The 68,408-nt window shown below is 53.6% G+C and overlaps 4 protein-coding genes and 1 long non-coding RNA gene across 7 annotated transcripts in view; 2 read left to right on the top strand and 3 right to left on the bottom strand.

The window, feature by feature from the left end:
* The window catches only part of EPHB4 (EPH receptor B4), a 16,860-nt gene extending 11,208 nt beyond the window's left edge, over positions 1-5,652 (top strand). Inside the window, exons 13-17 of the mRNA XM_019808018.2 lie at positions 2,215-2,430; positions 2,738-2,887; positions 3,288-3,481; positions 3,689-3,844; positions 4,962-5,652. Coding sequence (XP_019663577.1) covers positions 2,215-2,430; positions 2,738-2,887; positions 3,288-3,481; positions 3,689-3,844; positions 4,962-5,091 — 846 coding nt within the window. The 3' untranslated portion in view covers positions 5,092-5,652. The remainder of the gene's footprint in view (positions 1-2,214; positions 2,431-2,737; positions 2,888-3,287; positions 3,482-3,688; positions 3,845-4,961) is intronic.
* Positions 5,653-8,205: 2,553 nt separating this feature from the next.
* On the bottom strand, positions 8,206-34,287 carry LOC100466278 (zonadhesin). Its single transcript, XM_034669531.1, is given in 40 exon segments — positions 8,206-8,375; positions 8,469-8,577; positions 9,831-9,971; positions 10,268-10,406; positions 10,502-10,701; positions 11,133-11,272; positions 11,553-11,717; positions 12,013-12,190; positions 12,378-12,587; positions 15,175-15,470; positions 15,807-15,931; positions 16,129-16,293; positions 16,395-16,642; positions 16,908-17,052; positions 17,294-17,502; positions 18,322-18,498; positions 19,036-19,130; positions 19,457-19,568; positions 19,842-20,022; positions 20,274-20,518; positions 20,813-20,954; positions 22,043-22,140; positions 22,143-22,244; positions 22,898-23,067; positions 23,155-23,262; positions 23,645-23,674; positions 23,676-23,748; positions 23,751-23,773; positions 24,369-24,514; positions 24,761-24,885; positions 25,898-26,014; positions 26,176-26,317; positions 28,124-28,308; positions 29,035-30,807; positions 31,485-31,569; positions 31,865-32,136; positions 32,719-32,850; positions 32,960-33,029; positions 33,216-33,307; positions 33,641-34,287. Coding segments are annotated over 40 exon segments (7,641 nt in total). The 5' UTR covers positions 34,029-34,287; the 3' UTR covers positions 8,206-8,287.
* LOC109490901 lies at positions 34,287-39,786 on the top strand. 2 transcript variants are annotated; one of them, XR_002144254.2, is made up of 3 exons: positions 34,287-34,322; positions 36,044-36,254; positions 38,712-39,786. It is a non-coding gene; the product is annotated as an uncharacterized LOC109490901 (long non-coding RNA). The 2 variants fall into 2 exon arrangements; XR_002144255.2 differs by lacking the exon at positions 34,287-34,322 and adding an exon at positions 35,212-35,557.
* Positions 39,787-46,371: 6,585 nt separating this feature from the next.
* Positions 46,372-48,741, bottom strand: EPO (erythropoietin). Its single transcript, XM_011234836.3, has 5 exons — positions 48,679-48,741; positions 48,002-48,144; positions 47,660-47,746; positions 47,225-47,404; positions 46,372-47,076 (listed from the first exon to the last, which is right to left on the bottom strand). The coding sequence occupies exons 1-5, from the start codon at positions 48,689-48,691 to the stop codon at positions 46,921-46,923; spliced, it is 579 nt and encodes a 192-aa protein (XP_011233138.2). The 5' UTR covers positions 48,692-48,741; the 3' UTR covers positions 46,372-46,920.
* An 8,355-nt stretch (positions 48,742-57,096) lies between these two features.
* POP7 (POP7 homolog, ribonuclease P/MRP subunit) lies at positions 57,097-58,246 on the bottom strand. Of its 2 annotated transcripts, none has more exons than XM_034669918.1 (2): positions 57,934-58,246; positions 57,097-57,787 (listed from the first exon to the last, which is right to left on the bottom strand). In XM_034669918.1, the coding sequence occupies exon 2, from the start codon at positions 57,775-57,777 to the stop codon at positions 57,355-57,357; it is 423 nt and encodes a 140-aa protein (XP_034525809.1). In that variant the 5' UTR covers positions 57,778-57,787; positions 57,934-58,246; the 3' UTR covers positions 57,097-57,354. The 2 variants fall into 2 exon arrangements, with proteins under 2 accessions (XP_034525809.1, XP_002927344.2); XM_002927298.4 differs by having other exon boundaries at positions 58,031-58,243.
* Between the last annotated feature and the right edge of the window lie 10,162 nt (positions 58,247-68,408).

Here is a 68,408-nt window from a genome sequence, read left to right as displayed (position 1 = left end):
TTTATTTATTTGACAGAGATAGAGACAGCCAGCGAGAGAGGGAACACAAGCAGGGGGAGTGGGAGAGGAAGAAGCAGGCTCCCAGCAGAGGAGCCTGACGTGGGGCTCGATCCCGCAACGCCGGGATCATGCCCTGAGCCGAAGGCAGATGCTCAACCGCTGTGCCACCCAGGCGCCCCGATATATCTTAGGTTTTGATAAGTCCAAAATTAAATATCCACGGCCAGCCTACACCGGGGGTGCTGTGTACCTCACACGGCACCCCATCCAGAGACAGGCTACCTGGCTGTCAGCAGGAGAGATGCCAAGGCAGGCCCCAGGGCAGTGTGATGACAGCCAGACCCTCCACCGTTGACACAAGGGTCTGTTCCGTCGGTACCAGACAAAGGTCCGGTTGCCGGGAGGGGAAGGGGATTTCTTTTAGAAGACATGACTTTTGGGTGGATGAGAAAGCCAACCACGAGCAGATGGCCAAGAAGCACATTAGGGGAACCAGAGCAGGCAGGAACCCTGCATGTTCAAGAAGCAGAAAGGTCAGGGGTGCCTGGGTCAGGCTCGGTCAGTTAAGCATCTGCTTCCAGCTCAGGTTGTGATGCCAGGGTCCTGGGATTGAGCCCCGTGTCGGGCTCTCTGCTCAGCGGGGAGTCTGCTTCTGCCTCTGCCCCTCCCCTGGGGCTCTCTCTCTTTCTCTCATAAATAAATAATCTTTAAAAACAAAAAAGGCAGAAAGGCCGGGGAAACTGGCCCGAGCAGAGGAGCAGTGGTAGATCTCAATGTATGTGGTGGGCAGACCACGTGAGCCTTGTGGCCTTAGTAAGGAATTTGGGTTTGATTAGAAGTTCGAGGGGAGGGGCGCCTGGGTGGCACAGCGGTTAAGCGTCTGCCTCCGGCTCAGGGCGTGATCCCGGCGTTCTGGGATTGAGCCCCACATCAGGCTCCTCTGCTGTGAGCCTGCTTCTTCCTCTCCCACTCCCCCTGCTTGTGTTCCCTCTCTCGCTGGCTGTCTCTATCTCTGTCGAATAAATAAATAAAATCTTTAAAAAAAAAAAAAAAGAAGAAGTTCGAGGGGAATCCTTTGGAGGGATTTCAGCTGGAGAGGGGTGATTTTAGGAGCTCCCTTTGGTGGTGCTGGGGAGCAGGAGCCAGTGGGGAGACTTGCAGTCCTTTGGGGTGTTAGGATTGTAGCCAGGTAGGGAGAAGTGACTGGATTCGGGGCATATTCTGGAGGCTGAACCTGCTGGTGGATTGTAAGTGGCAGGTGAAGGAGAGGGGAATCAGACTCCAGGGTCTGCCCTGACCATCTGGCCAGCGGTGTTGTCCCAAGCTGAGATTCAAGACCTAGTACCCTAGGCATGGAGGGTGGATTCAGAATTCAGGTTTTGGACTCTGTCCCAGGCCCTGCTTGGCCGCCAAGGGGCCCCTGCATGCTTGCTGAACCCGGAGTATGGGATTCTTTCACTGCCACTGGCTAGCTTATCTGGTGAGCGCAGACTCGGTCAAGGTCAAGGTCAAGCTTTAGGTCGTGGTTTGGGGGCTGTGGTCATCGATCACACCCAGTTTTTCACTGTTCTCTTGCAAGCTACACACAGCTGGTGCAAGAGGGCTGAGCAAGATTGCTCGAGATGAGCACAGCACGTCCGCACCTGTAGATAGGTAGCCCCGAGCACACTCCGACCGTCAGAACTCTGTTGCTGTCCCATGAAATGAATATATTAGATCAAAAGCATTTGTTGAGTATCTGCTGGACATAAAGCTCTGTACTAGACTAAATAGAAGAAAATGTTAATCTCCTTACAACCTTTTTTATTAAGATTTATTTATTTGAGAGAGAGCGAGAACAGGCGATGGTGGTGGGGGGGCGAAAAGGCAGAAGGAGAGAGAATCCTCAAGCAGACACTGTGCTGAGCGTGGAGTCCGTTGCGGGGCTCGATCTCACGACCCTGAGCTCATCACCTGAGCCAAAATCAAGAGTCAGACCCCTAACTGACTGAGCCACCCAGGCGCCCCTCCTTATAAGCGTCGTGTCAGGTTAGTGCGCTGAGAGCGCTGAGAGCTTAGGGTAAGAGAAAGGAAGAGGGCTTACCTGGGAGGTCAGCCTGCCCCGCACGGGAGCGTGAGATGGGTGTTCGAGTGGCAGATCCCGTTCAGAGTGCAGAAGGCGGGGGGCAGGGCGGGTGAGCTGGCCTAACCGCCCTCTCCTTGTTCGATCTCCAGCTGAACGATGGGCAGTTCACCGTCATCCAGCTGGTGGGCATGCTGCGGGGCATTGCCTCGGGCATGCGGTACCTTGCCGAGATGAGCTACGTGCACCGAGACCTGGCCGCCCGCAACATCCTGGTCAACAGCAACCTTGTCTGCAAGGTGTCCGACTTCGGGCTTTCCCGGTTCCTGGAGGAGAACTCTTCTGATCCCACCTACACGAGCTCTCTGGTGAGGCCAGAGGACCCACGGCTGAACTCGGTTCTTAGGGCCAGGTGGGGAGGGAAGGTGAGAAAGCTGGAAGGTGGAGGGATTGACATTCCGATTAAGGGACTGGATGTATGCGCAGACCGTCGAGGGGGCAGTCAGCTCAGGGAACCGGACTTCCAGTGTCCAGGAAAAGAACAGAGTTGAGGAGCTGTGTGTCTGAGTCCCAGAAAGAAAGGAATTCTGGGGGAAAGGCAAAGGCGGGGGGGTGGGGGCAGAATGCCTGGGCCCTGTGAGTCTCTCAGCTCACCTTTTCCTCTCCCACCTTTAGGGTGGAAAGATTCCCATCCGATGGACAGCCCCTGAGGCCATTGCCTTCCGGAAGTTCACATCTGCTAGTGACGCCTGGAGCTATGGAATTGTGATGTGGGAGGTCATGTCATTTGGGGAGCGGCCATACTGGGACATGAGCAATCAGGATGTAAGTGTCCCGTGGTCCTACCAAGCTTTCCTGGAATGTTCTCTCACTGGGGAGATGGGGTGGGAGTGGGGTCCCCAGAGAGCTCGTCACTGTTGGGTCCTTGAGGGCAGCACAAAGTAGAGTTGATCTTTGTATCCAAGACTTCGATATAGCAGGTCTGGTCACAGAAGGACACGGAGAAGGAGGGCAGGGTGGGGAAGTTACTCATGTAGATCGTGGCCCAGGAGCCAGTGGGCATCAGGCCACAGCCAGCTTCGGCCCCGGCCAGGAGGACCCCGGATCTGCCGTTCTCGGGGCCCATGGCACCTCTCCCAGCATCTGCTACGTCCCCATCTTCTGGGGGTCCTTTGGCATCCTTGTTCTCCCGGGAGATCCTCACCCAGTGCTTCTGTCATTCCAGGTGATCAATGCCATTGAACAGGACTACCGGCTGCCCCCGCCCCCAGACTGCCCCACTTCCCTGCACCAGCTCATGCTGGACTGTTGGCAGAAGGACCGGAATGCACGGCCCCGCTTCCCCCAGGTGGTCAGTGCCCTCGACAAGATGATCCGGAACCCGGCCAGTCTCAAAATCGTGGCCAGGGAGAACGGCGGGTGAGGACCCCAGAGGGTGGGCCTCCTTCCCGCACTCTGCCACCACCTGTCAACCCCCCCCTTCCCCCTCAGAAATATCCGGCCCTCTGGTGGTATGTGGGATTGTCCATTGTCCCCGTCCGCTGCCCCAAGGCTGGGCTCAAAAGCCCCCCCCGCCCCAACGTAGCCCCGGAACTCAGTGCGCCCCTCCCCATCCTTGCCTTCCAGGGCCTCACACCCACTTCTGGATCAGCGGCAGCCTCACTACTCAGCTTTTGGCTCAGTGGGCGAGTGGCTTCGAGCCATCAAGATGGGACGATACGAAGAAAGTTTCGCAGCTGCTGGCTTTGGCTCCTTCGAACTGGTCAGCCAGATCTCTGCAGAGTAAGTTGTGGCAGGAGCTGGAGGTGGCGGTTGAGAGCCAAGCAGTGTCAGGGGCACCTGGGGACCAGAGTCAGGCCCGCCGGTTCAGCAGGAACCTTTGGGGGCAACTCCTAGTGCCAACGCTGTTATCTAGAGCACCCCCAAAGTAGCAGCTCTGGGGACTGAGAGCCCAGGGAATCTTCCAGGCCAGCAGTGACCACCTCACCCCTTTGTGCCACCTCAGCCCTGGGCCGTCTTGCTCCTGTCCTGCCATGGGTATCCATTCCAGACCCTGCTCTCACATTAATAATGTGTCAACTCTGGCTGCTTTCCCACCCATAAAAGGAGAAGGTTGGACTGGGTTTGAGAGATCATTTCCAGCTTTAATGTTAAATGGTTTTATGGTTCCAACGCCTCCCGAACACTCTGTTCCCCTAGTTGGCCTCTCTGGTTCTCCACCTTTCTGCCTGCCCGTTTTCCCTCCCAGGCTCTCTTCGCAGCCCAGGTTTGACTAACACATGGAAGGAAGAGAAATCTGGAACCAGAGGGCGGGAGGCAGTCTCCCGGCAGGCAGGTCATGGGCCTCCCTGCTCCCTGACTTGTTCCAGCGACGCCCTGACACAGGTCCCTGCTCTCCATTTCCCACCTCTGCTGTTTTCCCTTATCTCAGGCTCCAGGCCTCAGGATGGGGGCGGGTGAAGGGGGGGCAGCTCGTTTTTCACCCCACCCCGCCCCTTCCTCCCCACCCGCTCTTCCTCTCTCAGGCCTCTTCCTTCTGACTTTTCTTTTCTCCTCTAGAGCGATCAGTGCAGCCCCTTCCCCCAACCTCATTTTGTGTGCATTTCTCTCTTCCATTCCTCCCCCTCCCTGATTCTCTGCCTTTTCCTAATCCTTGCTGGGGCCCCAAGCTGCAGCCCCCCACCTCCCATCTCTGGCCAGCCCTGCTCCACCCTCTACTGCAGCCCGCTTGCTCCCAAAGCCTCTGGAAACTGCCCGCAACTGTTGGCAACTATTGACGTGTGGCTCTCCCCCTGCCAGCCTTCCTGATTGGCTGACAGTCCGGAGGTGGGGCGTGGTGTCTGGAGCTGAGCTTCCCCGGGAGCCCCGTGGCCTTACCTGGCTCTCCCTTCTTCCCCAGGGATCTGCTCCGAATTGGAGTCACTCTGGCGGGACACCAGAAGAAAATCCTGGCCAGTGTCCAGCACATGAAGTCCCAGGCCAAGCCTGGAGCCCCAGGCGGGTCGGGAGCACCAGCCCCCCAGTACTGACCTACACCTGCCTGTCTGGCCCGAAGGCTCTGGAGCAGCAGGAACTCCCGGCTGGGGACGCAGATCCCATTCTTCAGGGGCAGAGTCGGATGGGGACCCAAGAGGCCGCCATACCTGGGCCCCGCTGGATTGCACTTTGAACCCATGGGGGTGGGGAGCTGGCAATTTGAAGAGACGGGATTTGAGGATTCTGCCATTGGAGTGTAGAAATCGTCACATGCCACCTGGGCGGGAAGCCCTTCCCTCAGGATTGGGTGTGACCAGAGGGAAAGGAAGCGCCTGTCATCTGCCAGCTTCCCAGGGGTGGTTGGGCCCTATTCCCACAGCCTCCCTCCGATCCCTAGTTAGGGCCCCACATGCCCCTCCTCACCTCGAAGGGCCAATGCACTGCCCTGCAGACCAAAGAGAAGAGGGTGACTAGCCTGTGAGCTCGGGAGTGGAGCGGGCCCGCCGGTTGTGGCGGGAGGCGGGAAGGGGCGTCGTGGCCCAGTGACAGAATCATTGGACCTGGATGTCCCTGACCTTGCTGCTGTCTTCCCGAACTCGATTTTCCCTTGTAAATGCCCCTCCCCCATCTGCTGCCTTCATATTGAAGGTTTTTGAGTTTTATTTTTTGTTTTGGTCTTATTCCCCCCCCTTTTTGTCGTTGTTTCTTGTTTTGTTTTTCTACTGTCCTCGTCATAACTTTGTGTTGGGGGGGGCTGTTTCATTATTGCCTCCTTCGCCCCGGGTGAAACAGGGACTCATCGTCGTGTCTGTTTCCGGAACAGTGCCTTGGTCCCACCACAACTCCCAGACACTTTCCTGCCCCCAAGTAGCCCCAAGCTGTGTCCATGAGGGGGTGTGGGGGGGGTGAGGTGGTGGTGGAAACCAGAGACAGACACCGGTGCTTGGAGGGGTTCTTAAATTATATTTAAAACAATTTTTTTTTGTATAAATAAAAGAAAATGGGAAGTGTTGCAGTCCTGGGGGTGATTGGGAGTGGGGGATGGACTAGGTTTCTGCGGATACTGGGTAGGGAGGAGGGGGCGGAGGTCTGGAGACGGCTGTGGGGGGCTGTGGGCTTAGTGGGGCTGTGGGCTTAGTTCCCGGTCCCAGGGTGTGTTTGAGGTGGTGGGGTGGGGGCAGTGGGAGATGAGTCATTGGCAGCTGCTTCTAACGGCTCCAGATGGCTCTGCCAAGAGCCTGGGGCACCTCCGGGGTGGGGCTGCCCCCTCCCTCCCCTGTCCTGGTTCCCCAGCCCTGGTAGGGGGCCAGGGGAGGCCGGGAAGGCCTGCGGCCCCATGACTGGGAAGGGGGGGCATCGGCTGGGGTGAGGGTCCACTCAGATGGAGACAGATGTGGGCCAGATGTTGACAGCTGGGGTTGGTTTAGAGGCAATGGGGGGAAGAGTCTGCATGGGCTGTGGGGGAGGGGCAGGGAGCTGGAGTGAGGGATGTGGACCCCCCACGGGTACACACACGCACGCACACACACACACACTCTGGGCTGAGTCGTTGGGAAGACAATTCCCCCTTTCAAGATGCTGCCCAGGCAGGTTCTCCCAGCCTCTTGGGAAGGGGAGGGGAAACCACCTGAGTGTCTTCCCCCAACTTCTCCCTCCTAAACAGGAAGACGGTAATGGGGTCAAGCCCCTGCGAATCTTTGTGGCCGTCTTCTGTTCCTTCCCTTCCAATCCGCCCACCCCCAGGGACACCTGCAGGGGCCAGCACTGTTTAGCTGGGGCAGCCTTGCTGTTTCTGCCTCAGTTGCCCCCTGTTGTGTGCAGGACCCCAAATCACAGCTTCTGCCCTTCCCAGCCTGAGGAACCTCAGGTGGTGATCCCATCCGCAATTTCCTCCAGCCTCTTCTGGAATCCCTAATACTCTGGAATCCTCTATCCCCTCCCTCAATGACCCATCACCCCTGTTTTGCCCATCCGCGGGGTCTGGGCGGGACTCTGTCCTGCCAAAGATGGAGGGGGTCTGGGTCCAGGAGGAGAAGGAGGTCTATCCGGAGGATGCCGGCCCAGGCCACCCCCTTCCCCTGCCAACCAGTCATCCGGGCTAGATAAGTGACCTTAGTTGTCGAGGGGAGGAGCAGAGGTCAAGAGGACAGGGCACAGATGAATAACAGAGGCAGAAGGCCAAAGATGGGATGAAGGGAGCTCCGGTGAGGGCCAGTGTGCAGCAGGGAGCCCCATGTAGCCCAGGCTACAGCTCCTGGAATCCCGTAGCCGTGAGCCATTAGCCGCTCAGGAGCGGGGAGCTGCTCCCCGCAGCTAGCCTGGTAGGGGGCCACCCCTTCCTCCCTCCCCCCGGGGCCCTTCCCCACCCAGCTGGGATCTCGATCCCCTAAACGTAGGTGGCTGCAAGGGTCATCTCTGAGAATAAGCACAGAACCCAGTGTCCTGCCCGCTTTGGCATCCCCTGTCCCTTGGGGTCCTCCATCCTGACCACCCCCACCCCAGCTGATGGCCTTCCTTTCCTTCTTGGGGCCCAAGCAGGATTGTCCCAGCCTCCACCCCCAAGCAGGGACCTGCCTCATGGGAGGCACGGGACCCTGGGGGGAGGGGTCAGAACAGTTGCCCTTTGGCCTCAGGCTGAGGTGAGCTGACCACTCTTGCTAAGATGGGGCTCTGAACTCCTGGGCCCCCAGACCCCACCTTCAGTTGCCATAGTAACCCCTAGGCCCTTTTGGGAAATAGATGTGTGCAGAAGATGGAGGCCTCCCGAGGGTCACAGGCGGTCTGCCCTTTCAAAGAAGCCACATTCCCCATCCTTAGCCCACATCCAGTGATTAATCTCATCGTTAGAAATACCAGAATCCTCAGCATCACCTTCCACTAGCCCTGGATTCCTGCGAAGACGGACAGTGCAGTCTTTCCTCTGGTTCTCCAGGAGCCAAAGGGCTGGACGCCACCCCCGAACGGCTTTGTTCAAAGAACAGCCAGACCTCAGTCCCCCTCCCCTCTGGACGTTTTTTGCAGGGCATGCAGCCCTAATCTCCCCCCACCGCCCGCACACCTCTGTCCCTCCCTCCTATTTCACCCCCAAGACCCACCTCACAGACCCTTCCTCCACCACAGTCATGTGGAAATTCACATTTCAAAAATAAATTTTATTTTCTCTCTCCTTTTTTGAGGACAACTCAAAACTGAGGGACTTGAAGGGCACGCTCTGGAACAAACCCCCAGAAGACCTTATCAGAGGCAGACTCAGCTCCCGGTCGCCAAGGTTCTGGGGTGGGAATGGTTCTCACCAGGGTCTGCCAGCCTGTCTTTATTCTGGCTCTGTGTTTTCTCCCTGGGGGTTGTGGGGAACAGAGGAGGGTAGGTGCCCGCTCCCCCGCTGACTCATCGCCGCCCACCCCTGCTCATCGCCTTTCCCAGAACTCACCTCCTCCTCCTCCTCCTCTTCCTGGAAACACATTCTCTGGTCACTGCGGGCACTAGGACCACTACAGGCACAAGCATTCCCAAAAGGATGGCCACAAAGTTGGATGCTTCTGGGGAGCAGGGGACAGAATGTAGGGACATGGGTCAGGAAGGCATGAGGGAGAAGACATTCCCTTTGGATCCTAAGTTGGCACCCAGAAAGGACGGCAGCCCCTAACTCGCTGGGTCTCCCTCCAGAAGGCTGTTGCTCCACAGCCTTGGCACCAGACCCCTAGGACTCCTCTGAGGTTCTGGACACACAACTCCCATCAGCCTTGTTAAGGGAGATGTCCATCCAGCTGGTCCCCTAGAGTCTGGGTACCATCTTGGCCAGTGCTTCTCGAAGAACAGCCTGGAATCACATCCCTCCGTCACCTGAGAGCTTGGTAAAAATGCAGATATCCGGGCCCACTCCAGACCTACTGAATCCAAATCTCTGGGGGGAACTCGTGAAACGAACACGTGGAAAAAACCACCCCCACCCCACCCTGGCCCGATCTGAGGGGAGATAAAGTTGGTGAGAACCACTGGCCCAGAGGCTCAAGGGAAGTCTAGTTTGGGATAGGGGGAGGTACTGGAGAGGCTTAGGAGGGACACAAGATGGAGAAGTAAGAGCGGGGTGAGGCAAGACCAGAGAAAGGAGCTAGGCTCCAGAGAGAGGATCCCAGAGCATGGCAGTTCCACCTCATGGCGGGCTTTCCACAGTTTCAGCCACCCACAGTCACCCGCGGTCCAGAAGCAGATGGTCCTCCCCCTGACATGGCATCGGAAGGTCAAAGTAGCCTAACGCTACCTCACACGGCCCACGTCATTCCTCTCACTTAGGCATCTTATCCTTTCCCGTCATCCCAAGAAGAAGGGTGAGGACAGTACAACTGGATAGTCTGAGACAGAGACCATGGTCACATAACTTTGATTACAGTATATTGTCATAATCGTTCTATTCAATCTCTTATTGTGCCTAATTTATGAATAAAACTTCATCATTAGTATGTACACGTAGGAGGAAATATGGGGTTTGGTACCGTCTGTGGTCCCAGGCATCCACTTGGATGGGGGTCTTGGAAAGGACTCCCCACAGATTAGAGGGGCTACTGCATGTCGGTAGGGGATGGGCACAGGGACTCATTCTGCTGATCTCCGGGGCTCAGAGATTAGATTATTATGTTTTATATAATACACATTATATTAACAATATGCTATCTGTTAGAGACCTATAACAGATGCCTATTATGGGTTAATGTTACATATATGGAATCATGCCAGAGCAGCTGGTGGTAGGGAAGGGGCTGTGAGGATACAGGGCCTGGGATGAAGTTCTCACCTGGCTTTCCAGGGGGCGGCACGTCCCGAGGCTCCGTGCAGAGGTGTCCCCCATAACCAAGTTCGCACTCACAGGTGAAGCGGGTTCCCTGCTCCTGGCATCGCCCATCATTCTGACAGGGGTTCCGTAGACACAGGGTTTCTGTGAGGATAAACGGGGTTATGGAAGGTTTTAGGAGGATACCCGCAGCCAGGGAGAGGTCACAGAGAGCTAATGCCAGGAAAAGGCCCCAGCACTGTGCCTGGAAGAGAGCAGCTGCTCACTCCCTCGGCCCCTCCCAAGAAAGGAGGAGAGAGTGGGATTAAGCGCCCAACTTCCTGACATCGAGGGGGAGGGTCTCAGCCACAGGACACAGGACCGGGAGGGATGACCATCTGCCCAGCACCCACCCCCCAAATAAGGGGACAGCTTGAAGCCACGGGGCCGTCTAGGCTCACTTCGGAAGCAGCCGCGAGTGAGGTTCCCCAGGGTGCAGATCTCCCCAGCACGGCAGCTGAGGGGCTCACCCAGCAGCATCCCCGAGCGGGCACAGGTGCAGCGCCGAGAGCAATTCTCAGTCACAAAGCTGTCGCCCCTCTGGAGAGGGGAGAAGGGCCGGGAGGTGGCGGTCTGGCTTTGCTCCCTCATCTGGCTCTCCTGCCCCCACAGGGCCTCCCCCTCCCAGCGCGGACCTGGTAGTAGACACCGTTGTTGGTGCAGCCGCAGTGGGCCAGGGGGAGGCTCCGGGCACCACTGTAGACGTAGCCCGGGAGGCTGGCACAGCCCTCCACACAAGGGCCCTCGCAGTCCCTGGGGGCCCCCAGGTGGGCACAGGAGGCTGGGCAGGGTGTCATGCAGCTCTGATAGACAGTGTTGGCCGGACACTCCAAGGCTGATGGGAAAGTCAGAGTGAGCGGGTGGCCGGGCGCGGGCAGAGCCAACAAGTGTGGGGGACCGTGTGGGGGCAGCTGGGGGGGAACAAGGTCACCCACCAGAACACAGAGCTTGCCAGAGGCCAGGAGGCCAGAAGAGTGGGCCGGCTTCAGGTGTCTTTTGGTCTGACATTAAAGGGTGTTAAGGAAGTGGAGGAGAGAGCTGGGCACTGGCAAGAAGAAGGGCTCACAGGGGCGGGGTGCGGCTTCCTGGGTGGGGCAGAGGGAGGCTGGCTGGGGAGGACTCTGACACGGGCAGTCGCGCAGTCGGGGAGTCGAGGGCAAGGCGGGAAGCCCAAGGTGGGCAGGCCTGGGGGGGCTCGGAGCTGAGCGAGGGCAGAAATGGCCGAGAGGGTCGGGGAGCGGCTGCTGGGGAAGGTCAGTGCCTCACCGCAGCGGGTGTGGTCCCGCCAGCTGGCCAGGGTGGCGCCCGCCTCCTGGCAGATGATGGCGTACCCGCTGAGGACCTGGCAGCGCAGTTCCTCCTGCTCTTTGGGGTTCCTGGCGGCACACAGAGCAAACACACAGTGCCTGGGGGCAGCAGGGCGGTTAGGGGGCTGTCAGAGGTGGGGACACGGGGAGACCCAGCCCTGCAGAAGAGGACCTGGAAGCCCCAGCAGAAAGACATCAGGCAGGGTGTGCGTGTGTCAGCGTGTGTGCGCATGTAAGAGTGTGAGCATGTGGGGAGCGGGTATCACAAGGAACTGAAGCCACAGAGAGAAAGAAGTGAGACAAACAGAGTTCGGATCGCAGAACTGGCAGCAGGCCCCAGAGAAAGGCCACTCCCGTGTGGCCTGGGCCCTTGACTCACTCCTGGAAGGGTTCTGGGGCCACAGTCTGGTGACAGGCAGCAAAGGGGCCCTGGGGGTCCACCAGCACCCTACACGCCTGGGTGCTGTTGATGAGCTCCAGCTGCTCCGGGCTGCATTCCGACTCTTGGAAGCCGGACTCCTCCTCCTCTTCCTCTTGTACGGCCCTGGAGCAGAGACCAAGAGGGGGCCAGGTGAGGCCCCTGAGGACCGTGACCTTGGGAAGAACAAGGGAGGCAGGGTGGGGAGGCACGGGGCACAGCCTGGGATCCTTAGTGCCCCCCTCCCACAGTCAGACTGAGAGGCAATGGCAGGATGAGATCAGGCAAGTCTGTCTGGGCTCTCGCCCTCGGCTGTGCTTCTCTACTGAGGACATGGGGTGAGTGGGCGTGGACAGAGATGGGGCTGCTGCTCACCTCCCCCAGGGCCAGGCCTCCCTGCTCGGAGCCCCAGCCCTCTCACCTTGAGAAGCGGACGAGGTCACCTCCCTCGATCCTCTGTACCTCCCAGCTATTGCCGAAGGCAAGGAGGTTCTGGGTGACGGTGCTATTGGGCAGCATATAGTCATTCCTCTTGTTCCCATAGAAGTTCCCGCACAGGCCCCGTACCAGCCCCTTATACTTACTGGGCAGCGTGATCACTGCAGGAGGAAGGGGTGTCTGGAAGTGAGGCTCCCCTCCTCTCCACCCCTCCTGGCTACTCCCCTGGCGCTCGGGCCCGGTCCCACGCAGGGTTCTCCTCACCGTGCCTGGCCTGCCGATGATGTGGTTTTCCCAGCCCTGGCCCAGAAACGCCCCCTCTGCTCTCCCCTCCCCACTCTCAGCTACCTGCGTTTTTGCCTCCATCAGTGACAACCATCTCGAAGTCGGTGATCAGATACAGGCGATGGCCCCGCAGGGCCACCTGCAGACGGTCGCTGGGCTTGTAGGGGATGGCCATCTTCTGGTTGTTGACCTGGAGAAGGCAGGCGGGAGCCACAGAGAGCCCGGAGTCAGCCTGGCCCTCCGCTGCCTCTCCACACGCCTTCGTATCTGGAGGCCGTCATTCCACGGAACGAGGTACCCCAGTAGGCTGGAACAAAACATGAGAAAATTCTTTTTTAAGTTTGGAGTCTGTAAAGTATTTGTCACTACGACTCAAAACGCAAAAGCCACAAAACAAAGACTAATATATGCTATCCCACATACATATATATATATATATTTTTAATTTGCATGACAAAAAAGTCAAAGATGAAAAAATAAGAACTGGGAAAATGCGTTTAGCTCGTAGCACTCATGGGGGCTACTCTCGGGGGGCCTGGGGGTCCCAGTCGGTTAAGTGCCTGACTTGATCTCAGCTCAGGTCCCTTTTTTTCTTTTTAAAGATTTATTTATTTTAGACAGAGAGAGGAAGAGAGAGCGTGCGAGCCCAGTGGGGGAGGGGCAGAGAGAGAAGCAGACTCCTCACTGAACAGGGAGCCCTGAGCAGGGAGCCTGACATGGGGCTCAATCCCAGGACCCTGGGATCATGACCTGAGCTGAAGGCAGATGCTCAACTGACTGAGCCACCCAGGCGCCCCTTAGCTCAGGTCTTGAACTCAGGGTCATGAGTTCAAGTCCCATGGTGGTGAGGTCAAATTAATAATTTAATTAATTATTAAAACTAAATAAATTAATTAAATTATAAGTAAACAAATAAAGGGCTACTCTCTGCCATAGATAAAAGACCTCCATAAGATAGTTTGATAATTCCAACCAGTCAGTGGAAAAAATGGTGAAGGGGAACAAAGACAGAGCTCACAGCAAAGGAGATCAGACAACTCCCAAACATACGAAAGAATCCATTAACCTCACTCATAATAGCAAAAATGCATATTAAGACTGTATTTTTCACATATCCGACTGGCAAAGCTCTGTGTGGGCAAGGCTGCGGGGAATCAGGCACGCTCTCTGTGCTGCTGGTGGGAATGTAAATTCCTCACCCCCTGTGGAAAGCCAACTGGCAACATCTCTCAGAAGAATGAATGCACCCAGTCCTCATCCAGCATTCCACGCCTAGGAATTTATCCTACAGACAGACGCGTGCATACAAAATCGTAACTGCGTAAGGTTATCCGCTGTAGCACTGTTTGTAATAACAACGGGGAAACAACAAGAAAGCCCACCAACAGGAGACTAGTTAAATAAATTATGATAAATGAGGGGCACCTGGCTGGCTCAATCGGGGGAGTGTGTGACTCTTGATCTCAGGGTTCTCAGTTCGAGCCCCACGTTGGATGTAGATATAATTTAAAAATAAAATTTTTGGGGCGCCTGGGTGGCACAGCGGTTAAGCGTCTGCCTTCGGCTCAGGGCGTGATCCCGGCGTTATGGGATCGAGCCACATCAGGCTCTTCTGCTATGAGCCTGCTTCTTCCTCTCCCACTCCCCCTGCTTGTGTTCCCCTCTCTCGCTGGCTGTCTCTATCTCTGTTAAATAAATAAATAAAATCTTTAAAAAAAAAAAATAAATAAAATAAAATAAAATTTTTAAGGGGTGCCTGGGTGGCACAGTCGTTAAGCATCTGCCTTCGGCTCAGGGTGTGATCCCGGCGTTATGGGATCGAGCCCCACATCAGGCTCCTCCGCTAGGAGCCTGCTTCTTCCTCTCCCACTCCCCCTGCTTGTGTTCCCTCTCTTGCTGGCTGTCTCTGTCTCTGTCGGATAAATAAATAAAATCTTAAATAAAAAATAATTAAAATAAAATAAAATCTTTAAGGGGCGCCTGGGTGGCTCAGTCGGTGCAGCGTCTGCCTTTGGCTCAGGTCATGAATCTGGCACATAATCTCCGCAACACAGCGGGGGACCCTGCTTCTCCCTCCCCCACTTCCCTTCGCCCCCTTCTCGTGTGCACTCTGTCTCTCTCAAATAAATAAATGAAATCTTAAAAAAAAAAATAAGTTCCTGAACGATGTGAACATATCACGTACTAAAAACACATTAACCGCTGTCTTAAAGTTTCAAAGGTTCTGGAATTACATAATGTGATAGTTGCAGAACCTTGTAAAGACCCTACAAAACAGGGAACGGTATCATTTTAAAGTGGTGAATATCATGGTGTGTGAACTATAATTTGAAACAAAACATTTAAGAGCTACGGAAGGATGCCCAGGAGTCTGCCAGGAAGCGAGAAGAAAGAACTTTCCAGGTGCAGGGAGCAGTGTGGATAGAGGCAGGGAGGGGTGTGGAAAAGCAAGGCCTGTGAGGCTGGGGGGGGGGGATTGGGGAATGGGGGGGTTTAGTGCAGGGGTTGGGCAGGCACACAGGGAAAGGGGCCAGAGAGGACAGGCCAGGACAGCCGGCAGGGTCTCGGATGTCTCCGAAAGGAGCTTGGACTTAACCTTGCAGGCAGGAGCTGTGCAGGGGAGTAACACAATCACATTTCCTTTGGAAATCGGGCGCCGGTGAAGAAGGAGATGAGAAGCAGCCCATGCTGTCCCGGGGCACTGGCTGCGATCAGATTGTGAATGAGCCACGAGCCACGTCAGAACGATGAGGTCAGGCATAGGTCAGCAACAATAGGAAAGGAGGACAGGGAGCTTTAAGGGATACAGAGACAGAAACGAGGTGTGGGAGGGTCTGCAGTGACTGTTGGGGACACTCACGGAAGAAGCTGCTGTTTCTCCAGATTGGGGGCTTGAGCCCCTTGGCCCGGCAGGCGGCCCCGAAGCTTTCCAAAGATTCACAGAGGGCGTGGTTCAGGCCTCCGAACTGACACACGTTGTTGGTACAGCTGAGCAGGAAGGGCCTGAGGACCACGTGGCTGGCACACTTAGCCCAGGCCGGAGCCTGCAAGGCGGTCTGGCACTGTTCCTGGGCTCTGGCTAGGTCAGCCGTCCTGCAGTTTGCATTCGGCTTCTCCTGCGTTTCTGCTGGGATCTCCTGTTCATCTGGGTGGCATCTACAGAGGAAAAAAGGGTCAGCCGAGGGACAGCCACTGCCCCACCTATGAAAACGACTTGGCACTCCCAAGTGATTCCGAAAACCTCCCCTTGTCTTCACCAGGAAGCTGGTCTGAGCTCTGGCCACGTTCCCTGCAGCCTCAGTCCCCTCCCATGTGTTGAGGCCAAAAAAGGAAGACTTTCATGTTTCCCCAGATAGGTTCCCGGGACGCAGAAGGCCTCCTCTGTCAAGGTGCACACACACTGCAACGCTCCGGTCCTCCTATCCCCTGCCATATAGTCTGGGCTCCCAACTCGTGTGCCTATGAACATGTAGAGGCTTTGGGGACAATTACTTGGGGTCAGACTTCCTATCTTGCCAACTGCCCACCAGTTCAGTGTCATTCTGGGCCAGTTCATCACTGGGCATCATGAGCTCATCCTCTTCCTCATCATTGAAGTTCCCGCACAGGCCTCAGACCTGGGGGGCGAAGGGGTTCTCAGCGGGCGGGAGAGGCAGAAGAGCCTTTCTCATCGGTGCCCGCATTTCCACTCCTAAGAAACAGGCGCCCTCCCAGCCCTCCTCCTTCCTGGGGAATGACCACTTGGGTCTGGAGAGGGTTCAGCGCCCTCTGGAGGCGGACTCCCCTGGGGAAGAGCTAGGGGTTTCTCCCCCACCTTTTGGTAATAGGCTGCAGGGAGCTGGACCTCGAAGAAGCCATTGCCGTCAAACTTGACCTTCAGCCCGGTGTTCACAGTGAGTACGGTGTAGGTGCCACTGGCAGTGATCCTGACCCCCTGGATCTGGGTGGTCGAGGGAAGGGCGACCTCGGTGCCGTTGATCTACAGAGACGGGCAGGGCAGGTGAGTGGGAAGAAGGACTGGAGCCCCCTCCCCAGAGGGGGGCTGGCGTCCTCCCTCCCCACCCACACTGCCCAGCTCACAAGCACGCGGTGGCCCTCTTCCAAAGTGACCCGGGTGTTAGAGATGTCGATATTGACCCGGTGGAGGTAGAAAGCAGCGGGGTGGCTTCTCCGCTTCCCATGCTTGCCACTGATCTTGAAGAAAGGCAGGTCCATGGTGGAGTGGCACACTTTCAGCAGGACATAAGTGCAGGTGTCCCGAATGGTATGGCGAGTGCCATCGAACGTCACATACGGGGAGCGGTCCGAGGTACGGCACACCCCCATGCCTGGCAGAGAGGGAAGGGTGGCTGAGGAGCGGTCCGGGCCTCCATAAGGATGAGGCTTGGGGGCGGAGTGGGTATTGTTGTCCCATCAAACTCGTGGCTGGGAGAACCACAAGGGAACCCGAAGAGCCCTTCCTGATGGCACAGGGGTCATCACCCCCCCCAAGCTCTTCGGGAAGGCAGGGAGGGGAGCCTTGTGCTACAGACGGCGGGAGAGGGGGAGGGGGAGTCGGGGAGAGCAGGCTCAGTGACTTCAGGGGCCTCCCACCTGAAGTTCGGCAGCGCAGCAGGCCATCCAGGGGCCAGCACAGCTGGCCGGGCTTGCAGGTGCTCTGGTAGCAGGAGATGTTGCTATGCGCAGAACAGGTACAGAGCCTGGAGCACGTGCTGTCTGTGTACCAGCTCTCCCCGACCTGTGGGACGTGGGCATCAGCAGAGCCAACAGAAGTTTGGAAGCTGGAGTCGGACTGAACCCCTCCACCAGCGCCCCCGCCCCCAGGCTCACTGCCCTTGACTGCTTGCCTCCATCCCTAGCCTTCCTCAACCTTTTGGCTTCTGGACTTGCTGCTCAGCCCCCTAGACGGCCCCCCACCCCTTCACAGGCTCTGAGCCCTCCTGCCCCCAGACACGGGGCGTTGCGGTCTAGCCCCTCACCGGGTGGTAGGAACTGTCCTGGTTGATGCAGCCGCACTGGCTGAAGGGCACACAAGAGGTTCCGCTCAGGATGTGGCCTTTCTGGCACTCACAGCCCTCGGTACAGGGCAGCCCTGCTGGGCAGTCTTTTGGGGTGTTCAGGCTGAGACAGGTGGCCGGGCAGGGGTTGGCACAGGGGCTGTAGCTGCTCCCGGGAGGGCACTTCAGAGCTAAGAAGAAACCAGTGTGAGCAGGGGTAGTGATTTCCAGCTCCCTGACCTTGGGGCTTCGAGAGTTCCCGAGAACGTTCATCAGATGAACGGATACCCAAAGCGAGGTCTGTGCATACAGTGGAATCATTTGCAGCCTTAAAAAAGATATTCTGGCCCACGCTCCAACACGGATGGACCTTGAGGACATGCCAGGTGCAACAAGCCCCTCACCAAAAGAGAAATACTGTATGATTTCACTTCTGTGAGGTCCCTGGAGTTGTCAAATTCATAGACACACAGCAGAACAGTGGTTGCGGGGCCAGGGAGGGAAGAACGGGGTGGGCGGTGGGGGTTCGTGTTTAATGGCTTCAGAGTTTCAGTTTGGGAAGATGCAAAAGTTCTGGAAACAGATAGTGGTCACGGGCGCACAGCACTGTGAATGTCCTTTAAGCCTCAGAACTGGATACTTAAAAATCATTTAAATGGGAAGTTTATGTTATGTATATTTTACCACATTAAAAAAAAGAAAAAGAGTTCCTGGAAAAGAGAGTAAGGAAGAAAGGGAACAGGGCTGGCCCAGGTCAGACAGGAAGGAGGCAGTAACGAAATGAGGGTGAAACGTCTTGGCGAGGAGGGAGTCTGATGGACGAGGCTCCCAGGACAGGCAGAGAAGTTGAGAAGGGGGTTTGGGCTTGGAGAGACTGGAAAGAGAAGCGAGGGAGGAGGGTTCCTTCTGGGACTGAGGGCCAGGCTGTGAAGGGAGAGTGAAGCCGACTTGAAGGAGAGGAAGAGAGAGAGGGATCTGGCGGCTTCGAGAGCAGGTGGTCGGTCACTCACGGCAGAAGCTGCTGTTGCGCCAGGTAGGGGCCCGGCCAGCGTGTGCGCACAGGGATGCATAGGCCTGCAGGGAGCGGCACAGGGTCAGAGTGTCACCCTTGGTCCCACACTGGCCATACACACAGCTGGTGAAGCTGGTCTGGGGGGGCACCACCCCGTGGCACTGGGAGAAGGGTCCTGGAGGATGAAACAAAGTACAAAGAGTCGGATTGGAAAGGAAAAGAATCATGTCATTGCTTTGGGGTGAATTCAACATCCATTTCAAGCAAAACCCAGTAATTACTGGGGTGCTTGGAGGGCTCAGTCGGTTAAGCGCCCGACTCTTGGTTTCAGCTCAGGTCATGATCTCAGGGTTGTGAGATTGAGCCCCGCGTCTGGCTCTGCGCTCAGCGCAGACTCTCCTTGAGATTCTCTCCCTCCCTCTTCCACCCCTCTGCTCCTCCCCCTGCTCGTACTGTCTCTCTCAAAATAAAGAAATAAAAATTTAAAAAACCCATAATTATTGAGAACCTACTGTTTGAAATGCAAAAAAAAAAAAAAAAAGTGACTGATCCATCAGAGCTCCCGAGGTGAGCACCGCCTCTGTCTTCCCTTTGCTTGCCTTCCTCCTGACTTTTCCTCTATTTCATGTCTCATCCTTCCTCCCTCCCTAACCAGTCCCCCTCCTCTACCTATCACTAGGGGAGGAAAAAGCGGCTAGCAAGGGATGCTTACCCCAAGGGTTCACTAGGATATCACAATTCTTTTTCCAGTTGTTTGCCTCTCTGTTCTCCAGGCATCTGGAGGCCTTGCCACGCTCAGCAAAACACCTAAATGAGGAGAGGGGAAGGGAAAGGAATTTAGGATTGGAGGAAACTTCCCAAACACTGAAGCAAAAGTGGAGAGGGAAAATGGGAGGGGGATAAGGACAGGAGAAGAGAACAAAGTGTTCCCTCAAGTAGGAAAGTCAGAAGATGCAGCAGGAAGGAACAAGGTTAGCTCTCAGGACGGACTTCCCAAGAGGGCTCTCCAAAGAGACAGATCAGTAAGCCCAGGACCAAGTTGGGGCAAGGGAGGTCCATTCCAGGCTCAGAGAGATCAGGGATGCACAGAGGACCTCCCCACCCAGGTCTGGCTCCCCGCATTCCCAGCTCACCCCGGTTCAGAGTACTCCGGTAACTTCCAGGCGACCCCCAGGTGGACAGAGCTGGCCACAGGCCTTTGGTTGGGAATCAGACTGTCATCCTGGCTATTGTTGTTGTAGTTGCCTGGAGGAGGGGCCTGTTAGAGGCCACTGAGGCACCCCACCAGCAGCCCACCCCGGGACCACCCCCGGCCTCCCAGAAGGGTCAGTTCACTCTTCGCTCAACAGACCAAGGTTCACCTCTTCTTTCTCTTCACCTTGGCTTCCCTTCACACCTGCACTCCTGCACAGCGCCCTCAAACAATGAACGGGCAGGCAGTGCTTAGGACACCTAATTCAATGTGTGGGTGAGCAGGACCAGGACAGACTCTTGCCCGCAGATGCCCAGGGAACTCACCACACAACCCACAGAGCCGGCCGGCGTAGGAAGACGGCACCATCACTTCGACCAGATGGTTCCCATCATAGCGAACTTGAAGCCCAAAGTCCGTGTAGAGGAGGGTGAAGGAACCACTGGGCCTTATGCTCACCCGGCCTTGCGCAGGCAACAGAGGCAGGGCCACCCGGCGACCATTCAGCTATAGAGGCAGAGAGGACACGGTAGGGAAAGGCGCTTGGGACAAGGATAACAGGGGCCAGGACCAGAGAGCAGACAGGGATGGAGATGCGTCTCCAGAATTGGGGCTGATCCAGGGCTGGGTCTGGTGTGAGCTACCCCCAGGGGCTCCAGAAGCCGGACAGGTGGGCCTGCCCCCGTGAGGACGGGCAGCGAAGAAGCCCTGAGTGGGCTGGAGGTGTGGGGCCCGGGGAGGTGAGCGGAGGCACGCACCATGACCTTGTGGCCTTTGATCAGTGAGATTCTCAGGTTGAAGACCTGCACATGGACGGCTCTGACGTATGAGGCCTCCAGGTTCCCGCCGCGAAACTCATTGGTGGCGCTCACGATGTAGTTCTCTGGGGACCTGGACTGGCAAGGTCGGGTCAGGACGTAGGTGCAGGTGCCCATGAGGTGGTGCAGGGCTCCATCGAACGTCACGTAGTGGGGGTCCCCTGAGACACTGCAGGTGGCGGCCCCTGGGTGGAGGAGATGGCATCAGAGACCCCCGAACCCTGAGCTGCCATCCCGGCCGGTCCACACTGGAGTGGGACCCATGGCTCCTCCGTGTGGGAGGCTTGGCCTGCAAAGTTCAAGCACAGGGACTGCCCCAACCTCACTGGGTCTGTGAAGAGGCTGGTCTGGCTTGACCCAATGCCTTCCAGCTCTCTGGGGTGCCTGCTTTAGGGCAGAGCCACGCCCTCGCTTGAGGCCACATGGGCAGCACCCCCTCCCGCCCCCGGCCCCGGCTCGCCTCCCACCTGGCTGCTCACCTTGGGCATGGCAGCCATAGATGCCATCCTGCTGACGACAGACCTCCTGGGCCTGGCACCTCCACGGCGTGCAGCGAACTTTACTGTTGCCCTCACAGGCGCAGAGCTGTGTGCAGCCTGGCTTGAACCACTGCTCCCCTACCTGGGGCGTGGAAGGAAGGAAGGAAGGGAAAGAGATCATTCCCAGGTCTGACTGCCGGCCGACGGCTGCTTGGATCCCTGGCTTGCTCGACGGAGAGCCATTCCCACCATCCTGAAGCTCCGGCTTAGCTGCACAAGTCTGGCATTCGCCCGCTTATTCAGTCTTTCACTTGTTTGTCCCGTTGCTATTTCAGCAGATAGCTCTCTCTCTGCACTAGATAGATGTTAGGGATTCAGGGATGAACTGGATGGACGATGTCTCTGCCCCAACAGCTCATGACCTAGTGGGGGGGCAGTAAACAAGTAAACTAATTGATGAGGTGCTCCCACACGATATGCACCCGAAGAGGACAATCAGGGGACCCAAGCGAGTTTCCCGCCATCGACACAGACAATAAGCACTTGCTATAGAAGTTTAGAGGGAAACCTTCTGACTTTGCTTATCAGGGAGGCTTCAAGGAGGCGGCGGGCATTTGACAACCTCAGAGCAGGTGAAGGACTCCGACAGGCCTGGTGGCTGGAGGCAGAGCAGAGACAAAGGGGCTGCAGAGAAGGTGAAATTGACGGGAGAGCAAGGCACGGACAGAGCGTTCAGCGGGCCAGCCCCGAGCGGGACTGAGAGTTGTGACGGACACCAGTGCTGTTGCCAGGGACAGGGTGAGGGACAGGCAAAGAAGGAAGAGAGAAGCACTGCAGACGAGGGTCTGGCTCCAAATGCTGCTTCTGAGGGAGTGTGCAGACAGGGGCCCAGGTCGGGGCCAAAGGCCTTCAGCAGAGAAAGGGGCCCATGGCAGTGGACGACACGCTGTTTGGAAAGATACTTGGGTTTGCACAGATGACACAGAAGTGCTTGGGCCCTCGGAGGACGAGAAACTCTGGGAAAATGTCTCAGGGGCATGGAGGGGAGAGAGCCTGGGGGCTCAGCTCTGCCGGCAGCGTGGGGAAAGGCGGCTAGGGCTCCATCCCAGAGCTGGAGAAAGAAATGGGGAAGCAGATCTGGGCCCCAATGGCCCTCCCCCCAGCCCTCCCCACTGCGGCTTCCGGGCCTTCTGCCCCGCACACGGGCTCAACCCAGTCCCAGAGGCTCACCTTGAAGTAACCCACCATGGGGTCAAGGCACCCGCACTGGGACTGGGGGACGCACCGCAGACCGCTGAGCACGAAGCCTGGGTTGCACTCGCAGCAACCACGCACCGGTTCTGGCAGGACATGCCGGAGAAGCCGGGATGGCAGGTGGCAGGGCACAGCTTGGCGCAGAGAGTGTACCTGCTGTTGGGCGGGCAGGTCAGAGCTGGGGGAGGGAGAAGCAGACGTGAGAAGAGCAGAGGGCAGGACAGGGAAAAGGGAACGAAGTCTGTTCGGAGGCCAGCATTCAGAGGGCCCCCTGCTAGAGGCTTCTGCCCAATCCAGACAAGCAGAAAGTGACCGGGAGAAGCGGGACCAAAGAGCTCAGCTTCTGCCCTGGGCCCGGAGAGGGGCCTGCAGGGAGCTACCAAGAGGCAGGTCCAAGGGCGCAGACAGATCCAAGTGTCTCGGCTGCTGTATAGACATGCCCAGAGTGAGCAGTCAGGGTGATGGAGAGCAGGGGAGAACACCCATGGGGCCTCGATCCAGGGCATAGCCTTGCCCCAAAGCAGGCTCCCCAGAGGCCGTGCAGGAGCTCACGCCGGGAATCTGTGTGTTCTGTGTTCAGTGAATGACCCGGGCATGTGTCTACACAGATGGGCATTGCTCCACACAGCCTCGAGTGGCTGGGAGGGCTCAGGGTGTGCAAGGGACTGTGACTTTTCTCGCTGGTTGTTTCTGACTGCAGCTTTCCCTGTGCATGCGTGGAAGCAAAGGGGTTTCTCCAGGGGCCCCCCAGCCCGTGCTAACACTTAGATGCCGGCCCTCTGCTCGCATCTGCCTGTGAAGGAAGGGGCCCCACCACTCGGCACAACTCACGGCAGAACTCGGGTCCCCTCCAGGGCTTGACTGTGTAGCCAGCATCCTGGCAGATCTCGGTCAAGGCTGCCATGTGGGCACACAGCACTGACTGCAGCCGCTGGAATTTACACATGTCAAACACGCAGTTCTTCAAGAACACAGAGGCCTTGAGGTGAGGCAGACATGCCCTGGGAAAAGAGGCCAGGTCAGAGGGAACGACCCCAGGTGCCAAGTAACCCCCTCTCACAGCCCTACCATCCGTCCCCCCTTCATACTCGAAGGCTCCGTGGGTGTCCATGAGCCGACCACAGAACTGGAGCGCCGACAGACTGCTCAGAAAGCCCCTGTTGCAAGACGGAGGATTTGCTGGGTTCTTCTGGCACCTAGAACGGACCCACCCCACATGCCCTCGAGGCTCGCCTCCCTCCCGGGCCCCAACCCCAGCAGTGTCACGGCTCACGGCAGCCCCTAGTGGACAGCATCTGAACCCCGAGCCCGAAAGGAGGCGGGAAAACCCGGGGCTGAGCCGGCAGGGGAGGCTGCTCAGTGTCACCTGAGCGCACCAGAGATGGCGGCTGGGTGGTGGGGGGGAGCGTGGTGGCGAGAAACTCGTGAACTTGCCCAGAATGGGAGCAGGGAGAACAACAGATGTGGGGAGCATGCAGGAGAGGAGAAAGGAGAAAAGGGGTGATGCCAGGTGGGGTGCGTGCTTCTTGGAAGGGCAAAGGAGCAGGGGGGCAGAGGCAGGGGTGGGGATGTCCTCACTCCTTGTCCTCGTCCTCTGCTGTCTGCCAGCTCCACGTCCTGCGCCGGGCTGCCATCTGGCTTCCGGTTGTCATTGCTACTGTCCCCGTCATAGTTGCCAAAGAGCCACAGAGTTTTCTCGAGTAGGTGCTGGGGCCATGGGGAGAGGAGGCAGCATTAATGGAGAGAAGGGGCTCCAGTCGCCCGAGGGACCAGGGCAGAGAAGGGCAGAGCAGACGATTAACAGGTGCAGACTTCAACAGGTGCAGACTTCAAGCCAGGGTGTGTGCCAGCTGCCAAGGGCACAAGGACTTCCCATCCCTCACCCCGGAGCCATCCTTCCTGCTCCCCTCTTCCACTCACACCTCATCTTCCCACATTCCCGTTTTCTTCCTTGTGTTTGCCATTCACCATCACAAAGGCATTCTTTCCCTTGTTGGTTTCTCTGGGGAACAGCTCTCTCTGGAAGACTGGGGTCAAGTGACCACTCTTCAGCTCCCAAGGCCCATTAGTGACTTCTTCTAGCACATTCCCAAAGCATTGTGTGTATATCCTGCTATTATCACACTGCCCTGAAGCCATTTCCTCCTGTCTCCTCATCCAAAGGGAGGCCTGCCAGTGGAGGTGCTTCCTACCCCCTGATTAAGAGTTAGTGCTTGGAAGGGAAGGGGAGGGCTAGGGGAAGGTCCTGGGAGAGGGAGGGAGGGGCAGAGCACGGAGTGGCAGCTGCCTGTGCACCCCTCACCTGGGCACACTCATAAACAGCTGCTGGTCACCATCCCATCTCACCCGCAAACCAAACACCGTCTGCAGCTCCACAAATCGCCCACTTGAAGCCAGGAAGATGCCTTTAGAAGGTATGGCGGGGAGGGTGACTTGCTGATCCCCAACCTGGAAGGTGGGTCAAGGGAGACACAGATGGGGGGGAGGTCAAGGAGAACCCCCAGCAGACACCCACGTCCACGCTGGAAGGCACGATAGCCCTCCACAGCAATCCTTGGTAACACATGGAATGCTCTGGAGGCTGTCCCTGAGAAGGTCGGAGGCTGCAGTGCCAGCTGGGACCTGGCCGCCCACGGGACAGGCCACAGCCAGGCCTGGAGCCACTGGCAGGACTGGAGAGGAGAGTACACTCACCAGCACGCGCCGGCCCCCAAGCAGCGTGATGGTGACCTTCGACAGCGTCACATAGATTTTGCTCAGGATGGACATGCTTTCCTGTCCTCGACCCTCATTCTTTGCTGCCACCCTGAAGAATGGCTCTGGGTGGGGAGATGGGTCAAGAGTACCCAGGGGTTCATTCAACAAGCATTTCTTTCTTTCTTTCTTTTTTAAAAAAGATTTTATTTATCCATTTGAGAGACGGGGAGAGAGAGAGAGAGAAAGCGCACGCATGCGCAAGCTCTGGTTAGTGGGGGGAGGGGCAGAGGGAGAAGCAGGCTCCCCGCTGGGCAGAAAGCCCGATGTGAGACTCGATCTCAGAACACTGGGATCATGACCCAAGCCAAAGACAGACGCTTAACCAACGGAGCCACCCAGGCATCCCCTCAACAAGCATTTCTTTTTTTTTTTTTTAAAGATTTTATTTATTTATTCGACAGAGATAGAGACAGCCAGAGGAGAGGGAACACAAGCAGGGGGAGTGGGAGAGGAAGAAGCAGGCTCCTAGCAGAGGAGCCTGATGTGGGGCTCGATTCCATAACGCCAGGATCACGCCCTGAGCCGAAGGCAGACGCTCAACCGCTATGCCACCCAGGCGCCCCTCAACAAGCATTTCTGAGCGTCCACTAGGGATGGCGCCCACACCTGGCGCTGCAGAGATAAAGCCCCCACCCCCCAGGCCCTGGCCCTGCAGTTTGAGAGGGGAGGCGGGACCCAGATGTGACTGTCAGCCTTCTTCCAGAATCGCAACTCTGCTGAGACTCTGTCTCCCCAAGGGACTGGGACATCCTCCGGGGTGAGGCTTTGTAATAGTTCTCGCTTCCCTCTATCGCCATGATTCCCATTATTCCAAGCGGGCCCTCGCTAAAAATGGGCCCTGGAAACTGCTGATAAAGGGAAGTGTCTTACAGGGCACTCTCCCCCGCAGTCTGGTCCTGCGAAAGTCTTGCTTCTGGCGTGGACCTGTCAACTCTTGTTCTACAGAAGGTCTTGTTCCCATATCGAGTCTCCCCCATCTGCCCCCACCCCCAGCCCTTCCCTGCCACCCTCTGTGCTCCCATGCACAGCCGTTCTGACCTTAGACCACTAGCCCAGGCATCTCCAGGGCCCTACCTGTTGAGTTGCCGCAGGATTGGGCCAAGATGTAGGTGCATTTGCCCGTGAAGCTAAAGTGTCTCCCATCAAAGGTGATTTGATGAGGGTCTCCATAGACAGTGCACGTGGCAGTGCCTGGCGAGGGGAGGAGGTGGGGAGCACGTGAAGCAGCAGGCTAGGTCCCGCAGCCACCTCACCCACCCAGGGGGATTCCTCTGGTCAAGGGAGGGATTGGGACCCTGGCGTCATACCCACTCTGACAGGCTGGCGGGCGTAGCATGAAGGGAGGGTCTCACCGTAGGGTTGGCATCCATACTGGCCGTTCTTTAGCTGGCACACCGTGTGTGTCCCGCACTGGGAGATCTGACACTCCATCTGACTGCCAGGCTTGCAGCGGCAACGTTCTGTGCAGTTAGAGCTGAACCACTCCGCCCCAGGCTGGGAGCAGGGGATCCAGAGTCACAACCTTGTAGCTCTGGGGGCCCTTCGCCCTTCCCCACCAAACCTGCAGACCTAAACTTGCTCATACTCTTCCTCTTCCCAACCCCTACCAGATATTCCTGTCTACCACAGGACATTGGCATATGCTGCTCTCTCATCCTGGAATGCTTTTCTGTTCCTTTCCAAATCATTCTTATGCAACCAGCCAGCAGAGTTCAGCTCAAGGGTCACTACTTCCTCAGGAAGACTTCTCAGACCCCCCGACTAGGTCATCCTCACAGCTCGGGGTACCTTTCTTTCCCAGGACTTACCACGATTGCACCTTCGTGTAAATTTCTGTGATTGTTTGATTGCAAGCACTCTGTGAGGGACTGTCTCTTTATTCACTTTTGTAGCCTCAACACATAGCACACTGCTTGGCAGGAGCTCTCATTCAAGAAACACTTGCTGTATCAGAGTGACCCAAGACCTCATGAGTCCCCCAGGATCTGAGAGCATTAGGAGAGCAAGGACCATGCCCTATTCGTGGTGGCCCCAATTCCAGGAGGATTGAAAGTACTCAAGAAACATTCGTTAGATGCATAAATGAATCTTTATAAGACATGCATACCTGCGTCCCTGACACAGGGACACCCAAGAGACTGGTTAAAGGGAAGTGGGGGAGAAAGTGGTGCCCAAAGAGACAAATAGCATCTCAGATGACAGATGGGAAGAACACTGGAGCTGAGAAGAGCCACTGGACGCTAGTGAATAGCTTAACGTGCTTACAATAACTTACATATGATATTTATCATAATTAGCTAATAATTATAACATTTATTAAGTACTCGGTCCAAGTTAGGATCTAACATCATCTTCACAACAATCTTATGAGGTAAGCAGATATTATGGACACATTTTGTAGACACAGAAACAGAACTGAAGAAGAAAAGAATCTTGCCCAAGGTCACCCAGCAAAAGAATCAGCTGGAACCCAGATTTAAAGCTCTGATAGGCTCGACTCTAGGGTGGCCCTGTCCAATACAGCGGCCTCCAGCCCTTTGTGGCTATCGAACTCTTGAAATGTGGCTGGTCCAAATTGATATATGTCCTAAGTGTAAAAATACACACTGGATTTCAAAGAATTAGTATGGGGGAGAAAAAGGAAGGTAAGCGATCTCATTACGAACTCATTACATGTTGAAATGAGAATAGAGATTGAGTACATTACTGGAACTCATTTAACCTGTTCCCTTTAATTTTTAAAAACATAGCTATCAGGAAACATAAAATAACGTGTGAGGCTTGCATGCTATCCCTTTTGGACAGCAGTGGCTCAGAGCCTGTGCCCCTTCTGCTTGCTTCGAATCTTCCTGGGGAGGGAGGCGGGTTACCAATTTGGGGAGATGGTAACTCCTCTGTTTTGACAGGATTTGCAAGTTCCTTTGGAAGAAGATTCTGGAATGCTTGTTCTGCCCTGAACATGCCCGAAGCTCTACTCAGCATTCAGGGCTCTCTGAATATGCAGGGACCCCCAGCTTTCCTCAGAAAGGAGATGAGAAAGGTCTTGGACCACCTGGCTGGCCCAGTGAGTACTAGCTGGGCCAAAGTGGGTACTCAGCAAATATTTACCGCATGAACAGAGAGGACAACGAAAAGACACATTTGGAAAGAATCACTCCACCATTGTGTAACTTCACCAGCTTGTGAGCTGGCCCCTTGGGACGGTCCCAACAGATCCCAAGTCATCTCCCCTGGGGAGGAGATGAAGGCAGAACCCTCTCGCCATCTCTCTTCGGGGCCCTGGCCTCCCAGTGGTCTTACCTTATAGTAATTGTTGTTGTACAAGCAATTGCAGGAAGATACATTGATGCAGCGGGACTCATGAAACAAAAAGCCAGAATTGCAGACACAGCCGGGTTTGCAGAGGGGCCTACAGCTGGGCTTGGGTCTCTCGCAGGATGCTGGGCAGGCACAGGGCTCGTAGTGGGCATTTGGGGGGCACCTCGCTAAGGGGAAAACACCCTGCGTCAAGCCTTCACTCTACTGCTTTTTTCAGGGAGATTTCCTGTTTCTACCCGCACCCTCAAGTTCTCTAGGAAGGAGGTCCCTAGGATTCAGCCATAAAAAGGAACGAGGATCTGACACGTGGATGAACTTGAAGTTCTCGCACACAGACAAACCTTTAAAACATGATGCCGAGTGCAAGGAGCCAGTCACAAAAGACCACATATTACATCATTGTGTGTGTGTGCAATGTCTAGAACAGCCGAATTCACAGAGACAGAACATAGATTAGGGGTTGCCAGGTGATGGGGCACAGTGGGGGCCGGGGAGAATGTGGAGTGACTGCTAATGGGTAGGGGGTTTCTTTAGGGCTCATAAAAATGTTCTGGATTTAGAAACGGATGTTTGCACAATCTCGTGGATATACTAAAACTACTGAATTGTACACTTTAGAAGAATGAATTTTATGGTATACGAATTATATCTCTATTTAAAAAAAAAAAAAGATGTTGTAAGCCTAGTGCTTGGGTCCCAACAACCTCCACCCCCAACTATATGCCTTGCTTCCCTCTTGGTCAGGAGAGTCCTCATTTTTTCTAAAGTTACCATGTCCCAATCGTTTCTCCTCTAAGACTGCAGTTTTTAACTAGACGCATCCATCTATCTAATTCTCTTTCCTACTCACAGTCTCTTACTTTCTGCTGTTTGCCCAACGCTCCATCACATACCTGGAGTACGTCTAGGGGTTGCCGTGGTCATGGAGGTACTTGGAGCTGTCGTAGGAGGCGTCACCAAGACTGGTGGCCCAATTGGTACAAGTGTTGGACTGGGCTGGGGCGTCGTAGGAGCTGCGTGCCTTTCAGTGGGGACAGTAGATTTTTCTGTGGGGATGGTGGGTTTTTCTGTGGGCATGGTGGTTTTTTCAGTGGGGATGCTGGTTTTTTCTGTGGGGACGGTGGTCTTTTCGGTGGGGACAGTGGGCTTTTCTGTGGGCATGGTGGTCTTTTCAGTGGGGACGGTAGGTTTTTCTGTGGGCATGGTGGTCTTCTCTATAGGGACAGTGGGTTTTTCTGTGGGGATGGTAGGCCTTTTAGTGAGGACAGCGGGTTTTTCTGTGGGCACAGTGGTCTTTTCAGTGGGGATAGTAGGCCTTTTAGTGGGGATGGTGGGTTTTTCTATAGGGACGGTGGGTTTTTCTGTGGGCATGCTGGTCTTTTCAGTGGGGATGGTAGTTTCTTCTATAGGGACAGTGGGCTTTTCTGTGGGGATGGTGGGCCTTTTAGTGGGAACAGTGGGTTTTTCTGTGGGCATGGTGGCCTTTTCAGTGGGGACAGTGGGTTTTTCTGCGGGGACAGTGGGTTTTTCTGTGGAGATGGTGGGTTTTTCTGTTGGAACAGTGGACCTTTCAGTGGGGACAGTGGGTTTTTCTGTAGGGATGGTGGGTTTTTCAGTGGGGATGGTGGGTTTTGCTGTAGGGATAGTGGGTTTTTCTGTAGGGATGGTGGGTTTTTCAGTGGGCATGGTGGGTTTTGCTGTGGGGACAGTGAGTTTTTCTGTAGGGACAGTGGACCTTTCAGTGGGGATGGTGGGTTTTGCTATGGGGATAGTGGGTTTTTCTGTGGGGATGGTGGTCTTTTCAGTAGGGATGGTGGGTTTTTCTGTGGGGACTGTAGGTCTTTCTGTGGTAATAGTAGTCCTTCCAGTGGGGACCAAGGGTTTTTCAGTGTGGACAGTGGGCTTTTCTATGGGGATAGTGGGTTTTTCTATGGAGATGGTGGTATGGATGGTGGTTCTTTCAGTGTGGACTGCGGGTTTTTCTGCAGGGATAGTAGGCTTTTCTGTGGAAATGGTGGTCCTTTCAGTGGGCATGGTGGGTTTTTCTGTGAGGATGGTGGGCCTTTCCGTGCGGACATTGGGCTTTTCTGTGGAGACAGTGGGCTCTTCAGGAGGGGCTGTGGACTCCTCAGTGGAGACAGTGGACTCTTCCATGGAGACAGTGGGCTCTTCAAGGGGTATAGTAGTCTCTTCAATGGGGACAACAGACTCTTCAATAGAAAGAGTGGATTTTTCAGTGGGGATGGTAGACTCTCCAGTGAAGACAGTGGTCTCTTCAGGGGGGACAGTGGTCTCTTCAGGGGGGACAGTGGTCTCTTCAGCAGGGACAGTGGGTCTTTCAGTGGGAATAGTGGGCTTTTCTGTGGGGATGGTGGGCTTTTGAGTGGGGATGGTGAGTTTTTCTGTGGGGAAGGTGGATTTTTCTGGGGGAAAGGTGGATCTTTCTGGGGAGACAGTGGACTTTTCTGAGGGGGCCATGGGCTTTTTTGTAGGGAGAGTGGCTATTTCACTGGGGACAGTGGGTTTTCCTGTGGGAGCCATGGGTTTTCCTGTAGGGGCCATAGGTTTTTCTATAGGAGTCATAGGTTTTCCTGTGGAGACAGGAGTTTCAGAAGGGCCAGGGAGGGAAACTGGATATTTGGAAGGAAGCTCTGGTGGCACTGTTCCTGAAAAGAAAAACAAACAAATAAACCCTGGAGTTCAGTCAAAATCATACCATCACCCTCTTCACTAACTTCGAATTGGAGTGGGTAGGCTCAAAGGGTAGCTTACACCTCTCCCACTTCCAACCCCAACCTTCACTCACTCAACAAACACTCAACAAACACTGCTCCTAATATACGTCAGACATTGTGCCGGATACAGGAAACACAATCTGAATAGGATGTCTGTCCTCCCTTCAGGAATGCTGTCCACTAGGTAAAGGGGTTGTGGATCCAGCCACAGAAATTCATGGCATCAGAATCACATTCACTCAAGCAAGCATCCCGGTAAGACCAGGAAGGTAGATGCGGGCAGAATATGGAACACACATCTGCGTCAAAACTCAAGAAAGAGGGGGCGCCTGGGTGGCGCAGTCGTTAAGCGTCTGCCTTCGGCTCAGGGCGTGATCCTGGTGTTACCGGATCGAGCCCCACATCAGGCTCCTCCGCTAGGAGCCTGCTTCTTCCTCTCCCACTCCCCCTGCTTGTGTTCCCTCTCTCGCTGGCTGTCTCTATCTAATAAATAAATAAATCTATTTAAAAAAAAAAACTCAAGAAAGAGAGAACTTGATTTTCAGCAGTCCAAGAGATGGTCATCTCAGAGCACGGCCCCCTTTCTGGGGCCTTGGGTTTTGTCTTACCTCGACAAGTCCCGTGATTGATCAAGATAAAATCCACAGCAACAACAAAGGCAGTGTTGGTACCCCTGATGGCCTCAAATATCAGCTGAAGGTAATGAGGGACAGAGAAGAGAGAAATGAAAGTGAATCCCTGGCAGCTCAGGGGCTCTCCTGGTCAGTCTGTCCTCTGCCAAAAGGCCACCTTGTTCTAGCCTTGACAGTCCAACTCTGCCCCCGCTCCTTTTCAGGAGACAGGTATCCCTCTCGGGGACACCGAGGTGAACACCTGTGCTCTGCTCCCTTTCCAGAGGCCCATCTTCCCAGCCCTGATTGTACCCAGACATTGTGTCCCCCCTCACCACATTCCAGCAGACGCTGACAGGGCGCGCTCTCTCTCTCACCTGCATGGGTTGTTGATGCCCCGAAGGGATGGTGACGGAGGTGTTTAGCCAGTCAGGACACTGAGACCCAATGCGGTGCCAGAGGAGAGATGGGGAACTGCCCGCAGGACTCTCCAGCAGGAGATTGAGCTTAGTGCCCTCTCCAAGGCCATACAGGTGGTAGGCAAACTCCACACAGATCGCACCCGGGGCACAGAAGTGCCGGCTCACCAGTCTGAAAGACTGGCCTGCCTCAGAGAACTTGTCAGCCTCGACGAAAATATAGCGACCTCCTGGGCAAAAAAAGAAGGGAATCAAAAGGAGGACAAGACGACAAACCTCCACAGGACAGCCCAGTGTTGTTTTCTCTAGAAACACCGTGCTTTCCAAAGAGGGTCTGATGCAAACACGCAAACTCCCGGCATTGTAGCAGGGGTTTTGTGTGTGTGTGTGTGTGTGTGTGTGTGTGTGTGTGTGTGTGTGTGTGTTTTCCTGCTTGTTTTGGACTTCCAACTGAAGAAGGCAAGATCAGAAAGAAAGGGAAAACCAAGCCAGCAGCCCAGACTCCTTTGCTGGCTGCATCAGTAAATGTCTTGACTGAAAATGAGATTGTGGATTTTGAACGCTTGGGCTGGGCAAAGAGAGATGCCTGCATTTTCTGGGGGTCTCAGTGACCCCCCACGGCCATGAGCATCTTCAACTCACTCTACTTTTGTCATCTCCACAGCTCGGACCCCATGGCAGCCTCCCAGTAAACACGGGCTGGCTGATCTTCACCACCTACAATATCTTCTTCCATCAGTCACACCAGCCAACCCCCCAGCCCGGAGAAGATTCAGTCATTTGTTGGCTTGGGGGATCGTCAGTCTCCTCACCTCCAAAAGAGCCTGCACCCTGGGTGTGCATATTTTCATTTTCCCGGGTCCAGTGTCCACCGTCCCCTAAAGCCTGGGCCCAGTCACAGAAGGGATGGACATCATCTTCAAAGTCACACTGAGGAAAGCTCTCTAGGGGGTCAAAATGGGAGATGTGAGCAATGTGGGCCATGCTCCCTATTCCTCCCCCATCCCTCCCCCGGTTCTGAGCGATTTGGTCTTCCTGGGGCCTTGCTCTCACCCCCACAGGGAGCAATGCTGATTGCATCCACTGCCACGGCCGGCTCTCCAAACACACCCACCATGGTGAACTGAAGAGAGAGAGAAAGGGGGCTGGGAGTGAAAATCTAGCCCAAATGCCCCAACCCTCCCCCCATCTAATTTTATTCTATGCAGGAACCCAGGCACCCGGCTCCCAGTGCTCAGACCCTCAATCCATTTCAATATCAGAGGTGCCTACCACGTATAAGGAATCCTGACCTCTTGCTCCTCTGTACCTGAATTTGTCCCTGGCCTGTATAATTGACAGAAACAGGCTGCCAGTTGGGTCCAGGTTGTCCTGAGAAAAGAGTGTGTTTCCGGATGCTGCCTGCAATGGAAGGAATCTGAGAGACAACTGACTTATGAAGGGGACTGAAAAATGACTTCAAACCTATACTCAGAAGGATGAGTAGCAAAGGGAATACTTGGGAGTGTATTCCTCTCTCCCAAATGCAAGCAATCCTCCTTGCTCACTCTCCTGGCACTTGTATCTGTTTTTCCAGAAGCCAGCGCTCTCCTGGCTTCTTGGTTCCACTCCATGGAGTAACCTTGCATATATCCTAGATTTCCCTAGGCCCTGAGGGATGCCCCATAGTTTCCCGTCAACTCAACCCTGGGAGATGAGCCTCAAGTCCGTGTAAAGCCAGCGACTGCGTCTCACCCATGATGAAGGCATGGACGGTGAGAGCTGCACCAGGTGACTGTCCACGGAGGATGTAGCGGAAGGACAGGCTCAGACAGCCAGAGGAATGGCTCAGGGGACTCAGGAGGACAGATTTCTGCCTTGGTTTTGCATTCTTGGTGTCCAGGAGCATGTAGAAACCACCTAGGAAGTGAAAGGCCAGTAAGGTGGGTGGCTGAAATTGAGGGAGTCCGGCACAGGGATAGGGCCCTGTGATGGCAGGGGTCCTGGGCCTGGGAAGCTCCAACAGCTGCCTAGGATCAGCCAGCTCTGAGGTGGGCCTACAACTGGCCGAAGCCTTCGAGCGTTCCAGAAATGCTTGGCAAGGGTGGTAAGGACGCAAGCACTGCCATATGAAACGCAGCATCCTCTCAGAAGCAGCAGCCAGAATCCCGTCCTTTGAGTTCTGACGCTTTGGGTCCCCGAGAGTCGTGTCCTCTTCCGGTTCTTGACCCACTGGATATAGTTGATTCACACAGACTAGGGACAGAGACTAGCGACATAGAGCCGAGCCAAGGCCTAGAACCCGGCATCTCCCCCACCCCCAGCAGCTCAGACAGCCAATCAACTTGGACTTCGCTCTGTGACCAACTGGTAGCAGGGGGAGGGGAATAAAGCCGCGCAGGCGTGCTCTTCCCTGACTCCCACACGGTCCTCCCCGGTGAGAACGCTCACGCAGGCCGTTCTGGAAAGGCGGGCTTTGGGAAGGCAGGAAAGAGGGCTGGAGGGGAGGGAGGCGGAGAGTGGGGGGAGTGGGACAGAAAAGAGAGGAAACAGCAGGGAAGGAGGAGGAAGGGGAAGGAAAGGAATGGCAAATGGTGAAAGAAAACGCAAGGAGGGTGATGCTGGGATAGCTGGTTGGTGGAAAGAAGTGGGAGAAAAAGAGAAGATGGAAAAATAGGAAGCAAGAGGGAAAAAGCAAGACAGAGAATACCAAAACAGCAGCCAACATTTACTGAGGCCGCTGGGCTCGGCCTGGGTGCTAATGCTGTGAGGCGGTCGGTGAAATGCAGAGATAGGCCAAGTGAAGAGAAGGGGTGGTTCTCCAGGTCTTTCTAGAAGGCAGACCTCAGGCAGCAGGAAAGAGCCCAGGAAGGAGAGCCTGCCGTTGGAGTGAGCCGAAAGGACTTATGGGTGGTGGGGGGAGACGGAGGGGAAGAGAAAAAAACAGGAAAACGAAGGGAGAGGATTGAGAATGGAGAAATGCAAAGGGCCGGAGAACAAAGAGGGGGGAACTTAGAAAAGAAATTAGGGAGCGTGGGTTAGGGTTAGGGTTAGTTTGTGGGACGGCATTGGTCAGCCGAATAAGTTGAGCTGACAGAGGTTTGAGGTTGCTGGGGTTCACCCCAGGCCATCCCAGGGCAGTTACTGTCTGTTAGTCTGGCAAACATCATAAACTCCTGCAGGGGTCACTCGAAGTCCAGAAAGGCAAAGGACGGAAGTGTGGCCGTTACTCACTACCAGGGCTAGAGAAATCATCTTCAGGCCCCACGTTTGGCACCCCGGACAACCCCTTCTTCTGGACCCACTTGGCCCCAGAGGCTGTGGGGATCCAGCTCCAGCCACAGAGATCATTTGGAACGTCGAAGCTGCATGTCTGCATCATGCAGACTGAGGGGGAAGAAGAAGGGGGAGGGAGGATTTAGCTTTTTCTAGGAGGATGAAGCTCCAAAAAGTATGCCTTAGCCTGGTGTCAGAATTCTGTCCCAGTCTGTGTCCTACTGTCAGCCACGGTGGGCTTTTGAGGCAGATACAGTCCCACCCCTTAACGGTTTATTCCTGGGACAGATTGTTTAAACCGCACATTCGTTTCCTCATCTATAACTGGGAACAACAGTCCCCGCCTGTGGTAAATTAGATCATTTGTGGAGAGCAACTAGCATAATCCTGTGCTCAGTAAGTGTTAGTTCCTTGCACTCAGCTTCTGGAATTTTCCTTCGGTTGAATTTGCTCCCCATGAGTCTCTAATGTCAGCTTAGAGGGCTGATTCTGCGTGAATCTGGGGTAACAGGGTGACCAGACATCCCGTTTTGGCCAGGAACTGAGGGTTTCCTGAGATGCAGGACTTTTCAATGCAAAAAGAGGGACAGCCCAGGGGCGCCTGGGTGGCACAGTGGTTAAGCGTCTGCCTTCGGCTCAGGGCGTGATCCCAGCATTCTGGAATCGAGCCCCACATCAGGCTCCTCTGCTGGGAGCCTGCTTCTTCCTCTCCCACTCCCCCTGCTTGTGTTCTCTCTCGCTGGCTGTCTCTATCTCTGTCGAATAAATAAATAAAATCTTTAAAAAAAAAAAAAAAGAGGGACAGCCCAGGGCAAACTGGAATAGTTGGTCACTCTAGAAAAGGTATTACCACAACCCTGTTAAAAGAGAACCTCTCTTTAGGTGTGGCTGCTTCAGGATTCAAATGTGTGAGATGCGGAGGTAGAGGAAAGCAAGCAGCCCCAACTCTGGAGAACGCAGGGTCGTGGTCCCTGAGCTACTTCTGCCACCCTGGGCAGCTGGTGGAGTCAGAGAGAAAGAGGAAGAGGGACAGAGGCTTACCCCGATTGCAGGAGCCCCGATGGATAGAGATGGCATCCAGAGAGATGTCCAGGTAAGCTGTGCTGCCCCTTACTCCTTCAAACATCACCTGTGGGAGAAAGGAGGGGACCACCCGCCCTGGAAGCTCCTTTGCCTCGGGCTCCCAGTTTTCCTGCCTGAATTCAGATGGCCCAGCCCCGCGCCCCCTCTTTGCTCCAGCCCCTCCTGCCCACCCCCCGACACACCCAGATATTCCCCCTGGGGCCCAAGGCTCTGCGCTCGGCCTCACCTGGCTGGGCAGGACAAGCCCCATAGGCACGGTGACAGCGGTGGGCATCCAGGAGGGGCTCTGAGTGTTAATGTGCTTCCAGAGCAGGCTGGGGTGCTTTTTCTTGGTGTCCCTGAGCAGTAGCAGTCTGAGCTGGGCGCCCCACGACAGCCCAAACATGTGGTAGGCGAAGTGCACACAGAGGGGGCCTTGCTCCCAAATGGGGGGGCTGCGTAGGCGGGCCACCCCGCCCCGGTGGAAGGTGCTTGATTCCATGTGCAGGTAGCAGCCCTCTGGGGGAGGCAGAGCCCAGGATGGTGAGGAGGCCCTGCCGCCCCTGACAGCTGCCCCTCCCACGCCCCATCTGGAGTCCAGGAACCCACTTCCAGCTGCCTCCCTTCTCCCTGGACCCAGGTCTGCCCGAGCCCACCTCCCAGCTGTCTTCCTAAACCTTAGGCTTCCTCACCTCCATCGGGGTACCCCCCAGGGGGACCGGTGCTGCCAGTGGGGGAGGGCCCACTGGCTTGAATCCAGTCCCCGTCATCTGTGGACGCTTGGGTCCAATCACAGAGGGGTTTGGAGTCATCCTCAAAGTCACACTGGGTGAGAATAGCTGGGAAGAAAGGACTGCTCTGAGGCCAGGATGGGGGATAGGGCCAAACTGGGGGCTGGGGGTTAACGGGTTGCTAAGCGCAGAGAAGGCAGCCTCTAGGAGACTTAGGGTCCAGAGCAGAGCCTCTTAAGAGAGAATCCAAGACATAAGAATCTCTTAGGAGAAATTCAGGGCAGAGGTCAGGGCAGAATGGCTTCTGGGACAGGGGTCGCAAACTGGGGTCCCTGGGGCTGGATTCAGCCGGGCAGACAGGCTTTTTCTGGGTGCATACATTTTGTTGTTAATTTGAACATGACTGTTCCAGGTAGGGCTTGGCCTCTATGCCTCCATGTCTCCTCCACCCTCTAACATTCACTCTGTGTCTGTGCCATCACTCAGCCCCGAGGGCCCTGGAGGTGGCCACCCCGGGGAAGAAGAGAGATCTGAATGGTGCTGGTTTCCAACTCACAGTTATCCCTAGAGCTGCGAGCAACTGCCTTCCAGTCCAGAGGCTTCTCTTTCCTTGGGGTTGATTTGGAAAAAGGAGGGGGGGGAAAAAAAGAATACTGGTTATTATCAAGAATCATAAGTGTCGAAGATCGTGAGCTTTCTGAGTGGTGATTCATGGAAGACTTTTCCTTTCGTGTTAACCATATCTCACTAAAGTGTAGGCAGTGAACATGTGTTTACTTGTCTTCTTTAAGGTTTTCAAAAGTCCTCCTCACATTAAATTCTCATCTATCTCCTAAAAAAAAGAAAAAGCATCTCCCCTCCGAGCTCCTCCCGTTGCCACGGTTTCCCTCAGCGCCTCTGTGCCCAAGGTTGCACACATGGTAAAGCCTCGCTCGAGGAGGTTCCAGTTCCTGTGTATGGAGATTCTCGAGTAGGACTCAAGTGTTTGCACCTGGGGAAGCTCTCTCCTTTGGGCTGAGAGTGGGGATTCTGTGGGTCCCATGTTGCCAGGTGGGTGGCAGGTGGTCCTGCCCCAGCTACTGGCCACTGAACATATAGATGAGTTACAGAACAATGGCCCCTCCTCACACACTGAACCCCACAGAGAAGCCAGCTGCCCCTCCCCAGGTGGCGTGGGCCACACTGAACAGCCCTCCGCTTTACTTGTGCAAGTTCTATTTGCTCAAATCCCCCCCAACAAGCTCCAGGACACCAAGCCATCCATCATGTCTCACTGCCTCTACCTGAAGTCTCCTATCTGCTGAATTTGCCCTGGGTTCGTCCATTTTCTGAGGGCCCCACCTCTCCTCTCTGTCTCCCCAACTCCATGCCTCCTCCCTCTCTCTCACACCTGGGCTCTGTCCTGTTCCCGCTGAGCTTCTCACCCCTTAGTTACAGGCTCTCGGGCTGCAGGGTTCCCCCCACCATTCCTGTTCATCATCCTCTTTCTCCCCAGGGCTGTGTCCTTTGTCGTTACCCTGCTTGCCCCCTCCAGCTTTGCCCCTTGCCCTCCCTTGGAGCCACCCCTGATTACCCCCTGAGCCCAGCTTACCGGACAGGGGTAGGCATGTGGCCCTGGCCCCAGGCAGCCCCCGCTAGCAGCACCAGAATCCAGACTGGAGGAGTCATGCGGGACCTCAGAGGGGGCTCTCAGGGGAGAGGGGAAGGCACAGTAAGCCCAGGTACTTTATCCACCCCTGACCCTCCTCGTTTGACAGCCTTTGGAGGATGCCATGAAAACCAGACAGAGAACACAGGAGCACTCTGGGAAATGGAAACTACAAGGGTGGAAATGTAAAATCCAACGAAGAGAAATGAAATGAGAGCAGGAGAGAAGGAAAGCAAGAAAGCCAAGAGAAAGAGACTCGGAGAATCCGTCTGGGAAGTCTAACATCCAACCAAAAGTGTTCAAAACAGAAAGAACCAAAAAAATGGCTTAAGAGAAACCACCCAAGAAGATTTCCTGGGACTGAGATACAAGTCTCTTGATTAGAAGGGGTCTCATGTGATGAATGCAAGGACACCCACGGAAGGCATGTCATGAGATTCGAGAGTGGCAGGGGGAAGAGAAGACCCTAACCACTTTCAGATAGAAAAAAGCAGGTCACGTACTAAGGATCAGGAATCAGCATTGCGTCAGGCTTTTCAATAGCAACCATGGGTTCTAAGAGGCCGTGGAACATTGTCGGCAGAATTCCAACAGAAAATCATTTCAAACCTAAAATTCTATTGCTGGCAACAGTGGCATAAACGACTGGCCGGTCAAATAAGGTGGGACTGGAAACTCTTTATGACAAAGAACAGAAAAAATCAAGTCCCAGAGGAAGACGTGCCCCCAGCCAGTAAACGTCGGAAAAGAGGTTCACTAGTACTAAGGAAAATCCTAGTCAAAACCACAGCTGTCACAGTGACCACTGTTTAAGGGACTGAAAGCATTGCGTGTTGGCCAGGATGTAGGTAGACACACTCATATATACTGATGCTAAGACTGTAGGTTGGGGGAAACTTCTCGGACAGTGACTCAAACTTTCTAGCGTGCGTGGTTTTGACCCCACCTTACCTTTCTAGAATCTCCCCACAGATATCCGTGTGTATTTGCCCAAATCTGGGCACCCCTTAAAGATGATCACTGTGGCATGGTTTACAATAGGAAAAGTCGAGGTTACCTAAATGTTTAGCAGCAGATAGGCTGTTGGATTGTGGTCAAGGAATATTGTTCATAAGAAGCAGTATTATGGAGGTATTAAAAAGAATGGCGCAGGGCGCCTGGGTGGCACAGCGGTTAAGCGTCTGCCTTCGGCTCATGGCGTGATCCTGGCGTTATGGGATCGAGCCCCACATCAGGCTCCTCCGCTGGGAGCCTGCTTCTTCCTCTCCCACTCCCCCTGCTTGTGTTCCCTCTCTCGCTGGCTGTCTCTCTCTAATAACTAAAATAAATAAATCTTTAAAAAAAAAAAAAAGAATGGCGCTCCTCCAAAAATTAAAAATAGACTTACCATAGGGTCCAGCAATTCTACTTCTGGGTGGGTAGACCCAAAAGAATTGAAAGCAAAGACTTGAAGAGATGCCTGGGCACCCATGTTGATGGTGGCAGTATTCACCATAGCCAAAAGGCGAGAGCAGCCCAACGTCCGCAAAACAAAATATGGTGTATTCATACAATGGGATATCATTCCGCCTTTGAAGGGAGGAAATTCTCACACATGCTACACCATGGAGGACACGATGCTGAGTGAAACAAGCCTGAGACGGAAGGACAAATATCATAGGATTCGACTTATCCGAGGTACCTACAGCAGTCAAACTCTTAGAGACAGGAAGTAGAATGGTGGTCGCCGGGAATAGGGAGTTAATGTCTATTGGGACAGAATTTCAGTTTGGGGAGATGAGAAGATTCTGTGGATGGCCTGTGATGATGGTTGTGTAGTGTGAATGTACTTAAGGACACTGAAGGGTACACTTAAATATGGTTAAGAAGTGGGGTGCCTGGCCGGCTCAGTGGGAAGAGCACGAGACTCTTGATCTTGGGGTTGTGAGTTCAAGCCCCAGGTTGGGTGTAGAGATTACTTAAATAAATAAGATTTTTAAGAAAGATTTAAAAATGGTTAAGAAGATAAATTTTGTTATGAGTCTGTTTCCACAATTTAGAAAAATGATATCACTTGATATTCTAACGCTGTTTGTTAAAGTTTACTCCTTACTTTAAGAAGAAAGGAATGATGGTAGATCTGTGTGTTAGGACAGTGGAAAGAGAACCTGCATATGTTATTAAATGAAGGAGGCGAAGAGTCCAGAACACAGACAACAGGAGGGACAAGCCAGCTCTGCGAAGGGAAGGGGTGGGGAGGGGACCTTGCCAAGGCATATTTAGCAGTGTCTGTTTTTTGTTTGTTTTTTAAAATGTTATTTATTGAGAGAGAGCACAAGCAGGGGGAGCAGCAGAGGAAGAGGGAGAACCAGGTTCCCCGCTGAGCAGGGAGCCCGACGTGGGGCTCAATCCTAGGACCCTGGGATCATGACCTAAGCTGAAGGCAGATGCTCAACTGACTGAGCCACCCAGGTGCCCCTAAAGATTTTATTTTTAAGTAATCTCTACACACAGTGTGGGACTCAAACTCGTAACCCTAAGATCAAGGGTCACAGGCTTCACCGACTAAGCCAGCCGGGTGCCCATAGCGGCCTCTGCTTTATCTGTAGAGTAGGAGGCGAGTGGGGAAGGCTGGTGGCAAGCAGGTCACAGCAGTCCCCCTCTCAGGGGGGCTCCATGCCAGTCCTGCCCAACTCACCCCTACCTTCCAGCTTGTGTTCATGCCTGCCGCCCTCCTCCTGCCCACGCCTGCCTTCCCACTTTGCCCCAGCATACTTCACAATCATCGGGGCTTCTGTCCACATATACCCCTCTGAGGGGCTGACCACAGGTGACCAGGCAGATAAGCACCTTGGTAGGGACCGTGTGAAGGGGTCCCTGCCCCGGGTCACTGGTGACAGGAAGGGAAGGCTTTTGGAAGGAGATGACACATGAGGGGCTTTCTAAACCACAGGGACATGGTAATGAGGCAAAGAAATCAGGGAGGCACATCCAGGAAGAGAGAATGTTCCAGGCTTAGAGGGAGCATGACATTTTTGAAGAAGGGTCTGTGAGGGGAGCGCCTAGGTGGCTCAGTTGGCTAAGCATCTGACTCTTCAGCTCAGGTCCTATCTCTGGCTTGAGATCTAGCCCTGCATGGGGCTCAGAGCTCAATGTGGAGTCTGCTTGAGACCCTTTCTCCCTCTCCCTCTATCCCTGCTGCACCCTGCCCAGCCCGTGCGCACACGTGCACATGCACACCCACGTGCTCTCTCTAAATAAATAAAATCTTAAAAAAAAAAAAGGGAATGGCATGAACGTGTGTGTGTGTGTGTGTGTGTAACACTGGGAGGAGGCAGGGACCCTGTCTTGGAGAACCTTGAGGAGCCACCAAAAGTATTTAAACAACCAGGGTGACTTGATCCGACTTGTATTTTCAAAAGCGTGCTCGCGCAGCCTGGGCAGATGTGGACCAAAGCGGGGCTGGCTGGAGCAGGGGAGACAGGAGAGGAGGCTGTCAAGGGTGAGAGATGGTGGTGTAGTTGAACGCTAACATCGAGACAGCAGGAGTGGGGACAGGAATGGATTGAGAACTTTCTGGGAGCCAGAAACAGCCGTTCTTGCGGGCTAACCTCACTGAACCTCCTGTCCTTCTCACTGCAAAATTATTGTCCTCATTTTCCATGTGTAGAAACTGAGCTCTGGAGAAACAAATCCTGTCCAGATTTCCCATATCCCAGCACACCCAGGTGTTCCTAGAAACCTTCGGTTTCACTTGCTTCACCTTGGCAGCCCCCTACTCTCTGGCAGCAAGTCTATCCCCAGGGCACCGGGCCTTTGCCCCTGACAAGTGACGCCTGGGGCAGCCATTCTCATGAGCTGTCAGGGAGGGGCTGGCGCAGCTGTGCACCAGGCATTGAAGACAGAAGTCCCAAACCGCCTCGCAGTCCTGGGGACTCCTGCCCAAATGAGCACCCATCGGACCACGGAGGGGTCAGACCTGGGGAGAGAGAGATCCTCTGCTTCTTGATATCAGAGCGGGAGATGGAAAGGATGCCCAGCCCCGACCCTGATCGACCCTTCCTCCATACCAGGTTAGGAGAGCAATCAAGAGAGGGACAGAGCCAGGAAATGGTTAACCCAGGGAAGAGCGGCAGAAGCCAATTGATCCACAGCCCCTCCTGGTTGGGCAATCAGTCCTCTGAGGGCTGCTTTTGCTGACCTCTCTTTGGCGCCACAGAGCCACAGAGCGGGACAGTCACAGCTTCCAACCTGTCTGGGGTGGGGGTTGGTGTGCAAGGCAGGACAGGACGGAATGGCGGTGTGGAGGGCACCACTGGGCTCTGCATTTTGGGGGGGTCAGAACGCTCACAGCCCCCAAGGGTTTGTCACTTGTCAAGCCCAGCAGCTGCAGGCACAGGTGTGAGGGACCCCGGCATGTGGAAAAATCCCGGAAGCGCTCCAGAGAATTAAAGCCAGTCTTGGCTTCACTATGTTTCCTTGGACACTTCGCTCACCCTCTCTGGGCCTTCGTTTGCTCTTCTGCAAAATGGAGAGACTAGCACAGCTGTTTATTTTAAAAGAAATTGTGTGTGGGTCATGTAATTTTTTTTACTGATCAATTTTTAAAAATCAAGAGAGTTTATGGACATTTGGGCATGACTCACATAAGTTGGGAAACCATACTACTGTCTGCTTTTCTGTTGCCAGTCATCTTTCATAATGTCATTTTATGATGGAATTTTAGAGGAATTAGCCTCAACCAGCTGGAAAAAACGTAGTTAACATTCAGCTTAGATTCCAATGTCTAAGAGGCCCCATTTAGCTAACTCAAATCCAGCCATGCTTGTCTGCTATGATGAGAAAAGGATTCTGAGTAGTTCCAGGAAAATCTTAGGTGACCTGTGGGCCGGGGTCAGGCAGGTGCATTTGGTCAGCCTGATGCTCAGGCCCAGGGAGAGGCTTTGGGCCAATAGGTGGCAGTCAGGGTGGGAGCTAGGGCTGCAGAAGATGGCTGAGTTGGCCCCTAGTGCTGGGAGACTTGGGTGGTGGGTAGGATAGGAGGGAGCCCAAAGCAGGAGATGGAGTGCGGAGGAGAATTTTTTTTTTTTTAAGATTTATTTGTTTATTGGGCGGTGGGGGGGCGGGGCCCAGAGGGAGAGAATCTCAAGCAGACTTCCTGCTGAGCGAGAGCCTTGATCCCATGACCTGTGAGATCATGACCTGAGCCAAAACCAAGAGTTGGACGTTCAACCAACTGAGCCACCCAGACACCCCCTGGGGAGGAGTTGCTAGTGAGAGATGGATGCCTCCTTGACCTGGAGCTCCTTCCTCTCCTCCAGCCACTCCCTCTACTGTCCTTTCCCTGCGATCCCTGCTTCTGCTAGAAGAGGGAGTGAGGAGTCAGAGAGCCTGGCTCCTGGTTCTTATACAGCCTGGGCAAGACCCATCATCTCTCTGGCTCTTAGTTTCTTCCTCTGCGAAATGGAGATCCTCTACCATGTCTGCCTTCCTCATGCAGTTAGGAGAGCAAATAAGAAAATGGCCAGGAAAGCACCTCGTACATCGCAAAGCACTCTACAAACAGAAGGCATCAGCATTAAACAGTCATGTACCCCGCGGACTCAAAACCGGGCCACGCTGACTCCAGTCCTGCCAGGAATTTAGATGCACTCTCTCCGTCATTTACCCGGTGGAAGTTAGTTATATTTTCCCCATCTGGTCAATGGGGATTTTACCTGATGATACCTGAGGGCTTCCCCTTTCATGGACTTGTGGCGAGAATCGCAGCAGATCACATGGTCGCCAGCTTTTAATATGTTGTGAATCATCATCATAATAGTACAGAGGAAAGTTCACATGCCAAGCCCGCACTTGGAGACCCTCTGAAATCTGGCAACACCCTCCTCGTATGTGTGTCTCTTCGCAGGGACTTGGGCCCTCACCAGGTGCTTCCCACCCCGGGCCTGTCCACACGCAGTCACATACCAAGCTGGCTATACGGTTAATGAGCTCGTGTCTTTCTGCCTCCAGGGGAATGCCTGCTCTCAGAGGATATTAGGCTGCCAGAGGCACAGACTGACATTTCGTGTTTTCCTAGCACTTGGTGCAAAGGCTGCCACATGGTAGGCACTCCGTAAATGTGGAATAAATGAGTTACATTTTTAATGTCNTTAATTTTTGAGTACTTACTATTTCCTATTAACTTTTTTTTTTTTTTTTTTTTGTAATAGAAAGCAGTAAGCAGTCTGAAGAGAAGTCAAGGAATAAGGTAGGTGGCCCTGACTTCTGGGGAAAAAAGAGCCAGGTACTGGGTGGGCCCCGGGGATGTCTAGGTGGCACATCAGGCTGAGATACGCTTGGGGGTTATGAGTCCTAAACCTTGTGTTTGGGTCCTAGCCTCCATTATTAGCTGCATGCCTTGGGTTTCAGGACAACTCTCTTAGCTTCGATGTTGCCAGCGAGAAAGACAGATTCCTCCCTTCCCGATTCACAGCAGTGGGGCAAGAACCAGATGCCATCTGTGGAAACCGCAATACAAATTTTTATTGGAATGTGCAAAGATCACAGCCCTAGTTCTTTCGTGTGTAGATTTCTCTAACGTTTCCCAGTAGAGCCTGAAGAGGGCACTGTACCCCAGGAGCTGGCTTGGCCATGGTGAAAATTCTCCTTTGGGTGGGCCTCTCTGTTGATTCCTCTTACCAGGCTTCACCCCTGTCCCCAGCACACACATATACTTGGCAAATACCCTCCAATCCCCCAGCCTACCCATAATTTGCCCAGCTGCAGATTGCAGAAATTCTCTTTTGCATATTTTCAGGGGTGCAGGCTGAGTTCTCTACGTTTTGTGATATGAGCAGAAAGACTGATCCCCACAGATATGATAATGGCCAGGACTGAGATCACCATACAGTTCTGTGACACCCTTTGCTGTCCTCGCGGGTCTCTCAGGGGGTACTTTGCAGCTGAAGTGTTATTTCTGGGAAGGAATTTGAGAGGGATTGTTGGAGTAATGGGTAGAATTAGAAGTAGGGCTGGAGAGCAGAAGCTGAGTTAGTTTGTTCTGTGTTCCCCATCCCAGGGGAGCAGGGAGCAGGTAAGGATTATGAGGAAGGATAAGCAGAAGAGGGAGGGGTAAGAACTGGGGCACTGGGGGTTCCTGCTGTCTTGGCTTTGTGCAGTTATTTCTTCATCTGTTCCATGAGAATGACAGTGGAAACTTTCTCATGGCGTTGTGCAAGGAATAAAATGAGGTCATGTGAGCGAACCATCTAGAATAGCCCTGGGCACGGGAGTGAGTGCTCAGTGAGACCCCTGTTGGGGAACATGGCTCCTTCTGCAAGTTCCAGGGGAGAGCAGTAATGGTGAGCATCCCCAGGCAAGGAAAGGGGTCAGATGGATTTAGAGGTGGCAAAGGCTGATGCGGGAATGTGGCTTTAGCCAGAAGCACCACAGAGAAGAAGGAAGAAATAATAAGGGTCCAGTGGCCAGAACCGGAAGCTGCCACCAGCCCCCAGAGGGGTTCCTGTTTCCTTGATGGCAGCTGTAGCTCACTGAAGAGGGTTGCCAGCTACCTACTGAGGAATAGCCTTGAATGGAACCACCTTATTGACCAGCGTGGGCAGAGCTTTGGCCTCAGGCCCAGTGGGGTCAAGAGGTCAGACAGGCCATGCGAGGCAGCACGTAGGGCCCGACCCCCTCCACCTCTAGTTTCCCAGGACTGTGGCCTGCTGCCAGGGTGGGAGCAGGGCCAGGGAAGTAGGGGGCTCCCGGGAAAACAGAAAAGTCAAGAGCCATGTTGTGGTTTCAGTTCTTGCCAGTGAGATTGAAAAATACACAAAACTTGGTCCCAATGAGAGCCAGGGGCCAGCCCCCATCCCATCTTCATGGCTCCCACCACCCTTTGTCCAGTGGGCTCTTGCTGTCATGGGAGTCTCCATGAGACCTGGAGAATTCATGGCTTGCCACCTAAATTCTCCAGTCCCTCCTGTCCCTGCTTGATAGGTGCAAAAAGTGGTCTCCGCCCTCCAGCTTGTCCTGGCATCACCGTTCAGCAGGGCACCACGGTGAGTTTTGGTGTCTCCCCAGCAAGGCTCTGTCCCCAAGTTTAAGCTGACTTCCTCCGAATTCCTCCTGCTTCGGGGCCTCAGGCTGGCCCTGTGACATCCTTAGATCTGAGTTGAGCTCTGAACAGTTCCTCTGGCCCTTGAGATGTCACCCCTGGCCGTGGAGTGTCCGTGGGACAGGCTGGTGCTGAGCAGCTCACCCCTCGACAGGGGTCAGGAGTGGTGGTGCAGAGGCGTGGCCCAGGCAGTGGTGGTGAGTGAGGTGGTGGATGTGCCCGGGGCGGGAGCACCTGGTCACCTGTCCCCTCTCCTACAGGCCTCCCCTGTGTACAGCGTCAGCTTTCCCCGCAGGAAATTGGAGTAGATTCGGAAAAGTTTGCACAAAGTATCAACAGTGAATGTTCGGAGTGGAGCAGCAGAGGCTTCCTCTGGAAGGGAGATGGCCTCCTTCTGCCAAGGAGAGAACAGAAAGTTACCGCAGTGCAGGGGTCCCTGGAGGGAGATGGATTCAGCACAGAATTGGAGGGGGGATGAGGAGAGCCTCAGTATTTCTTGGCAGGGCCCTTCGGACGGCTGTGTGAGGGAGGCTCCTACCCACCTGGGCTCCGAGCGCCCGAAGCAGGGAGGTGAGGCTGCGCAGGCTGCTGACGGCTTTGTCCACATGCAGCCGCAGGGTCTCAGACGGCTGCGAGGAGTTGGCCAACAGGGCCTGGCCCCGCAGGATGGCTTCTGAGAGCAGGGCCAGGCCCTGCCAGACTTCCAAGGCCTGCTGCCCGACCTAAAGGAAATGGAGACTTGGAGTCAGCAGCCTAAGCCAGCCCCTCCCTCTCAGCAGCCCCAAGCACCAAGCTGAGCAAAGTGAAGGCTTGGAATCAGTTGTGTTGAATGAATGAATGAATGAATGAACGAACGAACAAAGGACAAATGAATGAACATATTGCGTTCAGCCCTGATCTTCTTCTGTCGTTCTCCCTCCCACCCCATCAGGTTCCCAAAATGAGACTCCCCAACGAGAAGGAAAAAATAAACTCACATCCATCCTTTTCCAGGTGTAGAAATTAACCTTGGTGTCTGGGACGGTGATATTCTCACTGAAGCTGCAACCTTGAGCACAGCCCATCTGAAATGCACGACCCAGGGTGTAGGTGGGCGGGGGTGTCAGGCTTCCCAAAAGCTCCCTCCACCTTTGCCCCTTACCTAGCTTCCAGGTGTGCATCGGGGGCTACCACTTGCATCACTTTTACTGGGGGCTCTGGCTTCCCACCTCCACCCCTGAACCAAGTGCCAGGAAGGGACTCAGGTTCCTGGATCTTGGAGGACACCCCTGGACTCCTGAGAGTGAGTTCTGTTGAATGTCCTGGGGAGGGGGCCTCACCGTGACATTTTCGGCCTCCCTGGCCTCCAGGATGTACCTCTCCAGGACTCGGCTGTCACAAATGAGGCGAGGGGGGGCGCCCAGGACTGGGAGGCCCAGAGGAAGCAGCAGCAAGGACAGCAGAAGCAGCAGGGCAGGACATTCTAGAAAAGAGCGCCAGGCTGAGTGTGTGGGTTTGGAGGGGCAGGTTCACACATCCCGCTCCTCTGCCCCCAGCGAGGTGCTCCCGACCCCCACCTTCCCAGCGCTCAGGTTCTGCCTCCTTTGCCTTCATTCAATCCCGCTGCCGCGCGCACACCCCACCCCCTCAAACTACCGGCATCCACTTCTCCCGGCCAAACTTCAATCCCTGTGTGACAGAGGCTTCCCCTCTCGCAGATCCCGGTGATTGCTCCAAGATCCAGGTATCAGCTTTCTTCCCACGCACGTAGCAGCCCCTCTTCTCCCCGAACCCCCAAACCGCCTCTCCGTGTCCAGGTCAGATTTCACCTTTCCCGGGGACTCCCTAAACCCTGCCGGCACGTGGAAGCTGCCCCACCCCCCTTGCCCTTCCGGGGTCCTTGGCAAGTTGTCGGTCCTTGAACCCAGCCACCTCGGGGCCACTAGCTCCAGCGGTAAATTCCTGCTCAAACAGGGGCCCGGGCGGGCGGGGGTTCCTCCGGCCGGCGAGTACTCACCGCACGCCCCCATCTCCGCGCCTCCCCCGGCCCCTCAGCGACCAGGGGCTCGGCCGGCGCCCTTGCCCAGAGCCCTCATCCCGGGAAGCGTGGTGGGGCAGGGCTGTCCCCACGGCCCGAAGGAGGGGGCCACCGTCCAGGGGCCGCCGAGCCGGGGTCGCACAGAGCGAGCGCAAGGCTCTTGGCCAGGGTCCGCGAGGACTGGGGCGCGGCGACCGGCCGGGGTTGGCCCGGGGACTGCGGCTCGGCCGGGGGTCGGGGCTGTTATCAGCATGTGTGCGTGCGTGTGTGGGGGTGGGGGGCAGGCTGTGTGCGTGAGGGGTCGCCAGAGGTAAGGGCCAGAGGGGTCAGACCGGGGCAGGACGCCTGGGTCGGGGGCTCACCGGGGCGGGAGCAGAGCGGCTGCAGGCGCGGAGCGTGGCACCGGTCTGCCCGGCCGACCCCGGGTTCTGGGAGGCGCGGCTGGGTGCGCACCCGCGGGAGGAGTACCATTCTGGGAAAGGCTGGGGACCCCGACGCTACCCCCACCCGGGGGGGGCGCGTCCCGGTCTTGGGCGGGGATTCAGGGCTGGGAGCGCTGATTCCTGCGACGGAGCTAGCTTTGGAAGCCGGGAAGGTGCTGGCACAGGCAAGTTGCCTTCCTTCTCAATCCCTGTACTTGTTCTAGAAACCAGTGTTGTTGGTGTTGAGGAATTTGATGGGGGCACACGGAGTAAGAAATTTGGGGGTCTTCTCTTCCCCCTCTTTACTTTTCTAGGACTCCGAAAACCCAGAAATTGAACTTTTAGGGCACTGGGCACATGTTATGCAGGACACTCATGCACTCTGACATCCTTTTTGTTTTTTGTTATTTTTGGTTTTGACCTGTGATATAGGTTAGCCTGTGTGGCAAAATTTGTTAGAACTCTAAAACAGAGCTATCCCCCAGACTGATGGTGATTCAGATTTGCATCTAAGCCCCGGGGGCTTCTAGGAAGCAGCAGGGCAAGCCCCCTAGAGCAGGAGTCTGAGGCTGGCTGTCCTCTCAAACTGTGGAAAGTGGGCCCAGTCCTGAGCCTCAGGGCCCTGACCCATCAAATGGGGATGATGATGTCCTAGTTCAAAGTCCTACAAATACAGGTGGTTATATATCTTCCCTCACTTCCTTCCTTCTCAGTTCCATGACTCTTGTTTTTCAAGACAAAAAGATGTGTTTGAGAGCTAGCTCCTGCCTCCTGGAGTTTGTAGCTTACAACAGAGATACGATAGGTACACAGGGCAGTGTGTGAGGACCGGAGCGTTCAGAGCCCAGCGCGAAGTTTGGAAGAGGCAGAGCTCACTGTTAGCTGGGGGAATAGGGAAGATTTGATGCAGAAGGTGACATGAGCTCAACCTTGAAGGGCCAGTAGGATTTCAGTAGGAAGAGATGTGAGGTGAGGCTGAAGCTAGATCAGCAAGGGGAGGGGGGGTCAGGTGTGTTGGGATGGAGGGTGTGGACTGCAAAGGTGGAGGAGACCAGGCCAGAGGGCTGTTAGGGAGCGGTGAGGTTGTGAAGGGCCTTGAATGCCACTCTTAAGATGTGGATTTGGGGTGCCCAGGTAGCTCAGTCGGTGAGCGTCCAGCTCTTGGTTTCAGCTCAGGTGGTGGTGATCTCGTGGGTGGGTCGTGAGATGGAGCCTCGCATGGGCCCCGCGCTCAGCAGGGAGTCTGCTGGAAAGATTCTCTCCCTCTGACCCTCCCCCAGATGTGCGCGGGCACTCAGCGTCTCTAAAATAAATAAAGAAATCTTTAAAAATTTTTAAAGAAAGGAAAGAGTGTAAAGAGTGGGAAGCACTCATTCATTCATTGGAGAAAGGAATATTCATCTAAGAAATATATATGAGTACTAATTGTGGCCAGAACCTGGGGGTAGAATGAAACAGACAAAGGGGGCCTGCCCTGGTGGAGCTGACATTCTAGTGGCGAGGGGGACGACCAACACAAAAATGAATAAAAGAGGATGTCCCATGGCAATAAAGGACCAAGGAGAGCAGAGAGCAGGGGTGGGAGGGACCAGGAGTGTTGGAAGAGACTGCGGGTTTAGATGGGGCAGTCAGGGAAGCCGTGGGGAGGATGACTTGAATAAAGGTGAGGGAGGGAACTGTGAGGTGGGGAGGGCATGATTAGAGAGGGTGTCAAGAGAGGGAGAGGCAGGACGCAGAGGCTGGCGTGCTTCCTGTGGGAAGGCACGAGGGCCTGACTTGCACGGATCCTGCCCCCCTGCCGTCCGCACACCTCCAGCCTGCTCTGGGGTCCCTCCTCAGCCCTGGCATACTGACTCCCAGTCCGCACACCCTGCCGTGCTTCTGGTCCCAGTTTCCCTCTCAGCACCCAGGCAGCTTCCCAGCCCTGCTTGGCCTTCAGAGCCCGGTTCTGCTTCCCTCCCAGATCCCAGCTGTGGGAGAAGCACACGCACACTCACGTCCACACACGTCCACACATGCGTTCTGTCCCGGCCTCCCACACCCCCCCCAGCCTCTGCTGTCCGATCCCCTGACTCCTGCGTCACTGCCCTGACCTGACCATGGAGAGGGGGCCAGGGACAGATGGGGGGGGTAGACACCGCCTGAGGAGACGGAGGAGAGGAGGAGCCTTGTGGGCTGTGGGACCTACTGCTTCCCTCATAGCAGCTTGTTGGAGGCCTGCTTTCACCCCTGCCTTCCAGGGAGGAGGGGAGATGGGCCATAAGCACCAGCACCCAGGTGCTAGGGTCTGCTGGACGGGGCTGCTGCTGGCTCATCTGGGACTTTTGGAGAGAGCCCTCTGATTGCAGCTTAGGAGAGAAGGTGCAAGAGAGGATCTTGGTCCACCCCACACCCACCCCCTAAGCTGGAGTAATCCTACCAAAGGGCAGAGCCTGGTTTGGGGGCCAAATTGAACGCAAGTGCTCTTGGCTACTGCCCAGCAGGGTCCAGCTACGTGCCCTTGATATCAGGGGACCCTGAAAACCAGTGAAAAAACAGGAAGCTCCTTGGGGCTCCCCCTCTAACATCTGCCACCCCCTGCCAGTGCCCCCTCCATCTGCTCCTTGTGTCCCTCCGGCATGGTGCTGGCCGCTGCAGAGGGTCTCCTCCCGACCTCTCCTGTCAATCCCCACTAACTTTCCCATTGAATATCCTCGTTCGTGTCACGTCCCTGAGGAGGAGCCCGCTGTGGCTCCCAGTTGCCCCAGAACTAAGACCCTCTCTGCTCTGCCATCCACCTACCTTTCCAGCCTGTTCTCCCACTTTGCTCATTCCCATTCCTTCCATCACATGAACTCAGTTAGATGCTTCCTGCCTTTTGCTCACTCTGTGCTTTCCACCTGCATCACCTTCTCATGCTATCTCTCCCCCTCCCCATTCTTCAGAGCCCAAACCCAAGCCTTAACCTCCTCTACGAAGTCTTCCCTGATCCCCCTGCAGAAAGTTGTCTCCTTCTTCTGCACTGCCATCATTTATGGACGAGGCTCAGGCCTCCTGCTGGCTGGACCACTATGCACAGCTTTCAAGATGGAGCACTGCACAACTCCAGGGGGCGCCATTCACACAGACTCGCTGGGAATGGTACTCTCTGGCGTCATGCAGCACAGGCGCCTTGTTGATCAAACAGAGCAGACGACAGTGTATGGAGCTCTCATTCGCCTTGGTACCCCCCAGGGACCCAGCATGTTTTCTATTTATGGTTATGTGTGGCTGGTATTAGGTGGTCCCTCCACTCCAGACACCTCAGCCAGAGAATGGGAGACCTAGAGTGGGGAAGTGTGAGCCGCTCATCCTCTGAATGCTTGCTGGAGCCAGCCGGGACAACCTGGCTTTGGGATCTCGAGGGCCTGTGAAGCCTCCATCCACTTCCTGAGCGGCAGCCACTGAGGCAGGGTCTGAAAAGGGATGGGTGTGACAGGAGGATGGCGGGGGTGGAGGCAGGCTCTGTTCCTGGCAGCCCGTTCAGACTGAAAGTCCAAGGAGAAGCAAATTTACAGCTCCCCTGAGCTGCCCCAGACCCCAAGACAGCACAAAGCCCCAGCTGCCTGGAGTCGTATTGGGGACGAAGGGAGGGGGGGCTCTGGGCCTCTCTGCAGTGGCTCTCAGCTTGGCTGGAGAGTTCAGCCAGCGGCCCACAAGACCTTCTGTGCTGGGAAGTGAGGTGGCCAGGGACTGTGGAGGGTGTGGTGGGGGAGGGCTTCCTGGCCCTTGCGGAGTTGGGAAGGGAGCAAGAATGCTGGAGAACAGATTCCTGCTGGAGAACCAAAGAAAGTCCTGTCCAAAGGCCAATTTGGAGAAACTGAGGCAAGGCTGCCTGCTGGGCCATAAAGTAGCTAGTAGAACCGGACATCCAGGTGTCTTCTCTCAATGGGCATTGGCTCTGTGGCCCAGCAGCTTAAAGGGGGTTGTCCTGTAAACAAGGCAGCCCAGATTAGTGGCCTGAGCTCTGCCACTCACTAGGAGCCAGCTTGGACTGGTGACTTGACTTCTGAGCCTACAGATGGCAGATGATAGTAATTGCTTCCCAGGGCTGTTGTGGGTTATGTAACACCTGGAGTAGGGTAATCAATAATGCTGGCTGTTCTAACTCTGCTTTAGTGTCCCTCCTACTTGTCCTCACTTTGGAGGCCTAGAGACCACATCTCCAGCATATTCTCCAGACTTCCTCCAGCACCCTCCCTATTCCCTCTGGGGAGGTGCGCACAGGCTCATGGCACCTTATCTCTGCCGTTGTAGCTGCCCCGCCGAGCAACTCACCAGAAGACATCACGAGAATACTGGGGTGTGGACGGAGGTATCTCTGGGTATACGCGTTGACTGCACTGTGGAGAAACTTGTCCCTGAACACAACCGAGTGAAATGGAGTCACTGTGGGATTGCCGGTGGGTTAAGATGCAGGTATCAAGACTATAGGCTCTTTCTACTTAGAAGAATATAGGCCAAGATCTCCTCAAGGGAAGTTTATAGAAGCCTTAGACATACTCGTAAGCATCCAAATTTAGCGAGTATTTTCCCAAACAGTTCATGGTTCACTGAGAACCAACAAATATTGAGAACCTATTGCTTGACCCCATAGGCATCCCCTGACCTATATGTAAGGGAACCTTTCTGCTCCTGTCTCGTTTCATGAACCAGCAAATGAGTTTAATACTTTCAGGAAAGTATATTTTTCTTGTAGCAAACAAAATTCACAGACTGAACTGGAAAGGATCTAGGAGGTGCCATGAAAGCGAAGGTCCACCCTCGGCTTGCAGTGGCAAGACATTTGGTGTTTCTCGAGGGAGCAGAGGCTTGTTATAGAGAGGACAGCAAGCTGTCCTCTTGTGCATCTGTCCACGCAGTGATGTTAGGTACTGGATTGGGCAATGAAATCACTTCTTGAGATTATGTCATCGGTTTGATAACTAACTCCCCTGATCACCCCACCTAGAAAACATAACAAAGGAACAAGCCTTGTAAAAAAAAAATTAATGTTTTCTTATTACAAAAATGATCCACGATCATTGAAAACTAGAAAATATGGCTAAACCAAAACACATGAATGAAAAGCACCCATAATGCCATTAGGAAGGCAAAGTCTTTTTTTTTTTTTTATGTTTTATTTATTTATTTGAGAGAGACAGCATGAGCAGGGTGAGGGGCAGAGGGAGAAGCAGACTCCCCACTGAGCAGGGAGCCCGATGGGGGGCTCGATCCCGGGACTCCAGGATCACGACCCGAGCCCAAGGCAGACGCGTAACTGACTGAGTCACCCAAGTGCCCCAAGAAGGCAGAATCTTAAATGGCCATGTCCAGACATCTTTCTTGGTGGGAAATCACCTTCACTTCACCCCAGCCCTCCATGTAGTTGGACATCTGCTGCCTGAGGAACTATATTGAGCACAGACTTCTAGTCCAACTTCTCCAGAGGTTCAAGGGTTTACGGAACACGCCATTCTTCCGCCAACTCCTGACCAAACACCAGGAACTCACCTGAGACAGTACAAGGCCCTTTGTAGGGGGCTCATCACCCCATCCAAACCAGTTCATGTGTCCTAAGGGCCTGTCTTCTTCCATGCTGGGCAAGCCACAAATGGAAAAGCTAACAGAACTAGTAGCCTGGCCTTGTAAACCACACACGCACAAATCACCTTTCTTCCTCTCTCCCGGTTCCCACGAAGAGGCCCGAAACCATTTCTTCGCAAAATGGCTCACATTAACCATAGTAGCTCTTACGGCTTATGAAGCCTTTACTAATGCCAGGGACAGTTCCAAGCACTACACCAATTATTTGTCTTTTTTAAATCTGTCTTACTCCCTGTTGATCTCAGAGGACTGGTTTATACCTTTCTGGGAAGGCTAGGCACTTAACATAGATGCCTACAGTTAACGCGTGCTCGGTAATGCCACAGGGGATGAGCGGACGTCTGCATCCTCCTCCAAAACAAAGCATTTCCACTCTGGCCTCTGCGGATCTGGTTTTGAAGTTGGAGGTCACTTCAAACTCACTGTGGCTTCTGTCGCTGTTGAGTAAAAAGAAGGGAGGGGGGCGCTGCATTTGGACACACTTTCTGCCCCTATCCCCAGCCCTGTTGGAAGACACTTAAGAGTCAGCTGTCGGCCTCCCTATCGGAGTTCCCTGCCCTGCCCACCGTGCCTGGACTCCAGTAGATGCAAGAGCCTTCCCCACGCCCTCTACCTGCCTACACGCAGAAGGGTGAGCTCCCGGACCCTCTCTTCCTTCGGTGGCGATGTCTAGGGGCTGTTTCCGCAGACCTGCCACTGAGGGAAGCCCCACTGGCAAGCAGTGAGAGGAATGGAGTAGAAACAACAACAATTAGGCTGGGAGAGGTAGCTGCCAAAACAAACCAAATGCAAAAGGGCTGCTTGCCACCACCTCGGCTGGGCCCAGGCCAGGAGCACAGAGACAAGAACACATACGTGCCGGGGGACACATAGTTCCAGCAAGCTCTCTGCTGGCTCCCCATTCTGTTACTGGGGGGCTGCGGGGCAAGGGAGCCTTACAGTCAAGGCTGACAGGGGGACGAGGTGGGCAGTATGGAGGGTGGGGGGGTTGTCTGAGAGAAATGTCTTTCATCTTATCTCCCTTAAGTCTCCCCAGTGCCTCCTGCTTTCTAGCTACCCTGAGTGACCCGAGTCCCACAACACACCCTGCCTATTCATGAATCCCCTTCGCACATGCTGACCCATCTGCCAGATATGTCCTCTCTTCTCTTTGCCTGGCAAACTCCTATTCATCCTTCAATACCCAAGGTCAAAGGTGAAGCCATTTTGGACCCCACCTGGAAGTTAGCCATCTCACTCTCCACATTTCCAAGTCAGGGCTATAATCACTTCTTACATAACTCATCTCACTCACTCACAAAAACGGGTATATCTCCCTTCCCAATGAAATGGGGGAGCTCCTTGAAGGTAGGGGCTTTTGAACTGATTTTGTATCCCCAGGACCCAACCCGGGCCTTGGCCCTCAGTAGGCACTCAGCATGTTTGTTTGAAGCACTAGTCCTCCTGTAAGGAGTCTACTTTCTTGAGTTGCTGGCAGTCATCATCACCCCCGTATCCAAGTCCCTCGACAGGAATGCCCAAGCCAGAGGGAGGGACTTTGATAAATGAGAAACCTGATTTTCAGACCCCAAACCTAACTGCCTGCAAGTAAACTACAGTAAAATTCTGTTACTGTTAGATCAGGCTTTCAAACTCTGGTGACTCGGATCAACAGTAAAAAACCCAATTTATATTGTAACTAGCACATGTGTAATACACACATATGTGTAACTCAAAAGCACCAACAAAACATTACCATTTCAGGTCTGTTTCTGTAAGGAGAAAGAATGTTTTATAAGGCTAGGACCCAGTAAATTGATTTCGAGACCCACAAATGGATCACCACCCACTTTGATAAATACTGCTTTAGATGACTCTAGCTTGATAAACATGAGAAATCAGATCCCCTTACAAATATCCAAACAAAAAATATCTATTACCTGTTTGCCTGGTAATTCAGGCAGGAGGCTCTCCCTTCCCACTAGAGCAGCCCACCCAGGAGGGTCTAAAGGGCTCTGGACCACAGTTGCTTGGAACCACTTGGGCCCAGCAGGACCAGGAATCAGATGAAGCAGTGTGTTAGTCCCTATCACAGAGCCCGACACAAAGGAGGTCCCAGTCTTTGCTCCCTTCACCCTTGAATTCTCACCTTCCTCTCCTGGGAACCGCCACCAAAAAGCCTGATGCTTCCTGAGTGTACAAAAAAATGTAAAGCAAACACTGGGATTTGCAGGCTTTTGCTTGTACTAAAGTTTGTTTTGTTACACTGTAGTACTACCTATGCTCTCTGCAAAGGCAGGAAACACTTGGGGTTCCCTCCTGTACGTAAATACTTGTAAAGGTACTACTCTCCCTTTCCCCGTACCTACAGAATTTACGCGGGAGAGTGGGGTGGCTGCATGCTAACACAACGTGGTAGTTTTTATTATCTAGGACAATGGTTACAGACCACAAAGACCCAGGAAGACCCACTGCTTGGGCCCGACAAGACAATACTCTCCCTCTGAATTCAGAGTCCTGCGGGCTGTAAGGGAACAGGCTTTTTCTTACGTGGCTCTGGTAGGAGGTCCATGACCGTACCCAGTACAAGGGCCATATCTGAGCCTAGTAATGTGGGGGTGGGTGGATAAGGTGGCCATCCTCATTTCCATTACTTGGGTGTAACCCTGAAGACACGGATGTGGATGGCCGAGTTGTTGCGGATGCGGGTCAGTGGCTCGCGTGTATCAGTCTCTGGTTCCAGTTCATCCACAAGCTCCACGGTGGAGGTACTGGCAGCCACCTGCAAGGACCCGAAGCTGCCCGCCTGAAGCTGTAGGGCAATGTTGATGGCACGGTTGATGGCCAGGCCCAGGCCATGAATGTAGATCTCACTGCATGAATTCTGACCCCGAGACCCTCCGTCCAGAAGCTTTTGGCAGCGGGCCAGCTGGGCCTTAAAGTCAGTCTTCATGTTGACATAAATGTCATTGGGCCTCCGGGGCAGGCGGTGGGGGAGCCGCTTCCGAAGGGTATACTCCACCGGGTCCAGCTCACCCTCGACGGCCCCGCGGGGCTCTCGGTTTTCCGCCATGCCGTGTGTCCTGACGCGGGGAAGGGAGGAGATCAGAGAGAGGTAACAAGCGACTTCTCTGCCTTTCCTACCCGATTTCCAGCCCAAAGGGTGCAGACAGGAGGGGGCGCACTCAACTCCCCTCTTGCCTTCCAGCCTCAGTCCCCTCCCACTCACCTCAAGCTCCCGGATCTCCCTCAACCCCAGTTCCTATTCATTCAGGCCATCGCCCCCAACCTCAGGTCCCTCCACCACCACCTTCCCCCGCGCCTACACTCTCCAGTCCACAGTGCTTTCGCCGAGCACGCGGCCCGCTCCCGGCCGAGCCACTCAAGTGCTGCGCCCACCGGCCCGGCCTGAGCGCGGGGCACGGGACACGAAGGACCCAGCAAGAGAAGAAAAGCGGCGTGCTACAGGATCGCGAGATCGCGGACACCCTGACGGGTCTGGGCTCCTGAAAGAGCTGCGCAGTGCGCACGCGCGCCCGTCCCCCGCGATCCACGAATCGCCTTCCCGGCCTCCGTTCTCCCCGCCCCTCTGGGCGCTCGCGCGACCGTACGTTGTGTCTAAGTAACGCGAGAGCGATGGGAGCTCGGCTCCGCCATGGGTACGCCACGCAAGCGGGGCGCGGAGGCGGGAGGCGTGTACTAAGTCGAAGCCAGGGAGGGTCAGCTTTCCTAGGCCAGTCCAAGTTCTGGGCCCACGGAGGGGTCCAAAGGGAGAGAGGAGACTCTTCTAGGAGCGTGGAGGATTTGGGGTAGGGGCTCACAAACACAGTCGGGAGGGCTGAGGGTTCAAGAGAAGGTGAAGGGACCTGAGGGCGAGTCTGGACTCCCGCGTCCGTCGCAGTTACTCTGCTCAGAGGAGGCGTGGCAGAGTTGGCAGAGCCGATCTCCCGCCCAAGGTCCCTGCTGCCCAGAGACTGAGTGGGGAATTGAGTGACGAGGCCGGACGCTCGGGAGAAGACGCCGCCTCTGGTGTCCCCTGTAGGACACGGGGACCCATCCCTCTCCCCTATCTCTTGCAAGGGCTGACCCCCAAGTCAGCCCTTGGGGACCCAAGCTATGAGCCATAGGCCCAGCCTTCAGGGCTCCCCGCAGAGCACGCTGACCCACCCACACCCCTCAGCCTTTACCCACCAGCTAGCTCCTCGGCCTCTGCCCACCCCAGCAGGGAAGTGCGCCTCCTGGCGGGCAGGGTGGGACGGCGCCTAGGGGTTCGTGGCTCCCAAGGGCTAGTAACTGGCCAGATTGGTATCGCTTCTGGAGAGTTCCCTTCAAAAATGAGTTAGATCCGCATTGGGGACCTAGAACTACTCTCTGCTTGAGTTGCCCCAACACTCAAATGGGGATGATAATTCCTGTTTCGCAACTGTGAAACCCAGTATAACCTTGTAAACTGTAAGCCTACACGTGTGAGTTCGCATTTTATGACCCCATTTGACTGGAGGTTGGAAAGGGGTCAGGTTCCTGAGAACTTCTCTCCCAGCGCCATTTAAATCCTGTAGTTCTCCTTTTAGCTTCAGATTCTTTCATGAATCACAAGTTTGGGGGTTTATGTGGGGGGTGAGGAGGAAAGAAATGGCCCCAACCCTATTCTGCCTCAAAAGTGACACTTGAGCTGAGTTTTGATGGATAAACAGAAGTTCTTCAGGGAACCAAGGAGTATTCTGGAAACTTTAAAAGAATGGAAGCGTAATCTAAGCTTCCACCTCAAGGAACTAGAAAATGAAGAGCCACATAAAGCCAAAGGGAAGAGAAGTGAGGAAATAATAAAGAACAAAAACCAATAAAAACACAAAAACAACAGAGAAACTCATATAAAAGGTGGTTCTTTGAAAAGATCAATAAAGTTGGTAAGCATCTAGCAAGCCTGACAAAAAAGCAAGAACAAGAGAAGGAAAACTGGAGGTGCCTGGCCGGCTTGGTAGAGCATGCAAGTCTCGATGGGGGGTTGTTAGTTCGACTCCACGTTGGGTGTAGAAATCACTTAAAAACAAAATCTTAAAAAGAAGGAAGACTCAAATTATGATTACCAGAAACGAAAGCAGGATAGCACTAAAGATCCTCATATGCAGAAGATACTTAGAGAATAATGTAGGCATGCCTTAGACATATTGTGGGTTGGGTTCCAAACCATTGCAATAAAGTGAATATCACGATAAAGGGAGTCAAATTTTTTTTGGTTTCCTAGTACATATAAAAATTATGCTTTGGAGGGGCGCCTGGGTGGCACAGCGGCTAAGCATCTGCCTTCGGCTCAGGGCGTGATCCCGGAGTCCTGGGATCGAGCCCCACATCAGGCTCCTCCGCTATGAGCCTGCTTCTTCCTCTCCCACTCCCCCTGCTTGTGTTCCCTCTCTCGCTGGCTGTCTCTCTGTCGAATAAATAAATAAAATCTTTAAAAAAAAAATTATGCTTTGGGGCGCCTGGGTGGCACAGCGGTTGAGCGTCTGCCTTCGGCTCAGGGCGTGATCCCGCTGTTACGGGATCGAGCCCCACATCGGGCTCTTCTGCTATGAGCCTGCTTCTTCCTCTCCCACTCCCCCTGCTTGTGTTCCCTCTCTCGCTGGCTGTCTCTATCTCTGTCGAATGAATAAATAAATAAAATCTTTTAAAAAAATTATGCTTACATCATACTGTAGTCTATTAAGTTTGCGGTGGCATTATGTCTAAAGACAAGTACATCTTAATTTCAAAATACTTTATTGCTGAAAAATGCTAACCATCATCTGAGCTTTCAGTGAGTTGTAATCACTGATTACAGGTCACCATAACAAATACAAGAAGTTTGAAACATCAAGAGAATTACCAAAATGACACACAGACACAGAAATAGGCAAATGCAGGGCGCCTGGGTGGCTCAGTCAGTTAAGTATCTGCCTTCTGCTCAGGGAATAATCTCAGGGTCCTGGGATTGAGCTGCACATCCTCGTGGGGCTTCCCTGATCAGTGGAGAGCCTGCTTCTCCCTCTCCCTCTGCTCCACCCCCTGCTTGTGCAGGCACCCTCTCTCTCTCTCAAATAAATAAATACAATCTTTTTTTAAACAAAAGAGACTTTTATTTTTATTTCTTTTAAGATTTTATTCATTCATTTGACAGAGCACAAGCAGGGGGAGCAGCAGGCAGAAGGAGAGGGAGAAGCAGAGCAGGGAGCCTGATACTCGATCCCAAGACCCTGGGATCATAACTTGAACTGAAGGCAGATGCTCAACCAGCTAAGCCACCCAGGTGCCCCAATAAATAAAATCTTTAAAAAAGAAAGAAGTAAACAAATGCTGTTGGAAAAGTGGTGCTAACAGGGTTGCCACAAACCTTCAATTTGTAAAAACTGCAATATCTACAAAGTACAGTAAAATAAGGTATACCTGAACAAATAACTCTATAAATATAAATTCAGCAATTTAGATGAAATGAAGCAATTTCCTAGACAACCACATCCTACAGAACTTACCTGAGATGAACCAATTCATCTGACTAGTCTTGTAACTATTCAAGTAACTACTTGAATTACTTGCAAAATTCATAGCTAAAAAACAAATTAAAAAAAAAAAACCTTTAAAAAAAGAAATATCTAGGTCCACATGGTTTCAGTGGTGAACTCTACCTAAAAAAAGAACACAAATTCTACACAATCTCTTCTCTATAGAAGAGGAAGGAACATTTCCTAACTAGTTTTATGAGACCAAAACCAGGCAAAGATTACACAAACAAAAACTACAGACCAAAATTTCTCATGAACAAAGATGTAAAAATCCTCAACAAAATTCTAGCAAACTGAATCCAGCAGTATATATAAAAAGAATCATAAACCAGGACCAAGTAGAGTTTACTCCAAAGATGCCAGACTGGTTCAATATAAGAAAATCAATCACTCTCATTTACCATATTAACAGACTAAACAAGACAATGTATATGATTATACCAATCAATGCAGAAAAAAACTTTTACCATAATTTAGTAAACTCTCGGCAAAGAATAGAAGGAACTTTCTCAACCTGTTAAAGAACATCTATAGAGGGGTGCCTGGGTGACTCAGTCGGTTAAGTGTCTGCCTTTGCCTTAGGTCATGATCTCAGGGTCCTGGGATTGAGCCCAGAGCCCCATGTCAAGCTCCCTGCTCAGTGGGGAGCCTGCTTCTCCCTCTCCCTCTGCTGTTCCCCCTGATTGTGTTCTCTGTCTCTGTCAAATAAATAAATAAAATCTTAAAAAAGAACATCTACAGAAACCCTACAGCTATAATCATAATGGTGTAACACTAGACATTTTTCTCTTAAAATCAGGAACTCTCTCTCGTGGTTAAGGTCCCAGCCAGTTCAATAAGGCAAGGAAAGGATACAGTGCAATAAGGCAAAGGAAACATTGGAAAGGAAGAAATAAAACTGTCTCTATTTGCAGATGGTATGACTGTATACATAAAAAGTCCCAAGGAATCTACAAAGAACTCATATAATTAATAAATAAGTTTAGCAAGTTTAACAGGATACAAGATTAACATACAAAAATCAACTGTATTTATATACACGGTCAATAAATGATTGGAAACCAAAATTTAAAATACAATACCATTTACAATGGGGGGGGATATACAGGGGGTGAGGGGGGAAGCAGAAAGAGGGAGAAATATTTAGGTGTAAGTCTGACAAACATGTATAGAATCCGTATGCTAAAAACTACGAAACCCTGATGAAGAACTCAAAGAAGATCTAAATTAATGGAGAGATGTCCATATGTCCATGTATTGGAAGACTGAACATAGTAAAGATACCAATTCTCTACAAACCGAACTCTGGGTTTAAGTCAATTCCTATGAAAATCCTAGCAAGAATCTTTATAGTTATAGACAACTTTATTGTAAAGTTAATATGGAAGGGCAAGGGAAGTTAAAGCAATTCTGAAAAAGTTGGAATGACACTACCTGATTTTAAGACTTACTACTACATAAACACAGTATCAAGACAGTACGGTATTTGCCAAGGGATAGACACACAAATCAATAAATTGGAAGAGAGAACCCAGAAATCGATTCACACAAATATATCCAGACAAAGGTGCAAAAGCAGTTGAAAGGGGAAAGAATAAGTCTTTTCAGCAAGTGGTGCCGAAACAATTTGATAAAAAGGCAAAGAATTGAACCTTAGCCCTACGCAAAAAAATTAACACAAAATGGATCAGAGGGCTAAATAAAAACGTAAAATTATGAAACTTTCAGAAGAAAAATAGGAAGAAAATCTTCATGAACATAGGGTCAGGTGAAGAGTTCTTAAGACAACAGGAAAAGCACAATCTATTAAAGAAAAAAATGATATTTTATGAATTATATCTCATAATGTGGGGGGAAAAGGGAAAAATAAAAACTTTCACTCTGTGAAAGACCACATTCAGAGAATGAAAAGAGAAGCCATAGACTGGGAGAAAATATTTGCAAATTACTTATCAGACAAAGGACTTGTATCCAGAATAGAACTCTCTAAACTCAAGAGTTAGAAAACAAACGACCCAATTAGAAAATGGGCAAAAGTCTTGAACAAACACTTTGGCAAAGAGGGTATAAGAATGGCAAGTAATCACATGAGATAGTCAACACTGTTAGCCATTAAGGAAACGCAAATTAAACCCATGACGAGGTACCACCACACGCCTATTAGTATGTCTACAAGAAAAAGTCTTGACTTGATGATACCAAGTATTAAAGAGAATGCAAGGAAACTGAATGTCTCACACACTGCCTGTGGGAATGTTAAATGGTCCAGCCACTCTGGAAAATAGTTTGGCAGTTTCTTCTAAAATTAACCAGCATACATATGACCCAGCAAGAGCACTCAAAGGCACTGAAAAACCTGTTCAAGAATGTCTATAGCAGTTTTGTTTGTACTAGCCCAGTTCTGGAAACACCCCAGGTGCCTCTCGATGGATGAATGGTTAAACAAAATGGCAAATCCATACCATGGAAAAGTCCTCAGCAATAAAAGGTGGATCAAGAAGACTTGATAGGCTGGGGCGCCTGGATGGCACAGCGGTTAAGCGTCTGCCTTTGGCTCAGGGCATGATCCCAGCGTTATGGGATCGAGCCCCACATCAGGTTCTTCCGCTATGAGCCTGCTTCTTCCTCTCCCACTCCCCCTGCTTGTGTTCCCTCTTTCGCTGCCTGTCTCTATCTCTGTCGAATAAATAAATAAATAATCTTTAAAAAAAAAAAAAAAAGAAGAAGACTTGATAGGCTGTTGGAATACTAGCTGCATCACGGAATATCGCGCTGAGCAGCTCACAGTTTCGTGTGGAAAGCAAACAAGATGAGCAAAATAGTGTGCCCGGGGCTAAACGGGGAACATGTACAGGATTTGGTAGAGCTGTAAGGAGGAATAGCCAATATGACCTTGGGGAGATCTAGGGTTTTCCAAAGGAAGCAGTGGCTAAGCTGAGATAGGAATGTCTAGCAGTGGGGCTCATAGCCTGTGCAGTCCCTTCTGTTACGATGCAACGGTCTGGAAGGACTGAGTCCTGTGAGTTAAGGAAGAAGGAAGGAACCAGCAAAGGACTCAGAAGGAGCAGCTGGTGAGGTAGGAGAAAACCCAGGGAGTATGGTGTCCTGGAAACTAGGTGAAGAAAGCATTTCCTGGAGGAGAGAGTGACCAGCTGTGACATATGCCGCTGACAGGCCACATAAGATAATGGACCAGCGGATTCAGCAACATGCAGGTCATTGATGACTTGACAAGCTGCTAGGTTTGGTAGACTGAAAAACTTAGCTCATGGCAGAAAGTAATTCTGAATGCAATAAATTCATTTTGAGGCCCATATTGTCTGATAATTAACAATAAACACAGTTTATGAACCATCACTCCAGGGGAGCTTGGGTGGCTCAGTCAGTTAAGCATCTGCCTTCGGCTCAGTTCATGATCCCAGGGTCCTGGGATCGAGCCCCCTGTGGGGCTCCCTGCTCTGTGGGGAGTCTGTTTCTCCCTCTCCCTCCGCCTCTCTCCCCACCCCCATGTTCTCTCTCTGTCTCAAATAAATAAATAACATCTAATAAAATATAAAGTTTCAGGATTTAGGTGGGTGAAGCCAGGCACTATAATAAACTGATTTGACTTTAAGATGGCCCTTATCTTTTCGCATTTCATTGAAGGCAAACACCACAGAGGAATCTGCCATTAGGAAAAAAAAGGCAGAGCTTGACTGTTTAGACTGGAGACCTCCCTTTCATCTCACTTAATCACCTAGCCAAATCTCTTTCTTTAGTTCAAAAGCATGCCAACTTATTTATCCACTTGTTTATTTTTTAAAGATTTTCTTTATGTATTTGAGAGAGAGAGACAGGGAGAGAGAGCACAGGCAGGGGGAACGGCAGGCAGAGGGAGAAGCAGACTCCCCGATGAGCAGGGAGTCCCGACATGACATAGGGCTAGGGGCTTGACCCCAGGACCCTGAGATGATGACCTAAGCCAAAGGCAGCCACTTAACTGACTGAGCCCCTAAGCGTTCCCAAAGTGTGCCAATTTAAAGCAACACAGACCAAGGCATTTTACAGCATAACACCTGAAATAAACAAAAATATTTTAGGTCTAACTGATTTTTTCGTAATTCTCTTTTTCATTCCGTACGGGAGATGCACCGTTCTGATTTCAGTTTCCTTTCTCAAAGAGGGTGCTTAACAGATTCAAATTCCATAGTCTCTTCAGCAACAGGGGCAGCAGAACATCTTCCCCAACTTCGCAGTTGGGGGAGATTACTTGGCCAGGGTCACAAGCTGGAACACAAGGAACCCTCGGTGATCACTCTAATCTTGCACCCTGGAGTCCAACGTGTGCTCCTTGCCAGACTGCATCTAGTGGATGCTACTCTCAGATCAAACACATTTTTATGGTGGCATTCAACGCCCTCAGCTGAAGTTCCACTTCCCTTCTCATCCAACTAGCAATCCAGGTACTTCTCTCCCACTAGCCTGGATTTTGGCTATTATAAAGCCAACCCTCACTTTTCCTAAATCTACCCAAATGCCTGCCTTCCAGCTCAGCACAGGCCCCCACCATCCCCTACAGACAGCATTCCGCAGAGGTCCCCCCCACTTCCCCTATACCATTTCTCCGCCAAAATTTGCAATCTGGCATTTGCTAATTGACTATTAAAACATGCTAAGACCTTACTCATTCAGAGATTAGGCTGCTGGGAACTTGAATCACCCACGACACAAACTAGAAAAATTAAAAAACAAAAAGCAACAACAACAGTTTTTGTGTAACAAAAAACTGTCCTACGTTTAGGAACTTCAGGTGAAGAATTCTCACCCGAGCCTGGGTTCTATTGATACATTTTTATACAGTGTTAACAATCTGAATATCGTCCATCCTGTTGCAACCACAAGCCCCTGTCAGCTAACATTTGTGGAGTACTTGCCCTGTGCCAAGCACTGTGTTAAATGCTTTACCGTACATTCCAGAGACAGAAGAGATTATTTCCAAGGCCACCGGCAGTAATGAATGAAACTCGCACAGGACCCTTTGGTTTAAGCTGCCATTTTCCAGCCTCCAAGCAAGCAGCGAGACCGGTAGCATTAAGACAGAAATCCTGACTGCAAGGAAGCGAAGGGAACTGAACAAAACAGACAGTAAAGCTACAAGTGCATAGAAGCCTGGAGAACCCTCAGGGGAGGAACAATGGGCCTTCTGGTAGCTCCTGAGGTCTGCGCTCCATTGTGGCACAACACAAGGGACACATTCCAAGTCCTGACTTTACCTTTCCCTGTCCTGAAAAGGATTACGTTGTGTTTGCTAACAGCTGTTTAAGGAAGCTGGAAAGTGAAGTATACATTCTGGAATAACTATCCCCCCCTCCAAAAAAAAGGTGAAAATACACAGGAGAAAAAAAAAAACTTTTCATCCTAAAAAGTTCTGGGATTCGGGTAAGTCTTTCTTGAAAACCCCTTTTTTAAACAAAGGAGGTGTCAATCTACTTCTCACATTTGCATAATAATTTCTCTCTTTTCACAGCCTTTCATAGTCACCTATTTTAATTCTTTTAGCACTCCGGGAAGGGAGAGGAGTGGGGGTCGGGGGTAGGGCGGAGAACAACATTAACACCTGACTGTAAGTGAAACTGAGACCCGAAAGCACCAACTGCTCTCCCCCCTCCCCGGGTCTAGAAGTTATTCAGTGGCGGAGCCACTGGTGAGATGGAAGGGGTCTCACCAGCCAGTGCTGCCTCAGGCAGTTTCCAAACCATTAGTTCCTCACTTATTTCATAAATCCCAGGACGTCTGATGAACGCACCTATGGATTATATGTTATTGCCTTCAATCTAGGCGGGCTTCCTGGAGGAAGCCGACTGGAGAGGCAAGCCCTGCGATGCCACCTGCGGCGGCCTCCGTCGCGACGGTCGCGCGTCACGTGCCGGGGAACAGCCGGAGAGCAGCCGGGGAGCGCCCCGTGGGGGACCCCCTCGACACCCCCCCACTGCAGGCCTTGCATCACGTGACGAGCCAGGCCCCGGGTCACGTGCAGGGGGGGGTCGGGGGCGGCGGGCGTCCGGGCTCCCCACTGGGCAGGCGGGCAGGCGCGAGGGCGTGCGGGTCGCTGGAGGCCGGAGCGGCGGAGGGGGCGGTGGCGGCGGCAGCAGCAGCGGCGGCGGCGGCGACTCGGAGGCCGAGCAGCCGCCGGCGGACTCGCCTGAGGGGCGGGGGCCCGAGCCAGAGCCAGAGCCGGCGCCGGACGGAAAAGGCGGCGGCGACGACGACGAGGCGGAGGAGGAGGAGGAGGANCCGGGTGGGCGGCCGCCCTCGCCCCTCGACCCCGCGCACCTGGCGCCCCCTCCCTGAAGGGCACGCTGTCCTCCCGGGCTGCCTGCCTCCTTCCCACCCCCGCGCTCCTAACGGTCGTCCTCCGGCCCCTCGGCAGCCCTGCCCGGCCCCCTCCCGTCCACCCGCATCCTCCGCCGGGCCCCTCTGGAGGCCCCCGACCCTAATGCCCGGCGCTCCCCGGAGACTTCCCCAATGTGCCTCCGGGCTCTTATCGGAATTAGCTGGGCCCTGCGGGTCTTAAAGTCCAGGCGTTCCATGACTTAGGCAAATGTGGAAGCCTTCTACTTAACCGAAGCACCTCCGTTGGGTCTTCACCTAAATTTCCTTTCAACGGGCGACATTAGTGCTTGGTCATTGGGGTCTCCTTTCTCCCTGTTGCCCGGCCGTTTCTAACACCTTAATCTTTCCCATCTCCAGGCCAGGCTTTCCCAGCCCAGCGCCTCTGATGCAGCAGCTCCCTGGCCACGGCCCCTCACACTTTGCCCTTTTTTCCCCCCAAGTTAACTTGAAAGAGACCCTCATCTTGCATTTCTTACCCAGTCATTATCACAATTCCCAGTAGCTTCCCGGTCTGGTCTTTCATAGGGCTCCAGCCCTGGGAGATGCTAAGTCAATTGTCGGCCTGTTCTTTCCTCCACCCACCCCAGTCTCACTCCCCTCTTGCTGCTTACTGCTGCTTATCCAAAACTCAGCCTGCATACCACCCTCTCCACTGTCCCTCCGAGCTGACATGCCAGTTGCACCTTGCCCCCCACCCCTGCCCTCTGCATGGGAAACCTCATGGATACCAACAGGCTGGTCCCCTTTGCAACTCATGATGTGGGAGTTTGCCCTCAGGATCCTTCCTCTGTACTTT

The sequence above is a fragment of the Ailuropoda melanoleuca genome, chromosome 10 (assembly GCF_002007445.2).
Source record: "Ailuropoda melanoleuca isolate Jingjing chromosome 10, ASM200744v2, whole genome shotgun sequence".
NCBI lineage: Eukaryota > Metazoa > Chordata > Mammalia > Carnivora > Ursidae > Ailuropoda > Ailuropoda melanoleuca.
This window is presented reverse-complemented; position numbering and strand designations above follow the sequence as displayed.

Coding starts and splice junctions, on each gene's coding strand:
- POP7 (XM_034669918.1), bottom strand. CDS start 57,777: ATGGCGGAAAACCGAGAGCCCCGCGGGGCCGTCGAGGGTGAGCTGGAC.
- EPO (XM_011234836.3), bottom strand. Junction 47,405..47,659: donor ACACCTGGAAAAGGATGGAT/GTGAGTTTATTT, acceptor CATTTCCTTTAG/GTCGGGCAGCAGGCCTTGGA. Junction 47,077..47,224: donor TTCGGGCGCTCGGAGCCCAG/GTGGGTAGGAGC, acceptor TCTCCTTGGCAG/AAGGAGGCCATCTCCCTTCC.